The sequence below is a fragment of the Phocoena sinus genome, chromosome 1 (genome assembly GCF_008692025.1).
Source record: "Phocoena sinus isolate mPhoSin1 chromosome 1, mPhoSin1.pri, whole genome shotgun sequence".
Lineage (NCBI taxonomy): Eukaryota > Metazoa > Chordata > Mammalia > Artiodactyla > Phocoenidae > Phocoena > Phocoena sinus.
The window spans coordinates 115,684,404-115,756,492 of record NC_045763.1 but is presented as its reverse complement, the minus strand read 5'-3'; the positions used below and the strand labels follow the sequence as shown (position 1 = coordinate 115,756,492).

Genomic DNA, 72,089 nt, shown 5'->3' with positions numbered 1-72,089 from the left:
TTGTTTTGCTTTGGTATCTGGGTAATTATGGCCTCATAAAATGTTTTTGTACATGTTTACTTCTCTTCCATTTTTTGAACAGCTTGAGAAGAATTGGCTTTAATTCTTCTTTAAATGCTTTCTAGAATTAACCTGTGAAACTATACAGTCATGGGCTTTTCTTTTGGGGGAAGTTTTTGTACTGATTCAATGTCCTATTTATTACTGATCTCTTCAGATTTTCTGTTCCTTCATGATTCAGTCTTCATTGGTTGAATGTTTCTAGGAATTTATTCATTTTTTCTGTGTTGTCCAATTTGTCAGAATATAATTGTTTATAGTAGTTTCCTCTGATCCCTTGTATTTCTGTGGTATTAATTGTAATGTCTCCATTTTTCACTTACAATTTTATTTATTTGAGTCCTCTTTTTCTTGTTTAATCTAACTACAGATTTGTCAATTTTGTTTATTTTTTCAAAGAACCAGCTCTAGCTTTCTTATTCTCTTCTATTGTTTTCCTATTCTCTATTTCATTTATTTTTGCTTAATCTTTATTATTTCCTTACTTCTGCTAACTTTGAGCTTAGTTTTTTCTTGTTTTTCCAGTTCCTTGAGGTACACTGCTAGGTTGTTCATATGAGGTCTTTCTTTTATGTTTTTTTGAATGTAGGCTTTTATAGCCATAAACTTTCCTCATTAGACTGTTTTTGCTGCATTCCCAAGTAATGGTGTGTTATGTTTTTATTTTATTTTGTCTAAAGATATTTTTTGACTTCTCTTTTGCTTTCTTCTTTGATCCATTTGTTGTTCAGAAGTGTGTTGTTTAATTTCCATTTATTTGTAAAATTTCCAGCTTTCCTCCTGTTATTGATTTCTAGTTTCATACTATTGTGGTAGGAAAAAAAATACTTGATATAATTTATTTCTCCTTAAATTTGTTGAGACTTGTTTTGAGGCCTAACATATTATCTAGCCTAGGAAAAGTTCTATGTGTACTTGATAACTGTGTGTATTCTGTTGCTGTTGGGTGGAATGTTCTATATATGTGTGTTAGGTCTATTAGGTCTGTAGTGTTGTTCCAATTCGCTGTTTCCCTATTGATTTTCTGGATGATCTATCCACTGTAGAAATGGGATAGTTAAGCCCCCCACTATTATTGTGTTGGTGCTTTTTTCTCCTTTAGTTCTGTTAGCATTTACTTTACATATTTTGGCATTCCAATGTTGGGCACGTAGATATTTACAATTGCTATATCTTCTTGATAAATTGACCCCTTTTAGATTATATAATGACCTTCTTTGTCTCATGTTATAGCTTTTGACTTAAAGTCTGTTTTGTTTGATATAAATATAGCTTCTCTCTTTTGGTTTCATTTACTCAGAATATTTTTTTCATTCCTTCATTTTGATCCTATGTGTGTCCTTATAGGTGACATGCTTCTATTGTGAGCATATATAGTTGAGGCTTGTTTTATTACCCACTCAGCCTTTTGATTGAGGAATTGAATTAATTTACATTTAAATGATTCTTGATATGTAAGAACTTACTAATGGCATCCTATTCATTATTTTCTGCCTTTTTGTAGCTTCCTATTCTTTTCTTCCTCTCATTGTTTTCCTTTCTGAATTGATGATTTTTCATAGTGGTATGCTTAGATTTTCTTTTTGTCTTCTGTGTATCTACTGTAGGTTTTTGCTTTGTTGTTGCTATGAGGCTTACATAAAATATCTTATAGATATTACAGCCTATTTTATGCTGATAACAAGTTAACTGCATACAAAATTTCTACCCTTTTACTCCTTCCACATTATGTTTATGATGTCACAATTTACCACTTTTTGTATTGTGTAACTATTAACAAATTATTATCATTATATTTATTTTTATACTTTTGTCCTTTAAACTTTATACTAGAGTTAAGTTATTAACACATCACCATATTGTAGTATTACAGTATTCTGAATTTAACTAGATATTTACCCTTACCAATGTGTTCTATGTCTTCATATGCTTTTATGTTCTTTATTAGCATCCTTTCACGTCAACTTAAAGAACTTCTTTCAGCATTTCTTATAAGGCAGGTCTAGTGGGTGATGAGCTCCTTCAGCTTTTGTTTGTTGAAGTCTTTATCTCACCTTTGTATCTGAAGGACAACTTTTCCCAGTAGTTTACTTAGTTGTTGTTGTTTTCTTCAGTATTTTGAATATATCATCCCACTTTCTTCTAGCCTGCAAGGTTTGATAATATTATGGGTGTTCCTATGTATGAGATTTTTTTTTTTTTTTTTGCTATTTAAATATTCTTTCTTTGCCTTTGCTTTTAGACAATTTTATTATCATGTGTTTTGGAAAAGATTGGGGTTGAAGTTTTGGGTGACCTATTAGCTTTATGAACTGGATGTCCAAATCTCTCTCCAGATTTGGGATGTTCTCAGCCATTATTACTTTAAATGAGCTTTTTGCCCCATTCTCCCTTTCTTCTTTGGGGATTCCAATAATGAATAGATTATTTCTCTTAATGGTAGTTCATAGTTCACATAGCATTTCTTCACTCTTTTTCATTCTTTACTTCTTTATTCTCCTCTAATTAGATAATTTCAAAGAATGTGTCTTCTATACTTCACAGATTCTTCTGCTTGATCTAGTTGATTATTGATGATCTCTGTTGCATTTATTTCATTTATTGTATTCTTCAGCTCCATGATTTTTTTTTTTTTTTTTTTTTTTTATGGTACGAGGACCTCTCACTGTTGTGGCCTCTCCTGTTGCGGAGCATAGGCTCCGGACGTGCAGGCTCAGCGGCCATGGCTCACGGGCCTAGCTGCTCCGTGGCATGTGGGATCTTCCCAGACCGGGGCATGAACCCGTGTCCCCTGCATCGGCAGGCGGACTCTCAACCACTGTGCCACCAGAGAAGCCCAGCTCCATGATTTTTGTTTGGTTTTTTTTAAAGATTTCTGTCTCTATGTTAAAATTTGCATTTTGCTCATGTATTATTTTCCTGAATTCATTGAATTGTCTTTCTGTGTTGTCTTATAGTTCACTGAACTTCCTTAGAATAGTTATTTTGAATTTTTTATTGCATAAATCACAGATCCATATTTCTTTGGAGCTGGTTATTGAAAAAAATGATTGTATTCCTTTTGTAGTATTATATTTCCTTTATTTTTATATCTCTTGGGGTCTTGCATTGCTGTCTTCACATTTGAGGAAGCAGTCTCCTTCTCCAGTCTTTACTGGCTGACTTTGGGAGAAAAATGCTTTCTGTCAGCCCTGCTAGGAATTCTAAGGCTTTCTTAGAACTTTTCTATGGGTACACCTGATCCACATTTCATGTTCTCTCTTGTAAGAGAATTCTTAAGCTTGTACGACTTCTCTTGATCTGCCAGGCCGGGTGCTGCCAGACTCCTTTTTGCTTTCTCTAGGGTGGTCCTGAATGCTTAAGTGGTGTCATTTCTCCCAGGTCCAAAGAGCTGGTTCAGCTTTCTGTGTGTGCTCACTAGCCACCTTCAAAGGCTGATTCTTGCAGCTATTGGGAACATACATAAAGAACCATTCCTGCAGTGGGGGAATGTGTGAGTGAGGCCTGTGGAGTGCTATTGGTGCCTGTGGGCCAGTTGGAGGGATCTGCAGGTGAGGCATCCCCTGTGGTTCACAAGCAGACATCCTGATGGATTCTGTGATGCAGTTAGTAGCACTCATGTCCCTCTGGTCCTCTCTGAGAGCCCTATCTGCCACTTTCCCAGTTGCTCCCCACCACTCAGTCACACAGCACACCTCAATATTCCCCTTTAATCTATCCAATATCTGAGTTTTTTGCTCTGAGAGTGTGTCAGAAATTCTCTGATGGACTCCTGGATTTCCACAAGACTCTCTTGTTCTTTGGTGATTGTCTAAACTGGTGGTCTTGGAGGAAAAACAGAAGAAAATTCTTATTCTGCTATGATGATAATGTCACTGTGGTCCAATTTCTTTCTTTATGAACTTTTACTTTCTAGTTCTTTTTGTTACAATCTGTGAGTTCATTTGTCCAGAAGGTTCAAAAGCAGAATTTAAGACTGATAGTTTAGATTTGCTCTCAATAGTTTTAATACTTTATTCCATGGTCTTCCTGCTTCTATTGTTGCCTTTGAGAAAATTTCCCTCAGTTTAATTGTTGTTTCTTTGTAGTTAATCTGTCTTTTCTCACTGGTTGCTTTTAAGTCTCTCTATCTTTGGTCTTATGTAGTTTCACTCTGCTGTGTCTAAATATGAGTTTATTTTGCTTGAGATAAATGTTTCTTAAACCTGAGGATTCATGGCTTTCTTCAAATTTAGAAAATATTTAATTATTATCTCTGTTATTATATTGCCTCATCATTGTTTTAATTCTATCCTTCAGAAATTCATATTAGAAGTTTTCTGGACCCTCTGACTTTATTCTCATGACTCTTAATTAGTCTTCCAATTTTTCATTTCTTTATTAGCCCTGTTGCATTCTGGGCAATTTTTTAATCTCTATCTTTCAGTTTACTAATTGTTTCTTCAGCTATATCAGTTTAACCAATTTCTTTCTTATTTCAATGACTACATTTTTTTTTTCTTTTCCGATATGTGGACCTCTAACTGTTGTGGCCTCTCCAATTGCAGAGCACAGGCTCCGGACATGCAGGCTCAGCGGCCATGGCTCACAGGCTCAGCTGCTCCACGGCCTGTGGGATCTTCCCGGACCGGGGCATGAACCCGTGTCCCCTGCATCGGCAGGTGGACTCTCAACCACTGCGTCACCAGGGAAGCCCCCCCCCTTTTTTTTCTTCTCAGAGATATTAGTAGCAAAATTTTTAAAGCATGGTTTCTGAAGAGTTGTCTGGTTTTACATTTTGGTCTCACCATTTACTAGTCCTGCAGTTTGGGTCAACTTAATTAACCTTTGTGTGTTTTTCATGCTTAAAATTGGGATAGCAATTGTATCTAATATATGACATTGTTTTGCTAATTATGTAAAATCATTTGTTTAAAATGCTTAAAAGTATACTTGGCACACATTAAGTTTTCAAAAATATTATTATTATAACTTTTCAAATTTGTCTTTTTATTATTTATAGTATTTTACTGTTATGTGCTTAATACAATTGATTCTTGAACAACATGGGTTTAAACTGCATGGGTCTACTTATATATCTTTTTTTTTCAATACATGTACTACTACATGATTCATAATTGGTTGAATCTGCAGATGCAGAACTACAGATATGGAGGACCAACTGTAAAGTTATATATGGATTTTCGATTGCATGGAGAGTTGGAACCCCTAACACCTGTGTTATTCAAGAGTCAACTGTACTTTATTATTTTAACAACCTTAAAATAGTTTAAATACATTTAATATTCTATAATTCTTAGATAGTTCTTCTGAAGTTTTAGGTATTTAAAGCCTGTATTTATTGTATATTTTGAATCTTGTTCTTCATAAGTTGATGAGTTTTGTGATTTTAGATTAAGAAGCTTTTTGTGCAGTGTAGGAATTCCATGCGACCTGGGTTTCTGACTGTGTCCCTCAAAAGCCATTTTGTATTTACTTCTTCTAAGCCCTGGGTGGTCACTGGCCCAGGACCAATTTTTATAATAATTCTTTATTTGGGATTTCCCAGGGCACACACAGGAGCATGGCACAGTCCTGGGCTTTGTTGTTTCAGAGGAAACTTTCTATTTTCCCCAAGCTTGTACAAACACAAGCTTACTTGGCATCTATCTGTGCTTGTGGGTAATTTTTTTTCCTCACCAAACCACTCATTTATTAAAAAGAAAGTCTTGTGATATTTTAGTTTCAAGTTTCTGCCTTTCGTAGGTCCAAAACTTTGTCTATTGATTCCACATAGACTTTAAGTGCAAACCTCATACAAATTATTTAGTGAAGTATTTTATCTCCCACTCCTCCTAGGGGAACAGTAATGTAATTTACATGTTTAACACTCTGTTTTCACTTCCTTTTTTATCTGTAATAGGGGAATTTCCCTTCTTACATATTTGGCTGTGCATTTTAAAACTTATGTAAAAATTATGCATCCCTGAATGAATGTATGAATGCTTTTTCTGACTGGGAATTATACCTTTGTGAACTGGGAAAGAGTTGCTAGGAGAGCATGTTAGAAGAGTGAGCAAAAACCTCTGAAGGGAAATTGAGATTGAAAGCCAGGGTATAATTTTGTGGTACTTGTTTGTTTTCTGTCACCAACAATTGATGTTCAACTGCCAGGAAGATATGCACAGGAAGCTGCTCTGGGTGATGCTATTAAGGGTTGATATAGTCAATGACCCATGGTCCACAGTTCTTTTTGGTAATTGTCCTTCCTCCATAGAAAGTCATATCCCATCCACATTTCTGGAAACCCCACAAACATACAATTAAAACAGAAAATAGAAAGCTTCAGATTGAATTTTGTCTGATTCATGGGGGCCCCTCTGCACCTGCCATCCCCAGGGAGTCTAGGTCACTTACAGGGCGGTATTTTCACACATAGAGGGAGCATGGCTCCTTGTTGCAGATGCTGCTCAGATATCTGCCAGGAGACTCACCAAGTCTTCCTGTGCCTCTGTCTCCCCTCCTCTCCAAGACTAGGTTTACCTCTACTCCCCACCCCAGGAATAGAAATGCCTTCTTTAGAAGGGGTTTATAGAAACTTCTACTAATACTGAAGAAACTGGTACTCCTCATGAAGAAGAAAAATTTGAGTTTGGTAAAATTCCAGTCTCTAAAAACAATCACTATCTGAAACTAAAACTTCCTCCTGCCCTTCTCTAATTAAGCAAATATGGAGATACTTCTTTTAGAAACTGGGTCTCTGGAGCATCTCCATCTTTATATCTGCCAGGGAGGTGATAGAGAACAGCTTCCAGGCATTCTTTTTTTCTTTCTTTTTTTTTTTTGCGGTACGCGGGCCTCTCACTGTTGTGGCCTCTCCCATTGTGGAGCACAGGCTCCGGACACGCAGGATCAGCGGCCATGGCTCACAGGCCCAACTGCTCCACGGCACGTGGGATCTTCCCCGACCGGGACACAAACCTACGTCTCCTGCATCAGCAGGCGGACTCTCAACCACTGCGCCACCAGGGAAGCCCCAGGCATTCTTACTCAGTCTGAATTCCATGTCATGCTGTTTGGCCTATGCAGGGCCCCAGTAGACTTCTAGAAATTAATTGATTGCATTGTAGAGAATCTGCTGGGCAGAAGTCTGGTTCTGCCTAAATAACATCTAGGTGTTGTCTATTAAGACAAAATCAATATTTCCACTAGACAATTCTGCTCCAGAAGGTCTCCAACAAACATTATCACCTCCAAAAGTATATATTTATTACCCTGGACATAAAATTCCTAGGTCAAGCCCCACTCAAGAGAGACATATGTTGTTCAAGATAATCACAGTAACTATTAAAATTACTACTATAACTACTACCACACAATGATGATGACCATGACAATGACTACTTCTATGGCCATGTATGCAGCATATTTATATACATTATGACACTTATTCTGCCATAGTGACCTTGGAGCCCCAAGTTCAACCAGATATATTCAGAGATCTCTGAAGTTTACCAGCCTCATTTTTCTACCCTAACTGTCCTAGTAGTCAACTTCCTCAAATGGGAGATGTTATTTATTTTCTTCTGAATTGTATTTCATGAAGATTCTCTTTTTCTCTGTTTCAATCCTGGCATCCCCCATCTTGGCACTATGCTCTGTGTCCCATTCAAGACATTGAACAGAATTTGCAGAGACTGCTTTTGCTCTGTTTCCAAGATAGCATCCTTCTGCCTGCTGCTACCTGTGGAATCTCTAAGTTAAGAGTCTACATGGCTGTGCCAAGAGGCTTTTATATCTATGTGTAGAACTCTGCTTCCCTGTGGTACCTGTGACTCCATCTGACTGGTAGCTAAATATCTTTGCAGAGAGATAGTTTTATCTCTCACTTTGGTTAAACATATGTACACTCACTTTTGCCATTACAGTCTTAAACATTAAGTTACCTTTCCCTCCACTGAACCATTTAGCTTCCTAATCTCTGAATGTGGTCCCTAGTTTGCTTCCCACTTTAGGTATGCCTCCAGTCTATGTCTATCCATATGTAAATGCCTACCATCTGTCAAATACAGAGCAGCACCCAGATGGAGCATGTCAATCATTTCAGAGGACTTGTTGTCACCACTGTGACCCATCAACCTCACTATGACAACACTTGTCTCTAACAACTCGTTATTTCTCTTTTCTACCTGCAACACTCACTTTCACACAAACCATGAATTCCGCCCCACACCATTTGGTAATACCTTAGGAAATATTAACTTCCAACCAAACAGGATACATTTCCATAGAAGACATATTGAAATCAATGAAAGGTTGTGAATATTTTGAAAAATCTCCTCAGATGTTTATGAAAAACTTATACCTACCATGAACTCCTCCACCAACTTTTGGTTGCTTCTCTCTCTACTCTCTTCCCTAATTTGCTTCCATCCATCAGAATCCTATGACTTCCTGGCTGGCCAGGATGAGGAGGAATTTACAGGCCACCTAGGAACCTTTCCAGTAGGCAAGGACCTGAAGGTCAGCTCTGGCCCCTCTTCTAAACACAAATAAGCCATTTATGCAGAAAGTTAAAGTAGCATTGCTTGATATACTTTAAGGTTAGAAAGGTCAAAAAACCCAGGCCATTTTTTAAATGAATCTTTTAAAAATATATAAATAGCACATGTTTATTGTAGGAATACTAGAAAACACTAATAAGCAAAATGAGGAAAATAAAAATCACCTTTAATTACATTATTCAGATATAATTACAGTAAAGACTTGATGTTTATTGTCTCAGACATTTTTTTACCGGAGAGCAAGAGAGTGGTGTGCAGCAGATAAACTGCATTTAGTAACCACTTTCCCCTTAGCAATATATCATGAGCATCTTTTATTGCTATTAAATATTCTTCTACAGAAGCATTTTAATGGCAACTTGGTAATCCATACATAATTTATTTTCAAACTGCCTTTGTTAGGTGTTTTTAGCCTTTTCTTTTTACATGATTATAATGCTTCATCACATCACATACATACATCAGCATTTCCCAAAGTAAAACTAAGTTTATAGTGAATGATACTGTTAAGTATTCACCTGAACAGATAACATTGAGTCTATGATTATTATTTCACTATCAGTCTCCAGGTTACAAACACCTGTGATTTTGTGATTTAAAGTTTCATGCAGCAAAAGGTCCAAAAAGGCAACTTGCATCTGCCTGGACAGCCTGATCTGAGCAGATTGTTCTGTATAACATTTCTGAGGACTACATACTATCAGAATGAGAATGACAATAGGCTTTGACATGATGCATGCTTTGCAGGGTGTAGCCATATTAAGACCAGCTCATGGTATAAAAAGCAGTGGGAGCACATGTATATGTATAGCTGATTCACTTTGTTATAAATCAGAAACTAACACACCATTGTAAAGCAATTATACCCCAATAAAGATGTTAAAAAAAAAAAAAAAAAAAAAAGCAGTATGGATTAGAAATAGGGAAGGGGATAATGCAATGATATAGAGCAAGTGCTTTGAATCTTAGTAAAAATCCCATTCTACGAAGTTAAAAATTGACTAAGGAAAAATTTCACCTAAGAAACCTGAGCCATTGCAACAACGGCCCTGTTATCTTAAGAAACATTGAGAGATGATATATCATAGCAAGACATCAAAGTGTTTAAGAGTCAGACTATGGAACTGGACTGCCTAGGTTTGACTCCCAGTTGTTACTACTAGAAATTGACCATATTGGTCTTGATCAACTTACTTGCCTTTTCTGGTGCCTCAGTTTCCTCAATTGCGTAAAGGGGATAGTGCTGACTTCACAAGCTTACTGAGGGTATTAATGACTTTGTGGGCATAAAGCACTTTGAACTTATTCAACTTATTAACAGCCATATATAAGTGTTAGCTATCACCAGTGTCAAGATGTGTTATTTCTCTGGCATTGAGAGGATCGTCTTTAACTCTCTAGCACCTATGGAAAAGAAGATAGTGGTGAGACACTGAAGAGCTCTTCTACTTCCTTTTCTCGCTAATTGCGCAAGACTTACTTAAAAAAGTAGTTTTCATTTCCTGAACATGGGACTCAACAGGTGGCCGAGGAAACATCTTCTCAAATAGCTAAACTAAGCCTTCACGCTCTTATGGTCGTTACTAATCATCTTCAGTGAGTTAATATGAGTTAGAACTGAGGTGGAAGCAAGATGAGATCTCCAACTCTTGAAAGGTCTAAGGATTTATCAGAGCCCAGGGACCAGTAGAAATGCTCAGTTCTCTGCTTCCTGCTTAGATTTCATAGTCAAATACAAAACAGTTGCCCCAGGAAAATCATATTGTCATACATCCTAATTCTTAATGTTTAAGGCAGGCCACTTTACCATTTGTTGATCATGAATTGAATGAATGAATGAATCTGATTCTCTTAGATCTCAGAGAGTAATACGTTCTCATAAATAAAATTTTCATAATTTCACTGCTTAATAGTCCTCCATGAAAAGTATTTAGATAGTTATCTACAAGATTTTGGCTTAAAAGATAAATTGAGACCCTTTGCTAATGTCCTTTTGCTTAATCATGGGCTATGAGGGAGAGGAAGTCTGCTGCTGAGAAACAAGATTCCTTTCGCTACATACAGTAGGCACTAAATAAATATTTGTTAATTGAGTAAAAGGACTCTCACATAAAATATGACTAGAGAAAACATCAGTTCAGGGTGGGTTCAACTCTCATAAACTCTCACTGGGTATGTTTCCTGATGAACTCTTTGTGACTTGAGACCGTGTTATCATGTAGCAGTGTGTCTACCCCTTGAAAAGCATGGGTGAGAAGGCAGTTGGTAGGGAAGAGGGGAAGCAAAATGAAATGGAGAGAATCACTAAACATCCAACATCCATGGGACTTGCTTCTGGTAATCCCTTTGGGGAAGAGAAGGTTTGCAATTTGCCTCATGATTGTAAAATGAATGAGGGTTAAAGCAGCTATGCTCCAACAAAAATTAATTTAAAAAAATAAAACGAATGCGGATTGGTTGTATGTTTGAGGGAGATTGAATTGTTGATGATAATGGAGTAGGGGAATAGAAAAGGAGGGAAAGATGGAATGTTTTGAGCAATTTAGCAGAGTAATATAGATTTCTAAATTGTGATGCAAATGTTCCATGTTAACCTTGGATTTTTGATCCCCTCACAGCTCTGTTCAGTGAACAGGCAGGTGAGTCACACTTTGTGTTTGTTGGTTTTGATCTGTGGTATATCAGCCACCCAGCTACCACAAGGTCCTGTAGAGATGGATGTAGAAAGACTGGAGAGATGTCTACATGTTACTGCTCCCCGGGCCAACCTGCTCCAGCATCACACAGTTTCTGCTCCCGACACTTCCTGTGGCATTTGGCTCTGGCTTTGCAGTGATATTTTTGGAGTTATCGCTTCTCTTATATGACTGACCTCTGCTTCCTGATACTACATATCCAAATTCTGGTAATCATGGTATAAGTGAACAGTGATAGAAAGAATATTTTCATCTGAGATATAACTTAGTTCCTTACCTTGAGGTCAAAACCCTCAACTATAATCCTAAAATATAATGCAGATGTCACAGATAGGACATAGTCTGGTACCATAAATAAGTGAAGAGACAGGGTAGAAACTAGAGAATCTGTGACCAATCTAAGAAGAGCAGCCCCAGGGGAGGATATTTGTCCTTGGCAATGATTTTTTTTTTCACTATAATCAGTCACCTAAGAACTGAACCCTGGATTTAAACTCATTTCCACCTAATTGTACGTTGAATAAATGGACCAAAAATTTTGAAACATTTCAGTAGAAAGTTCTGAAAATTAAAGATACTGGATCTTGGGGGGACCTTCAAGATGGTGAAGGAGTGTGACATGGAGATCACCTTCCTCCCCACAGATACATCAGAAATACAGCTACATGTGGAACAACTACAGAACACCTACTGAAAGCTGGCAGAAGATCTCAGACTTTCCAAAAGGCCAGAAACTCTCCAACTATCTGGGTAGGGCAAAAGAAAAAAGAAAAAACAGAGACAAAAGAATAGGGATTGGACCTGCACCTCTGGGAGGGAGCTGTGAAGGAAGAGAAGTTTCCACATACTAGGAACCCCCTTCACTGGTGGATACAGGGGGTGGGTGGGTGGGAAGCTTCAGAGCCAAGGAGGAGAGTGCAGCAACAGGGGTGCAGAGGGCAAAGCAGAGAGATTCCCACACAGAGGATCGGTGCCAACTAGCACTCACCAGCCTGAGAGGCTTATCTGCTCACCTGCTGGGGTGGGTTGGCACTGCGAGCTGAGGCTCAGGCTTCAGAGGTCGGATCCCAGGGAGAGGACTGGGGTTGGCTGCATGAACACAGCCTGAAGGGAGCTAGTGCTCCACAGCTAGCAGGGAAGGAGTCCAGGAAAAAGTCTGGACCTGACTAAGAGGTAAGAGACCATTGTTTCAGGGTGCGTGAGGAGAGGGGATTCAGAGCACCGCCTAAACTAGCTCCAGAGATGGGCGCGAGCTGCAGCTAACAGCGTGGACACCAGAGATGGCCATGAAATGCTAAGGCTGCTGCTGCAGCCACCAACAAGCCTATGTGCAAGCACAGGTCATTATCCACACCTCCCCTCCCAGGAGCCTGTGCACACTCCCACTGCCAGGGTCCCATGATCCAGGGACACTTCCCCAGGGAGAACACATGGTGTGCCTCAGGCTGTTGCAATGTCACACCAACCTCTGTTACCACAGGCTCGCCCAGCATTCTGTACCCCTCTCCCCCCAGCCTGAGAGAGCCAGAACCCCCTAATCAGCTGCTACTTTAACCCTGTCCTGTCTGGGCAGGGAACTGATGCCAGAGGGTGACCTACATGCAGAGGAGGGGCCAGATCCAAAGCTGAATCCAAGCTGTGCAAACAAAGAAGAGAAAGGGATATTTCTCCCAGCAGCCTCAGGAACTGCAGCTTAAATCTCCACAATCAACTTGATGTGCCCTGCATCTCTGGAATACTTTAATAAACAACAAATCAACCCAAAATTGAGGCGGTGGATATTGGGAGCAACAGTAGACTTGGGGTTTGCTTTCTGCATCTAATTTGTTTCTGGTTTTATGTTTATCTTGGTTTAGTATTTAGAGCTTATTATCATTGGTAGATTTGTTTATTAATTTCGCTGCTCTCTTCCTTTCTTTTTATACATATATATTTTTTCCTTTTTCTCTTTTTCTGAGTGTGTGTGTATGCTTCCTTGTGTGATTTTGTCTGTATAGCTTTGCTTTTGCCATTTGTCCTAGGATTCTGTGTGACTGTTTTTTAATTGTTTTTTATTTTTAGTATAGTTTTTAGTGCATGTTATCATTGGTGAATTTGTTTTCTGGTTTCGGTGCTCTCTTCTTTCCTTTTTTTAATTACTGTTTTATTTTTAATATTATTTTTTATTTTAATAACTTTTTATTTTATTTTACTTTATTTTATTTATTTATTTATTTTCTTCTCCCTTTTCTTCTTAGCCATGTGGCTGACAGCGTCTTGGTGCTCGAGCCAGGTGTCAGGCCTGAACATCTGAGTGGGAGAGCCAAGTTCAGGACACTGGTCCACCAGGGCCCTCCCAGTCACACATCGTATCAAATGGTGAAAGCTTTCCCAGAGATCTCCATCTCAATATAAAGACCCAGCTCCACTCAATGACCAGCAAACTACAGTGCTGGACACCCTATGCCAAAAAACTAGCAAGACAGGAACACAACTCCACCCATTAGCAGAGAGGCTACATAAAATCATAATAAGTTCACAGACACCCCAAACCACACCACCAGATGAGGTCCTGCTCAACAGAAAGGCAAGATCCAGCCTAATCCACCAAAACACAGGCACTACTCCCCTCCACCAGGAAACCTGCACAACCCACTGAACCAACCTTACCCACTGGGGGCAGACACCAAAAACAATGGGAACTACAAACCTGCAACCTACAAAAAGGAGACCCCAGACACAGTAAGTTAAGAAAATGAGAAGACAGAGAAACACACAGCAGATGAAGGAGCAAGGTAAAAGCCCACCAGAACAAATGAAGAAGAAATAGGCAATCTACCTAAAAAAAAATTCAGATCAATGGTAGTAAAGATGATCCAAAATCTTGGAAATAGAATGGAGAAAATACAAGAAATGTTTAACAAGGACCTAAAAGAACTAAAGAGCAAACAAACTATGATGAAACCACAAAAAATGAAATTAAAAATTCTCTAGAAGGAATCAATAACAGAATAACTGAGGCAGAAGAACAGATAAGTGATCTGGAAGATAAAATAGTGGAAATAACTACTGCAGAGCAGAATAAAAAAAAAAGAATGAAGAGAATTGAAGACAGTCTCAGAGACTTCTGGGACAACATTAAACACACCAACATTTAAATTATAGGGATCCCAGAAGAAGAAGAGGGAAAGAAAGGAACTGAGAAAATATTTGAAGAGATTATAGTTAAAAACTTCCCTAATATGGGAAAGGAAACAGTTAATCAAGTCCAGGAAGTGCAGGATAAATCTGTACAGGATAAATCCAAGGAGAAACAAGACACATATTAATCAAACTATCAAAAATTAAATACAATGAAAAAATATTAAATGCAACAAGGGAAAAACAACAAATAACATACAAGGGAACCCCCATAGGGTTAACAGCTGATCTTTCAGCAGAAACTCTGCAAACCAGAAGGGAGGGGCAGAACATATTTAAAGTGATGAAAGGGAAAAACGTACAGCCAAGATTACTCTACCCAGCAAGGATCTCATTCAGATTCGATGGAGAAATTAAAACCTTTACCGACAAGCAAAAGCTAAGAGAATTCAGCAACACCAAACCAGCTTTACAACAAATGCTAAAGGAGCTTCTCTAGACGAGAAACACAAGAGAAGGAAAAGACATACAGTAAAAAGCTGAAAACAATTAAGAATATGGTAATAGGAACATACATATCAATAATTACCTTATATGTAAATGGATTAAATGCTCCCAACAAAAGACATAGACTGGCTGAATGGATAAAAAAACAAGACCCATTGGGCTTCTCTGGTGGCGCAGTGGTTGAGAGTCCGCCGGCCGATGCAGGGGACGCAGGTTCGTGCCCCAGTCTGGGAGGATCCCACATGCCGCGGAGCGGCTGGGCCCGTGAGCCATGGCCGCTGGGCCTGCGCGTCCAGAGCCTGTGCTCCACAGTGGGAGAGGCCACAGGAGTGAGAGACCCGCTTACTGCAAAACAAGAGATCGACTTCAGACCTAGGGATACATACAGACTGAAAGTGAGGGGATGGAAAAAGAAATTCCATGCAAATGGAAACCAAAAGAAAGCTGGAGTAGCAATTCTCATATTAGACAAAAGAGACTTTAAAATAAAGACTATTACAAGAACAAAGAAGGGCACTACATAATGATCAAGGGATCAATCCAATAAGAATATATAACGATTGTAAATATTTATGCACCCAACATAAGAGCACCTCAGTACACAAGGCAAATATTAACAGCCATAAAAGGGGAAATTGACAGTAACACATTCATAGTAGGGGACTTTTAACACCCCACTTTCACCAATGGACAGATCATCCAAAATGAAAATAAATAAGGAAACACAAGCTCTAAATGATACATTAAACAAGATGGACTTAATTGATATTTAAAGGACATTCCATTCAAAAACAACAGAATACACTTTCTTCTCAAGTGCTCATGGAACACTCTCCAGGATAGATCATATCCTGGGTCAAAATCAAGCCTTGGTAAATTTAAGAAAATTGAAATCATATCAAGTATCTTTTCTGACCACAGAGCTATGAGACTAGATATAAATTACAGGAAAAAATCTGTAAAAATACAAACACATGGAGGCTAAACAATACACTACTTAATAACCAAGAGATCACTGAAGAAATCAAAGAGGAAATAAAAAAATATCTAGAAACAAATGACAATGAAAACACAATGACCCAAAACCTATAGGATGCAGCAAAAGCAGTCCTAAATGGGAACTTTATAGCAATACAATTCTACCTTAAGAAATAAGAAACATCTGAAAAAAACAACCTAACCTTACACCTAAAGCAATTAGAGAAAGAAGAACAAAAATACCCAAATATTAGCAGAAGGAAAAAAATTATAAAGATCAGATCAAAAAGAAATGAAAAAGAAATGAAGGAAAAAATAGTAGCAAAGATCAATAAAACTAAAAGCTGCTTCTTTGAGAAGATAAACATAATTGATAAAGCATTAGCCAGACTCATCAAGAAAAAAAGGAAGACTCAAATCAATAAAATGAGAAATGAAAAAGGAGAAGTAACTGACACTGCAGAAATTCAAAGGATCATGAGAGATTACTACAAGCAATTATATGCCAATAAAATGGGCAACCTGGAAGAAATGGGCAAATTCTTAGAAAAGCACAACCTTCTGAGACTGAACCAGGAAGAAATAGAAAATATAAATAGATGAATGACAAGCACGGAAATTGAAACTGTGATGAAAAATCTTCCAACAAACAACAGCTGAGGACCAGAGGGCTTCACAGGCGAATTCTACCAAACATTTAGAAAAGAGCTAACACCTATCCTTCTCAAACACTTCCAAAATATAGCAGAGGGAGGAGGCCACCATCACCCTGATACCAAAACCAGACAAAGATGTCACAAAAAAGGAAAACTACAGGCCAATATCACTGATGAACAAAAGTCTTCAACAAAATACAAGCAAACAAAATCCAACAGCACATTAAAAGATCATACAGGGGCTTCCCTGGTGGCGCAGTGGTTGAGAGTCCGCCTGCCGATGCAGGGGATACGGGTTCGTGCCCCGGTCCGGGAGGATCCCACATGCCGCGGAGCGGCTGGGCCCGTGAGCCATGGCCGCTGAGCCTGCGCCTCCGGAGCCTGTGCTCCACAGCGGGAGAGGCCACAGCAGTGAGAGGCCCGCGTACCGCAAAAAAAAAAAAAAAAAAGATCATACACCATGATCAAGTGGGATTTATCCCAGGAATGCAAGGATTCTTCAATATATGCAAATCAATCAATGTGATACACCATATTAACTAATTGAAGGAGAAAAACCATATTATCATCTCAATAGATGGAGGAAAAGCTTTCAACTTTCAAAATTCAACACCCATTTATGATAAAAACCCTCCAGAAAGTAGGCATAGAGGGAACTTACCTCAACATAATAAAGGCCATATATGACAAAATCACAGCAAACATCATTCTCAATGGTGAAAAACTGAAACCATTTCCACTAAGATCAGGAACAAGACAAGGCTGCCCATGCTCACCACTATTACTCAGCATAATTTTGGAAGTTTTAGCCACAGCAATCAGAGAAAAAAAAGAAATAAAAGGAATCCAAATCAGAAAAGAAGAAGTAAAACTGTCTCTCTTTGCAGATGACATGATACTATACATAGAGAATCCTAAAGATGCTACTAGAAAACTACTAGAGCTAATCAATGAATTTGGTAAAGTAGCAGGATACAAAATTAATGAACAGAAATCTCTTGCATTCCTATACAATAATGATGAAAAATCTGAAAGTGAAATTAAGGAAACACTCCTATTTACCATTGCAACAAAAAGAATAAATATCTAGGAATAAAACTACCTAAGGAGACAAAAGACCGGTATGAAGAAAACTGTAAGACACTGATGAAAGAAACTAAAGATGATACAAATATATGGAGAGATATACCACGTACTTGGATTGAAAGAACCAACATTGTGAAAATGACTATACTACCCAAGGCAATGTACAGATTCAGTGCAATCTCTGTCAAACTACCACTGGCATTTTTCACAGAACTAGAACAAAAAATTTCACAATTTGTATGGAAACACAGAAGACCCTGAATAGCCAAAGCGATCTTGAGAAAGGAAAACAGAGCTGGAGGAATCAGGCTCCTGGACTTCAGACTATATTATAAATCTACAGTAATGAAGACAGTTTGGTACTGGCATTTAAACAGAAATATAGATCAATGGAACAGGATAGAAAGCCCAGAGATAAACCCACACACATACGGTCACCTTATCTTTGATAAAGGAGGCAAGAATATACAATGGAGAAAAGACAGCCTCTTCAATAAGTGGTGCTGGGAAAAGTGGACAGCTACATGTAAAAGAATGAAATTAGAACACTTCCCAATACCCTACATAAAAATAAACTCAAAATGGATTAAAGACCTAAATATAAGTCCAGACACTGTAAAACTCTTAGAGAAAAACATAGGAAGAACACTCTTCAACATAAATCACAGCAAGATCCTTTTTGACCCACCTCCTAGAGAAATGGAAATAAAAACAAAAATAAACAAATGGGATCTAATGAAACTTACAAGCTTTTGCACAGCAAATCAAACCGTAAATAAGATGAAAAGACAACCCTCACTATGGGAGAAAATATTTGCAAATGAAGTAACTGATAAAGATTAATCTCCAAAATATACAAGCAGCTCATGCTGCTCAATATCAAAAAAACAAACAACCCAATCCAAACATGGGCAGAAGACTTAAATAGACATTTCTCCAAAGAAGATATACAGATCGCCAACAAACAAATGAAAGTATGCTCATCATCACTAATTATTAGAGAAATGCAAATGAAAACCACAATGAAGTATTACCTCAGAATGGCCATCATCAAAAAATCTACAAACCATGAATACTGGAGAGGGTGTGGGGAAAAGGGAACCCTCTTCCCCGTTGGTGAGAATGTAAATTGATACAGCCACTATGAAGAACAGTATGGAGTTTCCTTAAAAAACTACAAATAGAACTACCATATAACCCAGCAAACCCACTACTGGGCATATACCCTGATCAAACCATAATTCAAATAGAGTAATGTACCACAATGTTCATTGCAGCTCTATTTACAATAGCCAGGAGATGGAAGCAACCTAAGTGTCCATCATTGGATGAATGGATAAAGGAGATGTGGCACATATGTACAATGGGATATTACTTAACCAAAAAAGGAAATGAGATTGAGTTATCTGTAGTGAGGTGGATAGGCCTAGAGAGTGTCATACAGAGTGAAGTAAGTCAGAAAGAGAAAAACAAATATCGTATGCTAACACATATGTATGGAATCTAAAAACAAAAAAAAAAAAACAAGTTCTGAAGAGCCTAGGGGCAGGACAGGAATAAAGATGCAGATGTAGAGAATGGACTTGAGGGCACAGAGAGGGGGAAGGATAAGCTGGGAGGAAGTGAGAGAGTGGCATGGACATATATATACTACTAAATGCAAAATAGCTAGTGAGAAGCAGTGCATAGCACAGGGAGATTAGCTCAGTGCTTTGAGTCCACTTAGAGGTGTGGAATAGTGAGGGTGGGAGGAAGATGCAAGAGGGGAGAGATATGGGGATATATGCATATGTATAGCTGATTCACTTTGTTATACAGCAGAAAATAACACACCATTGTAAAGCAATTATACTCCAATAAAGATGTTAAAAGAAGATAAAAAACAAAGATACTAGATCTTATTCCAGTAACCAGCTTATTCCCGTTATCCAGGCCACTTGGTTGTTCCATCTAGCAAGCTCAGAAGAAGGAACAGAACATGACTTTACAATACAATGTGGTGCCTTTAAAGACTGGATGAAAGCATAAGGGGTGGGAAAGCAAAATGTCCACCGAGGACAAGGGTCCCCTATGTGAAGTCACCAATGGAGTGAGCTAAGGAGTAGGAGTTTTAGCATAACACCCTGTATCCATGTAAAATGTTATGTTTACCTTGACATTCCCTGTAATGGACTGAATGTTTTAGCCTGTTACCCATTCATATGTTAAAACCATATTCTCAATGTGATAGTATTTGGAGGTGGAAGCTTTGTGAGGTAATTAGATCATGAGGGTGGGCTCTTCATGAATGAGATTAGTGCCCTTATAAGAAGAGGCTGGAGAGCTAGTTGGGTCTCTTCCTGCTGTATGAGAATACAAGTCAGCAGCCTGCAACCTGGAAAGGGGTCCTCACCAGAATTGAACAATGCTGGCACCCTGATCTTGGACTTTCAGCCTCCAGAACTGTGAGAAATAGATTTGTGCTGTTGATAAGCCCCCTAGTTTATGGCATTTTGTTAGAGCAGCCCAAGTTGAATAAGATATCTCCTCAGGAAAAATAAGATGCATCTCTGAGTGACTAAGGAATGGGTTGAAAACTTCTATCTTGTCTAAAGGATGAAGAGGTTACACCTGACACATCTCATTGCCTAAGAATAAGGGAGATGGTCAGACATTGGATTCTCTGCAGAAATGAAAAATCCAGTTCCCCCCTCCCCTCTCTTTCAGACTGGTTCACTGTCCTGGCTCCCTCTTCTGTCTTTGAATGAAACAGTGTAGTTCTGATATGCCAGAGAGAAAAGGCTTGGAAAATAAAGACAGTGACTTATTACAAAGATAGAAAAGCGTTATTGTTTTTACAGATGAAGTCTCAAGCTTTCCTATCCAAAATGCATTTTGAGTGACAGTGGCAAATATTACTGTACTGTTACTGGAAGAAAACTCTAAAAACAGAAATAGTAAAGAGTAGTAAGGATTGAAGTCTTAAGTAAAATTGTCACTCCTGTGGGAGCTGGGGTGGATAGGAGACAGTGGTAGCAGAGCAGGTGGGTACTTCATAGGGGAAAGCTACCCATACACCAAACATGAACTGGAATGCTTGTGGTTTGACCATGTAAGGGAGACATGGTACGTGGCATGTCTGGTTCTGAATGTCCTGTTTGCTGGGGTTGTTTCTCACCAGGTACTTTGCAGCAGGAACTGTAAATCTTACTGCTCTGAAAGCTGTTGTGATCCTTCTCTCCAGAGCTGTTTCCATGTCCTGGGCTGACAGTCAGCTCTTCTGGGCCCATTGAGGAGGGCCCAGTGACGTTGATCTCTCTTGAAAGACCCATCCCTCTCCACAGAGCTCAGATGCCCAGCTCCAGTTTGCTTCTTCAGAGATAGCAGGACCCTGGGGTTAGGCTAGAGCAGCTCCCCAGAGCTCTAGTTCCCCACCACGTGGAGTGAAGACTCAGGGTCTTACTGGTGCCATGCAGAGACAGTGACTCACAGTGTCAGAAACTGGAGCCTCCAATCTTAAATTCACGGGCAGAATAAGTATCAGTGGGGCTGAGCATGGGGAAAAACATGAACACTGTAACTTCACCATGGATGGCTAGTCTTTTGTTTCTTTGTTCAACTTCTGTCCTTGTGGAAAGTAGGAGCTGGACTAGAGAAACTCTCCAAATTGCTCTTGGCACTTCATAAGAATAACAAATGGACTAAGCTTCTTATAATCTTTCTCTTCTTATTGAAGTAATAACATCAATCAAATCTTCATTGATCACCAACTGTGTGCATTGGCATTTAGTAGAGGGTTGGGAACTTTAAAAGACAAGGCTCCTGCTCTCCAAATGTCTCCACATGCTGGATTGCAACACATATGGGGCTAAAATGAAGAGTCAGAAGAGCAGAAATCAAAGTGAACTGGAGTGGTCAGAGGAGGGGGTGACAATTTGTGTTGATCCTTGAAATTGGGAATAATGGAGGAATTTTTATTGACATTATTAGGAACAGTGCCTTTTTCAAGGTAGACTGATGCTACCAGTGAACTTCTTAATTCTATGCAAAAGGTATGTGTCTGCACAGTGACTCATCCAAAAAAAATATTTCTTCTCTCATGTAGTGGATGATTCATCATGATTCTTTAATGATTGCTACCCATGAAATTAGCCCAGATCTGGGTTAGGACCTGAAAGTATCTGTATCCACATTCTTCAAGGATAATTACCATGGATTCCTTACCATTGTATACTTGTAATATGTTACATAAGCAATACCCATACTCCCACTCCTTGTATTAGAGGCTGAAATAAGTCTACCTTCTGTTCCCAGAGTATTTCATAGTCAGGGTTCTCATATGTCATCTTCTATTCAGCTAGAAGTCCTGGGCTCTAATGTAAGCTTAGATACCCAGGTCCCTGGGGGACAAGAGACTGAAGGAGGGGATCTCACCCTACTCTGCTCAGTGGCTGAGGGCACAAGAGACATCACATTTTCCTAGCACAGAGAGACCACAGGAACCAGTCTGGGACAGAAGCCCAGCATTCCCTGTCAGCAGACCTGGAGATCCCAGCTGTGAAGGAGTACAGTGCTGGCCAATATTACTATAGAGCTGACAATGGCCACAATCCCATCCAGAACAAGGTGGTGAATATTTCTGTGAGAAGTAAATTTCACTCCCATTCATCTCAGACAGAAATCCCCAAACCAAGAGCCAGGAGTCATGAGGAAATTCCAGGAGATCCCAGTGATCAGTGCTGTGGAGAACCACCAAAACCTTGAGGATGGGTTACCTTCACAAGTTAAACTGCTGACATCTTTTTTTTTTCATAACAGAAAACACAAAGGGGGTTGGGTTGGCATTAGAAGTAAATAAGATGAGAATGACAAATGATCATGTCTCTAAACAATGACCCAGAATTGATATTCCCCCAAATTTCTAAAGACAGACACTTTGAAAAAACAACCTCTGACTGCTCTAATGGGGATACAGGAATGGAAGGAATACACAATGACCAAGAGCCAGGCCCAATGCTGAGATCCTGGTATGGGAATTCATGAGTCTAATGCAGCATCACAACTCCTCTCTGATAGCCCCCTTTGAGTCTGTTAGTTCCAACATCTTGTCCTGTCCTCACCCTCAGGGGTCCCAGGACCCAGGCTGTCATGGTGGATATGGTAGAGGCTTTGCTCGTGAGGCTTGGAGCTGCCCCTACATCCCCCACCCCAATCCTGTACCGGTTTTATCATGAGGACATCAACCTGGGTAGCAGCTCAGTGCCCTCTGGAAAAGGAGCATCCTTCAATCTCTCTCTAACTGCAGGGCATTCTGGAAGCTACTCCTGTGAGGCTGACAATGGCCGGGGGCCCAGTTCTGTGAAACTGGTGCCACTCTCCATCTCAGGTGGGTTGATGGTCCCTGGATACAGGAGTAGTATTATAGTCAATGGCTTTTTATTGGTACCATACTTGGGTTTCAGAAAATAGGTGGAGGTCTAGGTGATGTCTGCTCTATGGGGGGAGTTGGAGAAGGTGAACTCCCTCAATGCCTGACTGCTTTTCTTCTCTCCACACTAACCTGAAAAGTACACACTATGCTTAAATTTACATGAATTTATATTTACTGTTTCTGCATAGTATTGGCAAGGATTCCAGGACCCATTGCTGCTATAGATTGGATTTGAGAAAAAAAAGAGAGAAAAATGAAAACCTTCAAAAATCTGATCATTTATTTTCATGCTTCACAGTTTTCTAAGGCTCCACGTACTGGGCAATGTTGCCATATTACTAATTTTACAATTTGTCGTTTTTCCCTGTGTGTAGTCACTTGAGACTAAAACCATTAGCACATTCCTCCATGCTTGACTTTTAAATAAAAAGTCCAATTATTAAATGTAATTTAATAATTTTCAATAGACAAAATTAGTTTATATGTAATGGAGTAAAATGTAATTAAGAGTTTTATTTAAATAAGTGAAAACAACTTAGTATAATATTTTATCTTTTATTTATCCATTTCTTCTCAACTTATGACAAGAACAGTGACTCCTTTTTGAATTCTTGGATCTATTATATGGATCATAAGGGGCCATCTTCACCTGCGTGTCTGGTGGTTGATGCTGGCTATAGGTTGGGACCTCAACCTGGACAGTCAATTAGAGTGTGTATGTGTGACCCTTCAATGTGGTCCGGACTTCCTCATAACATGGTGGCCTTAGGGTAGTCAGACTTTTTATATGTTGGCTTAAGCTTCAAAAAAAATTGTGATAGTAAATCTACAACATCTCATCAACTAATTCAAAAATTACAGTATCACTTCCACCACAGTTTTATTGGGTCTTAGCGCCTAACAAACTTGTCCAGATACAAGGGGAGGGAGTATAAGACTCCACCTCTAAATTGAGGAACTGTCAAAATTTTACAGCCATATATATATTTTTTATTGAAGTATAGCTGATTTATGATATTGCATTAGTTTCAGGTATACAGCACAGTGGATTTGGTTCTGCTTCTGGTTTTTTTTTGCAGATCATATTCCATTATAAGTTATTACAAGATTATTGAATATAATTCCCTGTGCTATACAGTAAACTCTTGTTGCTTATTTATTTTATGTATCATAGTTTTTATATGTTAATCCCATAGTTCTAATTTATCCCTCCCTACCTCTCTCTGTATCCTCTTTGGTAACCATAAGTTTGATTTCTATGTCTGTGAGTCTGTTTCTGTTTTGTATATTTATTCATTTGTATTATTTTTTAGATTACTTACATGTAACTGATATCATATAGTATTTGTCTTTCTCTGCCTGACTTGTTTCACTAAGCTAAGTATTCTCTAGATCCATTCATGTTGCTGCAAATGGCAGTATTTTATTCTTTTTAATTTTACAATCATATTTTAAACATTTCCACACACACTAGCATGAATACTAGTCCATGTCTCCCAACCCCACAGGACTGTGCTAAAGCACAAGCCTCCCTGCTGCCCTTTCTGAACTTGGCAAGTGCCCTTTTAAACAAGTGGTTTCAGAAGCCAGGTTTTTCTCCCTGAGCTCCTTTCTTCTCTAATCGTGTCTCAGAATTCTTTGCTGTCTTATTATCTCTTCAGTACCTTGAAAGAGACTTTTAAAAGAATTTCGCCCAGCATTTCTAGTGATCCTCAAAAGAAAGGTTAGTTCAGTTTCTTCTTCCATCATTACTGGAAGTGTAAATGCATCCACCTTTTATAACCAACACTTTCATAAAGGTGTTATGTTTTTAGCCTTTTCAGCATAATTTTATCTCTTTGTAATATATAATTTTTAAGACCCAAAACTTAGAGAATACCTCCAAATGATATATCATACTGATCCCTACTAATATTCTACTAGCCAAAAAATGTTACCAATGACTAATTATTGGGTCTATTATGTATGGAAAACTTACACGTATTATCTGCAATTATTAAAAAAAAATATGTTTTAAGTGTGTGATATTGTCCATGGTTAACAATCTTGGGGAAGTAGTTTGCCATGTTCATACAGTCAGTAGAGGGTAGAGCTAAGACCAGAATCCATATTTCCCTGACTGCAGAGGCTTAAACCTGACTTTGTTGCACCTCCTCACTTTATTTTCCTCTTATAAGTTTCACCAATTTTAGTAAGGCATCATTTATTAATCTGTAAGCTACAGCATCTATATTAAACAGTATAAAGTTTCTAACAAAAAAGATAGAACTATTGTATGATCCACCAATCCCAGTTCTGTGTATTCATCCAAAATAATTGAAATCAGGATCTTGAAGAGATATTAGCACTGCTATGTTCATTAAAGCACTATGCACAATAACCATGATGTGGAAGAAACCTCACTGTCCATCAATAGATATATGGATAAAGAAAACATGGTGTATATGTTACTGAGTCCAAGTTCCCTCTGCTCGCTGCATGACAGGCCAATAAATCAGGAGACAAGGTGTTGAGGCAAAGAATAATGACTTTATTTGGAAACTTGGCAGACAGAGAAAATGGCAGACTAGTATCTAAAAAAAAAATCTTATAGGGGTCTGGATGTCAGTTTCTTTTATAGAACAGAGGGTGGGAGGAGGTGAGGAAGTAAAATAAAAAGGCCATAAGTCTTGCAAATATCTCCTGGAATGGCCAGCCACGGAGAGGGGACATGCTAATTTCTTCTTTCTTGCAGCTGTTCCCAGGCAGACAGGGTCAGGTTGCTTCCCTAAACAAAGGCACTTTGGTTTAACATTCAGGCAGAGGGGCAGGGTTCCCGAAGGCAGGCCATTATGTATACACAGTGTCCTTTTAGTGAACAAAAGCAACAGGAAGCAAAGGTTAAAGTAAAGAAACAGATCCAACATGGAGTCAGGATTGGCTCTTCCCTGCTATATGTACATACAATGAAAAACTACTCAGCCTTAAAAAAGCAAGGAAATTCTTCAACTTGTGACAACATGGGTGAAACATGAGGACAGTTATGTTGTGACATAGGCCAGTCACAGAAAAACAAACATTGCATTATTCTACTTACATGAGCTATCTAAAATAATCAAATTCATAGAATCAGAGTGGAACTGTGGTTGCCAGGAGGAGGAACTGAGGGGTTACTAGTCAACTGGCATAAAGTTTCAGTTAAGCAAGATTAAGTTAAGCTTTAGAGCGCTGCTGTATAACATTGTATCTATAGTCAACGATAATGTATTGCATAATAAAAAATTTGTTAAGAAGATAGATATCATGTTAACTGTTCTTTCTACAACCAAAAAAGAGAGGAAGGGAGGAAGGAGTGTAGGAGGAAATAAGGGATGGGAGGAAGGAAGAAAAGAAAGAAAACGTGATAGAGAACACACCAGACTCTTTTCAGCCCTGTGATACTACAGTCTAAGGAGAGAAAGGAACATCATAACCACGTAAATGCATACAGAAAAACAAAATTTGGTAACTGTCATGGGGGGGAAGAAAAGAATGCCATCTGGTTAAAGGAGAGGACTTCGTTCCATTATAGCCTCAGGATAGCCTCCACAAAGAAGGGAAACTTGATCAGAGGTTTCTGTTTCTAATACAAAGATGTCTTTGAATGGTCATAACTTTCTATCCGGTAGTTAGATTGCTGAGAATGGTCTGTATCTACGTCTCAAGCATGCATTCCCAACAGAGGTGATATCACCCTCAAAGCAGCAAAAATTGGTCCTTGTGGAGGTGAAAAAAAAATCTTACTTTTTATGTATATATATACATACAGCATATCTGTGCTATTAATGTTTCATAGAGGAGGGGGGTGGATAGAAAAAAAAAAAATCTGAAAAGGCCCCCTTAGGGAAGTGCTAAGAAATAAATGTCAAGAAACCCTGGTCTAGAGTTTTTCATAGTTTCTCAAAAAATACTTATTTAATGCCTCCCTGCAAGAGAAAATTGGTAGAGGTACAAGGGATACAACAATGGGTAAGCTAAACATGGGCCCTTGAATGATAGCTGAGGAGAAGACATAAAAACAAACAAGAAAATAGAGGAAATAATTACAAATAATGATAAAATGCTATGAAAAAAAGCATACAGGGGCTTGAAACAGAAAATAATCAGGTGAGACCCCTTTGATTGCAAGGCCAGGGAAGGCCTCTCTGATAAAGGCTCTGGCTTTAAAAACAGAGGTTCTGTAGTATGGGCCCTAACAGTTGTTCTTTCTTTCATAATGCAAGTGCCCGACTTAAACTTTGATTGCTGAGACATCCACTTCAAAGAGCTACTTTGAATAAACACATTGCCAGCCACTAGATAAAAGGCAGCACCAAAGCCCACCCCACCGCCCTCCTTTGCCCCCCAGGCTCCTTTGTTTTAGAGGTATTGGTTGATTTTGATAACTGACCATTTGGGTCTCTTGTTTTTTTCTCTTCCTGTGCTTTAACTTCTGGCTTTTATATTTTAAATTCACCAATAAAGAGTGAGCCCTCAAAACACTAAGCCCCCCCCTCCACCCCAATAAAAGCTTTCCAGGACCTATGAGTAATAAACTTTTTTTTTCCAAAGTTTCTTCCTGTTTATTGCTGAGGGTGTCTTGCAATCATAATAAGAATCACAAGGGCCTGCCCAGGCACAGCACTGGTTATAGGCTGAGATGGGGCACAAAACAGTTTCCTACCTAATGCTTGTTCTTTTATCTCCTAATTTGCACAGATCTGGGAGGAATTTAGGGGCAGCTTCTTTTGTAGTTGGTGAATTAAAAAAAATTTTTCCTCCTCAACAACTTTGTGCCACTTTATGTAAAGTCAAAAGGCTTTCGTGTCTGCTTTGACCCTTTGACTTTTTGTGACTTACACCATAAAACAGCAGGACACCACAGTCACCAGGTATGTCTATATTAGGAGCCTTATGCAGAACCAGATGTTGTATGAATTCAAGGTAATGGAAGGGTTTTTCCATTTGAAAAATGAAAAAAAGTTATTTGAATACTAGCAAATCTATAGTGTGGCATTTCAGAGAACCCAGCACAGCCTTGGAGACATTTCTCCAGAGAGAGTTGACCTGCTAGAAGGTAACTGTCAACGTCTAAAACTGCACAACTGCCGGGGTTGAAATACAAGCAACATTTAGGAAGGTAGTTGTGTTAATTTTTCAGAACCCAAGGCAAGATATGATTCTTTTACTTCCCCTTTTCTAACTCTTGCAGATCTCATCTGAGTACCTCCCTTCTGTCCTCTTTCGTGGATGAGAAAGAAGCCTGGCTTGTGAGAGAGACTTTCCCTGCCCTCAGCCAGGCCACATCCCCATGTTTCTGTGGCTGCTGCTGCTGATCCTGGGTGAGTAGATGGGTTGGACTGGGACAGGGGCTTCAGCTCCTAATGTCATCCAGAGAAGACCAAGGAGCTTCTGTCTCTGCTTCCACTTGGGGTTCAGAGACAGATAGCAAGTGTGAAATGAAAGAAAAATGCACAACATAAAAGCTGAGAATTAAGTTTTATTAAGAAACTTACTGAGGACTGTCGCCCAGAAGACAGCCTCTCAGATAGCTCTGAGGAACTGCTCCGAAGAGGTAAGGGAGGAGCCAGTATATATACAAACTTTTTGCTGGAAAAACATGCAGTCAAGCATCAAAAGATTAGTGCTAATCACAAAGAAGAGAAATCTCAACTTAATGATTTTAGTGCTTTTCTCTGTATGGGAAGATGTAAGAATCTGGGGTCATTTAAAAATTTCCCTTAGGGGCTTCCCTGGTGGCACAGTGGTTGAGAGTCTGCCTGCCGATGCAGGGGACACGGGTTCATGCCCCGGTCCCGGAAGATCCCACATGCCGCAGAGCGGCTGGGCCCGTGAGCCATGGCGGCTGAGCCTGCGCGTCCGGAGCCTGTGCTCCGCAACGGGAGAGGCCACAACAGTGAGAGGCCTGCATACCACAAAAAATAAAAATTTCCCTTAGATATACATCTTAACTATTTAAGGACCAGTATATCCAAAACACAGAATGTTTCTTGTTTTTCTCTATCCTGAATTCCCCTTGGAGCTCACTGTTTGTGGGCAACTGCAGTGGCTAATGGCTTGATCCTTATAGAACTGGAATGGCAGGCAACATTTTTTTCTTTACAGTGCCCTTTGTTGGTCATAAATTCGACCAAGGTTTGGGAGGCATTTCATGACCTATTTGTCCCGTGGCGCTAAGAACACTTATTCCTAAGTAAGGTGAAGATCTCAGTGATAGGCCATTCATGTGCTATATCTGGATTAGGCCCTGTTAATAACCTAAAATTCTCTGGATCATCTGTCTTACTAGTCTATTATGATCCAGGAAATATTTTTCCCTTGTTACTTCTTCCCATATCTAGAGTTGCACTATTACAATTATTCTGTATAGAGTTATATATGTGATCATTGCCTCAAGACTTTTAGCCATCATTAATTTTGTTGGAGGCCTGGTTACACATCAGGTAATTTAAGAAACAACAATATTACAAAATAGACAGAATATAAGTAATATAGCTCAGAGTGGAGCAGAGGGAGACAAAAAGCATAGTTTGAAAACAACAAAGAGAGAACAGATTAAAATAATGATGAGTATAACTAGTTGTAATCTGGATTGCAATAAGCTATAAAGTCCAGAGGGGAGCCAGCTGGAAAAGCCAAATTCTGGAGGGATCAGGTAGAGAGAAAAAGCTAAATATTTCATCTTTGTTTACAAAGGTATACTTTATCATTTTTTTGTAGGTCATAGTGTAAGAGGAAAGGTTTTCTGGAAAATAAATATTAAAAGTCAGTAATATTTCAGAAAAAAGTTATAAAATACAAATTGTGTTTATTAGTTCATTCAGTCCCATGTAACTGATTCCTGCTGATCTGGATGAAGTCATCAGGTTTTCCATTAGAGTTTTGTAATTTCTTACCCAGTTCAGTGGTATGATCTACAAGTCATCAGAAACCTTATTTGTCAAAAAGTCCTTTCTGTGAATCTTGAAGATCTTGATTTTGTAAAAGCATAAAACAATGACTGTCTATAAAAGACGAAAGATTTTAAATGGCATGGTTAAATATCTGATTACAACATAACTGACAAAGAATATACAACATTCTGTGACATACAACATTTTAAGATAATAATTAGAATTATGACTAATAACACTATACCAGGACATATCGGATTTTTAGGAATTTCATATAATTTTTAGAAGCTCTATATTAATGACATATACCCATATAATATAGCCTAAGAAAGTTTATCACAACTAATTTGACAATATTTCCCATGTAATTTAACATACTCAACAACCCTAATTAGTTTAATATCTCTCTTTGGGATGTTTCAGTGGCCCTTTGAAGCATCACAAAGTTAGCTAGAAGTCAAGAGAATTCATTTGGAATTTGACTTGGGAAGTTTGTCAAAGATATCACAAGGTTTTTAAGACACTTGGTCAAATAGGATCATAGGTCAGTGTGAAACAATACTTATTCACTCAACCAACGTGACATTAAAGATTTTAAAGGCAAATACAGAAAGCTACAACAAATTACTTAAAAGGTAAAGAAACTTTACAATCTGTTATCAAAAGCAGATCAATATTCCAAGAAAACTTTGTTCTCTGACCTTGGAGAGAAAACCAAATTCTAGTTTTGTGCCAGCTTACTTTTAATATTTAAACTTATTTATTCAATTAAATTTTATTTTAATTTTAGCCAGTCCTGACCATGCACAAAACTCTTTTCCCAGGGTTCCTTTCCCACAAACTTTCTGTAACTGTCTTTTTTACTTTCAGATTTAGTCCAGTGCTTTTTCTTCCTTTTTTTCTCTCTAGAACAAAATGACTCTCTTTTCCCATAACAAAATGTTCATTCTTTATGTCCTTTTCCTTTCATGCAAAGTTGTTACCCTTATTAGTTTTAATTATGCATATTAATTAGAATTCTTAATGTTTAAGTACTGTAATTTCTAGTAAAAGCTAAGAAGTAAGCAATGATGCACTGTCTTTTACATTAGCATTCTGTAGATTGGCAAACTTACAAATATTAGTTATGATTTCTAAAAATATGTGCTTTTTTATAGACTATTTTTTAGTGTGGCACCAAACATTTTTATTAATAGTCCAAAATATCTTTAGTTTCTCTGCAAAATGAAGCCTATATTCAGTAATTAATATTTCAGTATCTTATTTGGAAATGGTCTAGGTATTTAATAAATTTCCATCATTTAAATTCACTCACCAAAATTCTAAAGTTTCAAGTTACCAAAAATCTAGAGAAACTATTTTTAAGTAGATATACCATAAAACATAATTATTCTTCAAGGGTTCACCTAAAAGCTCTTACCCCATTTATATCTATTTAATTCATTTGTTCTCAACAATTATGTTTAGATTATCCATGAAAACTTTGAGACATGACACCAAGTCAGCCACCATCCCAAGCTATTTTTCTCACTGATAAATTTTATAATAGAGATAATATGACCTTATTTGACTTTTAGTAAAGCTAAGTGTAATAAAAGTAAGACATATCTGTATTAATTAAACCAACAAACTTGAACTTTAATACTGAATATTAATTTAATATTGAATATTTCCCAGATATGTGAACTTGAAATTCATTTGGGTTAGTTTCTACTACATTTAAAAATATTTAATTTGTAAATGCTACTTTTAAGTCAATTAGATACAGCTCTTCTATAAATTTAATTTTGATAATACTATCTGAAGGTAAATATGTATCATATGTATAATGTACACACAGATGTATAAACAGACATAACTAGAGATCTCATAACTTCATTTTAAATCTGAGTCATGAATCAGGTATTACAATATAAACTTACTAATTTATAAATGACACTTGGTGTAAGTTAAATTTATTTGCTCAGATAATTAAGGCTTTTTACTATTTGCAGGAAAGACTTTGAGATTTGTATCTGTCCTTGATAAATCCTTAAGGAGGCCGTTAATTCGATTTTGGGTGAGGGAGCCTTTCAAGCATTTTGAGTTTGTTTGCTTTTGTTTTGTTTAGTTTTGTTTTTTTTTACATCTTTATTGGAGTATAATTGCTTTACAATGGTGTGTTAGTTTCTGCTTTATAACAAAGTGAATCAGTTATACATATACATATGTTCCCATATCTCTTCCCTCTTGCGTCTCCCTCCCTCCCACCCTCCCTATCCCACCCCTCTAGGTGGTCACAAAGCACCAATATGATCTCCTTCTGCTATGTGGCTGCTTCCCACTAGCTATCTATTTTACGTTTGGTAGTGTATATATGTCCATGCCACTCTCTCATTTTGTCACAGCTTACCCTTCCCCCTCCCCATATCCTCAAGTCCAATCTCTAGTAGGTCTGTGTCTTTATTCCTGTCTTACCCCTAGGTTCTTCATGACATTTTTTCCCTTAAATTCCATATATATGTGTTAGCATACGGTATTTGTCTTTCTCTCTCTGACTTACTTCACTCTGTATGACAGACTCTAGGTCCATCCACCTCATTACAAATAGCTCAATTTCGTTTCTTTTTATGGCTGAGTAATATTCCATTGTATATATGTGCCACATCTTCTTTTTGTTTGTTTATTTGTTTGTTTATTTTTATTTATTTATTTATTTTAACATCTTTATTGGGGTATAATTGCTTTACAATGGTGTGTTAGTTTCTGCTTTATAACAAAGTGAATCAGCTATGCATATACATATGCTCCCATGTGTCTTACCTCTTGCGTCTCCCTCCCTCCCACTCTCCCCCTCCCACCCCTCCAGGCTGTCCCAAAGCCCCGAGCTAATATCCCTGTGCCTTGCGCTGCTTCCCCCTAGCTATCTACCTTACTACGTTTGTTAGTGTGTATATGTCCATGACTCTCTCTCGCCCTGTCAAAGCTCACCCTTCCCCCTCCCCATATCCTCAAGTCCGTTCTCCAGTAGGTCTGCGCCTCTATTCCTGTCTTATCCCTAGGTTCTTCATGACATTTTTTTCCTTTAAATTCCATATATATGTGTTAGCATACGGTATTAGTCTTTTTCTTTCTGACTTACTTCACTCTGTATGACAGACTCTAGGTCTATCCATCTCATTACAAATAACTCAATTTCATTTCTTTTTAAGGCTGAGTAATATTCCATTGTGTATATGTGCCACATCTTCTTTATCCATTCGTCCGATGATGGGCGCTTAGGTTGTTTCCATCTCCGGACTATTGTAAATAGAGCTGCAATGAACATTTTGGTACATGACTCTTTTCGAATTTTGGTTTTCTCAGGGTATATGCCCAGTAGTGGGATTGCTGGGTCATATGGTAGTTCTATTTGTAGTTTTTTAAGGAACCTCCATACTGTACTCCATAGTGGCTGTACCAATTCATATTCCCACCAGCAGTGCAAGAGTGTTCCCTTTTCCCCACACCCTCTCCAGCATTTATTGTTTCTAGATTTTTTGATGATTGCCATTCTGACTGGTGTGAGATGATATCTCATTGCAGTTTTGATTTGCATTTCTCTAATGATTAATGATGTTGAGCAATCTTTCATGTGTTTGTTGGCAACCTGTATATCTTTTTTGAAGAAATGTCTATTTAGGTCTTCTGCCCATTTTTGGATTAGGTTGTTTGTTTTTTTGTTATTGAGCTACATGAGCTGCTTGTAAATTTTGGAGATTAATCCTTTGTCAGTTGCTTCATTTGCAAATATTTTCTCCCATTCTGAGGGGTGTCTTTTGGTCTTGTTTGTGGTTTCCTTTGCTGTGCAAAAGCTTTGAAGTTTCATTAGGTCCCATTTGTTTATTTTTGCTTTTATTTCCATTTCTTTAGGAGGTGGGTCAAAAAGCATCTTGCTGTGGTTTATGTCATAGAGTGTTCTGCCTATGTTTTCCTCTAACAGTTTGATAGTTTCTGGCCTTACATTTAGGTCTTTAATCCATTTTGAGCTTATTTTTGTGTATGGTGTTAGGGAGTGATCTAATCTCATACTTTTACATGTACCTGTCCAGTTTTCCCAGCACCACTTATTGAAGAGGCTGTCCTTTCTCCACTGTACATTCCTGTCTCCTTTATCAAAGATAAAGTGACCATATGTGCGTGGGTTTATCTCTGGGCTTTCTATCCTGTTCCATTGATCTATCTTTCTGGTTTTTTGCCAGTACCATACTGTCTTGATTACTGTGGCTTTGTATTATAGTCTGAAGTTAGGGAGCCTGATTCCTCCAGCTCCGTTTTTCGTTCTCAAGATTGCTTTGGCTATTCAGGGTCTTTTGTGTTTCCATACAAATTGTGAATTTTTTTGTTCTAGTTCTGTGAAAAATGCCAGTGGTAGTTTGATAGGGATTGCATTGAATCTGGAGATTGCTTTGGGTAGTAGAGTCATTTTCACAATGTTGATTCTTCCAATCGAAGAACATGGTACATCTCTCCATCTATTTGTATCATCTTGAATTTCTTTCATCAGTGTCTTATAATTTTCTGCACACAGGTCTTTTGTCTCCTTAGGTAGTTTTATTCCTAGATATTTTATTCTTTTTGTTGCAATGGTAAATGGGAGTGTTTTCTTGATTTCACTTTCAGATTTTTCATCATTAGTGTATAGGAATGCAAGAGATTTCTGTGCATTAATTTTGTATCCTGCTACTTTACCAAATTCATTGATTAGCTGTAGCAGTTTTCTGGTAGAATGCTTAGGATTCTCTATGTATAGTATCATGTCATCTGCAAACAGTGACAGCTTTACTTCTTCGTTTCTGATTTGGATTACATTTATTTCGTTTTCTTCTCTGATTGCTGTGGCTAAAACTTCCAAAACTATGTTGAATAAGAGTGGTGAGAGTGGGCAACCTTGTCTTGTTCCTGATCTTAGTGGAAATGCTTTCAGTTTTTCACCATTGAGGATGATATTGGCTGTGTGTATGTCATATATGGCCTTTATTGTATTGAGGAAAGTTCCCTCTATGCCTACTTTCTGCAGGGTTTTTATCATAAATGGGTGTTGAATTTTGTCAAAAGCTTTCTAGCATCTATTGAGATGATCATATGGTTTTTCTCCTTCAATTTGTTAATATGGTGTATCACGTTGATTGATTTGTGTATATTGAAGAATCCTTGCATTCCTGGAATAAACCCCACTTGATCATGGTGTATGATCCTTTTAATGTGCTGTTGGATTCTGTTTGCTAGTATTTTGTTGAGGATTTTTGCATCTATGTTTATCAGTGATATAGGCCTGTAGTTTTCTTTCTTTGTGACATCCTTGTCTGGTTTTGGTATCAGAGTGATGGTGGCCTCATAGAATGAGTTTGGGGGTGTTCCTCCCCCTGCTATTTTTTGTAGGAATTTGAGAAGGATAGGTGTTAGCTCTTCTCTAAATGTTTGATAGAATTCACCTGTGAAGCCATCTCGTCCTGGGCTTTTGTTTGTTGGAAGATTTTTTTGTGTGTGTGGTATGTGGGCCTCACTGTTGTGGCTTCTCCCACTGTGGAGCACAGGCTCTGGACGTGCAGGCTCAGCGGCCATGGCTCATGGGCCCAGCTGCTCCGCGGCATGTGGGATCCTCCTGGACTGGGGCACGAACCTGCATCCCCTGCATCAGCAGGCGGACTCCCAACCACTGCACCACCAGGGAAGCCCTGTTGGAAGATTTTTAATCTCAATTTCAGTGCTTGTGATTGGTCTGTTCATATTTTCTATTTCCTCCTGATTCAGTCTTGGCAGGTTGTGCATTTCTAAGAATTTGTCCATTTCTATCAGGTTGTCCATTTTATTGGCATAGAGTTGCTAGTAGTAATCTCTCATGATCTTTTGTATTTCTGCAGTGTCAGTTGTTACTTCTCCTTTTTCATTTCTAATTCTATTGATTTGAATCTTCTCCCTTTTTTTCTTGATGAGTCTGGCTAGCGGTTTATCAATTTTGTTTATCTTCTCAAAGAACCAGCTTTTAGTTTTATTGTTCTTTGTTATCATTTCCTTCATTTCTTTTTCATTTATTTCTGATCTGATTTTTATGACTTCTTTTCTTCTGCTAACTTTGGGGTTTTTTTTGTCCTTCCTAATTGCTTTAGATGCAAGGGTAGGTTGTTTATTCTAGATGTTTCCTGTTTCTTAAGGTAGGATTGTATTGCTATAAAATTCCCTCTTAGAACTGCTTTTGCTGCATCTCATAGGTTTTTGGTTGTCGTGTCTCCATTGTCATGTTTTATATTTCCTCTTTGATTTCTTCAGTGATCACTTCGTTATTAAGTAGTGTATTGTTTAGCCTCCATGTGTTTGTATTTTTTACAGATCTTTTCCTGTAATTGATATCTAGTCTCATAGTGTTATTGTCAGAAAAGACACTTGATACAATTTCAATTTTCTTAAATTTACCAAGGCTTGATTTGTGACCCAAGATATGATGAGTCCTGGAGAATGTTCAATTAGCACTTGAGAAAAATGTGTATTCTGTTGTTTTTGGATGGAATGTCCTATAAATATGTTAAGTCCATCTTGGATAATGTATAATTTAAAGCTTGTGTTTCCTTATTTATTTTCATTTTGGATGATCTGTTCATTGGTGAAAGTGGGGTGTTTAAGTTCCCTACTATGAATGTGTTACTGTCGATTTCCCCTTTTATGGCTGTTAGTATTTGCCTTATGTATTGAGGTGCTCCTATGTTGGGTGCATAAATATTTACAATTGTTATATCTTCTTCTTGGATTGACCCCTTGATCATTATGTAGTGTCTCTCTTTGTCTCTTCTAATAGTCTTTATTTTAAAGTCTATTTTGTCTGATATGAGAATTCCTGCTCCAGCTTTCTTTTGGTTTCCATTTGTATGAAATATATTTTTCCATCCCCTTACTTTCAGTCTGTACGTGTCTCTGGGTCTGAAGTGGGTCTCTTGTAGACAGCATATATATGGGTCTTGTTTTTGTATCCATTCAGCCAATCTGTGTCTTTTAGTGGGAGCATTTAGTCAATTTACATTTAAGGTAATTATAAATATGTATGTCCCTATTCCCATTTTCTTAATTGTTTTGGGTTTGTTATTGTAGGTCTTTCCTTCTCTTATGTTTCTTGCCTAGAAAAGTTCCTTTCTCATTTTTTGCAAAGCTGGTTTGGTGGTGCTGAACTCTCTCAGCTTTTGCTTGTCTGTAAAGGTTTTTATTTCTCCATCAAATCTGAATGAGATCTTTGCTGGGTAGAGTAATCTTGGTTGCAGGTTTTTCTCCTTCATCACTTTAAGTATGTCCTGCCAGTCCCTTCTGACTTGCAGATTTTCTGCTGAAAGATCAGCTGTTAACCTTATGAGGATTCCCTTGTGTGTTATTTGTTGCTTTTCCCTTACTACTTTTAATATGTTTTCTTTGTATTTAATTTTTGACAGTTTGATTAATATGTGTCTTGGCATATTTCTCCTTGGATTTATCCTGTATGGGACTCTCTGTGTTTCCTGGATTTGATTAACTATCTCCTTTTCCATATTAGGGAATTTTCAACTGTAATCTCTTCAAATATTTTCTCAGTCCCTTTCTTTTCCTCCTCTTCTTCTGGAACCCCTATAATTCGAATGTTGGTGTGTTTAGTGTTGTCCCAGAGGTCTCTGAGACTGTCCTCAGTTCTTTTCATTCTTTTTTCTTTATTCTGCTCTGCAGTAGTTATTTCCACTATTTTATCTTCCAGGTCACTTATCCGTTCTTCTGCCTCAGTTATTCTGCTATTGATCCCACCTAAAGTATTTTTAATTTCATTTATTGTGTTGTTCATCGTTGTTTGTTTGCTCTTTAGTTCTTCTAGGTCCTTGTTAAATGTTTCTTGCATTTTGTCCATTCTATTTCCAAGATTTTGGATCATCTTTACTATCATTATTCTGAATTCTTTTTCAGGTAGACTGCCTATTTCCTCTTCATTTGTTAGGTCTGATGGGTTTTATCTTGCTCCTTCATCTGCTGTGTGTTTTTCTGTCTTCTCATTTTGCTTATCTTACTGTGTTTGGGGTCTCCTTTTTGTAGGCCGCAGGTTCGTAGTTCCCGTTTTTTTTTTGGTGTCTGTCCCCAGTGGCTAAGGTTGGTTCAGTGGGTTGTGTAAGCTTCCTCATGGAGGGGACTAATGCCTGTGTTCTTGTGGATGAGGTTGGATCTTGTCTTTCTGGTGGGCAGGTCCATGTCTGGTGGTGTGTTTTGGGGTGTCTGTGGACTTATTATGATTTTAGGCAGTCTCTCTGCTAATGGGTGAGGTTGTGTTCCTGTTTTGCTGGTTGTTTATCATAGGGTGTCCAGCATTGTAGCTTGCTCGTTGTTGAGTGAAGCTGGGTGCTGGTGTTGAGATGGAGATCTCTGGGAGATTTTTGCTGTTTGGTATTTTGTGGAGCTTGGAGGTCTCTTGTGGACTAGTGTCCTGAAGTTGGCTCTCCCACCTCTGAGGCACAGCACTGACTCCTGGCTGCAGCACCAAGAGACTTTCATCCACACAGCTCAGAATAAAAAGGAGAAAAAGTAGAAAGAAAGGAAGAAAGAAAGAAAGAAAGAAAGAAAGGAAGGAAGGAAGGAAGGAAGAAAGAAAATAGAAAGAAAGGAGGAAGGGAGGGAAGGAGGAAAGAAGGAAGTAGGGAAGGAGGGGACGAAGGAAAGAAGAAGATAAAATAAAATAAAGTAAGATAAAATAGTTATTAAAATAAAAAATAATTATTAAGAAAAAAAATTTTCTTTTTTAAAAACAAGAAGAAGAAAAAAAAAACGGTCGGATAGAACCTTAGGACAAATGGTGGAAGCAAAGCTATACAGACAAAATCTCACACAGAAGCATACACATGCACACTCACAAAAATAGGAAAAGGGGAAAAAATAATAAATTTTGCTCTCAAAGTCCACCTCCTCAATTTGAGATGATTCGTTGTCTATTCATGTATTCCACAGATGCAGGGTACATCAAGTTGGTTGTGGAGCTTTAATCCGCTGCTTCTGAGGCTGCTTGGAGAGATTTCCCTTTCTCTTCTTTGTTCTCACAGCTCCCAGGGGCTCAGCTTTGGATTTGGCCCCGCCTCTGCGTGTAGGTCGCTGGAGGGCGTCTCTTTTTCGCTCAGACAGGACGGGGTTAAAGGAGCCACTGATTCGGGGGCTCTGGCTCACTCAGGCCGGGGGGAGGGAGGGGCACGGAGTGCGGGGCGAGCCTGCGGCGTCAGAGGCCGGCATGACATTGCACCAGCCTGAGGCGCGCGTGCATTCTCCCGGGGAAGTTGTCCCTGGATCACAGGACCCTGGCAGTGGCGAGCTGCACAGGCTCCCCAGAAGGGGGGTGTGGATAGTGACCTGTGCTCGCACACAGGCTTCTTGGTAGCGGCAGAAGCAGCGTTAACGTCTCATGCCCGTCTCTGGGTTCCGTGCTTTTAGCCAAGGCCCGGGCCAGTCTCTGGAGCTCCTTTAAGCAGAGCTCTTAATCCCCTCTCCTCACGCACCAGGAAACAAAGAGGGAAGGAAAAGTTTCTTGCCTCTTCGGCAGGTCCAGACTTTTCCCCAGACTCCCTCCCGGCTAGCCGTGGTGCACTAACCCCCTGCAGGCTGTGTTCACACCGCCAACCCCAGTCCTCTCCCTGCGCTTCGACCAAAGCCCGAGCCTCAGCTCGCAGCCCCACCCGCCCCGGCGGGTGAGCAGACAAGACAAGCCTCTCGAGCTGATGAGTGCTGGTCGGCACCGATCCTCTGTGTGGGAATCTCCGCTTTGCCCTCCGCACCCCTGTTGCTGCGCTCTCCTCCATGGCTCCGAAGCTTTCCCCCTCCGTCACCCGCAGTCTCCGTCCGCGAAAGGGCTTCCTAGTGTGTGGAAACCTTTCCTCCCTCACAGCTCCCTCCCACTGGCGCAGGTCCCGTCCCTATCCTTTTGTCTCTGTTTATTCTTTTTTCTTTTGCCCTACCCAGGTACGTGGGGACTTTCTTGCCTTTTGGGAGGTCTGAGGTCTTCTGCCAGCGTTCAGTAGGTGTTCTGTAGGAGTTGTTCCACATGTAGATGTATTTCTGGTGTATCTGTGGGGAGGAAGGTGATCGCCGCGTCTTACTCTTCCGCCATCTTCCCCTCATTCCTTGTTTAGTTTTTATTTATTTATTTATTTTTTAGATAGGTAAGAAGTGGATTTATTTATTTACTTTTAATTTTTTTGATTAATTTTTATTGGAGTGTAGTTGCTTTACAATGTTGTGTTAGTTTCTATTGTACAGCAAAGTGAATCAGCTATACACATACATATATCCCCTCTTTTTTGGATTTCCTTCCCATTTAGGTCACCACAGTGCATTAAGTAGAGTCCCTGTGCTATACAGTATGTTCTCATTAGTTGTCTATTTTATACATAGCGTCAGTAGTGTATATGTGTCAATCCCAATCTCCCAATTCCTCCCACCCCCACCCCTTTCCCCCTTGGTATCCATACATTTGTTCTCTACGTCTCTCTGCTTGGCAAATAAGATAATCTATACAATTTTTCTAGATCCCACATATATGCATTAATATACGGTATTTGTTTTTCTCTTTTTCACTTACTTCACTGTGTATGACACTCTCTAGGTCCATCCACGTGTCTACAAATGACCCAGTTTCATTCCTTTTTATGGCTGAGTTTATTTAGAGAGATACACTTTCCATAGGCAGAATGCCATTCGCGTCTCAAAAGGCAAGACGGCCCTGGGAGAAACACACACCACAGACAGAATGTGGGCCATCTCAGAAGGCAAGAGCACCAACAGTTTGAGTTTTATTGATAAAAGGCCTCTTTTTTCCTTTTTTCCCTCTTCAGCTTCAGGTTCAACCTGATTGAGCTAATTAGGCTCAGTCTCAGGTCACTGTGGGCTGTATTTACATTTCTGATTTGTAGATTGGCAAGACAAAGACAGTTGCTTTTAATTCCCCAAAGAACTGGTCTGCTGCTTAAATGATATTAAAAGATTGATTTGCCCAATTACATTTTCTTTCATTTGCTTTTTTAATATCAGCAAGATTTTCCACTAAACTGGAAATCAAGAGTTCTATGTTCTAGAACTTTGGGATTCAATTTATCATGCCTTCAAAAATTTATGCACAAGGTATTCTACAAAGACCCTCTTTGTGCATGCACAAATTAAACAGAGCAATTTACCCTAGGGACAAAAAATATTTATTATTGCTTTTATTAGTCCCTGAATGTTGGGGCCCCATTTTTACTTTATGCTGTGTGGGCACAGGTAACTATATTGGTTTCTTTCTTTTTTAAAAAAATCAACTTTTAATTAAATTAATTATTTATTTTGGTTGCACCGAGTCTTAGTTGCAGCTCTCCAGGTCCTTAGTTGTGGCATGCAAACTCTTAGTTGCAGCATGCACGTGGGATCTAGTTCCCTGACCAGGGATCGAACCCATTTCCCCTGCATTGGAAGGCGGATTCTTAACCACTGTGCCACCTGGGAAGTCCCTATTGGTTTCTTTTAGTATGTTTAATTAATACTGCCTATGGGGCAGATTTATATGCCCTGTCTTATAATACCAGTCAGGGGAAGCACTCCTCATAGAGATGTAATGTCTATCCCACAGTACAATTAGACAAAAGAGATGTAACCATCTTATATAAATCCCATTCAAATACATCAGTTTTTATAAGATTTTATTTCAAATTTATAACTCTTGTACCTTTAACTTAAGCCTCCATTAGGACCCCATCAACAAGTCTTGGTCTTACAAGGAGTCCAGAAACTTTCCTTTTTATCCCCTGGCCATTTTATCCATTTTTGTATAAAAAGCTTTGGGGTTCCCAGTGAGGGGTCAAACCAAGGGACACAGGCCCTTTTGTTAATCTTAACTTCATTAATTGATCTCACTGTTGTCCCAAGCAAATGCTAGTCAGGTATCTCAGTGTAATTTTCTTCCAGCCTTTAAATTTTGTTTCAAAATAGGGGTTAATAGAGTGCACTTTAATGTTGGGGGGACTAATTGGGGGGTCCCTTTGGTCTATCCAACCCCAGGTAGTCAAAACTTTTGTTTTAATCCTATCAAAATCCATTTTATTTATCCCATTTCCTAATAATCATCTAAAGATTTCCATTCTGTTGGGATAAGTCCCTTTAAAATTTTCACTTCGTTAGGAAGAAGTCTCTTGACTTTCCCCTCAGTTTCTTCTTATTCTCCTGTTAATCAACCTAATTAACATTAATTAAGCTAATGTTTTTATTAGCATCTGCAAGAACCATTGAAGGGAAGCTGAGACCACAAATAAGTCTTCCTAAAACAGTTTTTATTTGTTAGTTTTAAACTAAGGGAGGTTTTTTTTTGTTTTGTATTGTTGTTTTTGTTTTTTTTTTGCAGTATGCGGGCCTCTCACTGTTGTGGCCTCTCCCGTTGCGGAGCACAGGCTCTGGGCGCACAGGCTCAGCGACCATGGCTCACGGGCCCAGCCAGGATCTTCCCGGACCGGGGCACGAACCCTTGTCCCCTGCATCGGCAGGTGGACTCGCAACCACTGCGCCACCAGGGAAGCCCTTAAACTAAGGGAGTTTTTAAGGTTACCTGTTTTACTTATGTATGTATATATATATTTTGCATCTACCTTTTAATTTGGTATTTTCATAGGCACCAATAAAACAGCTGTTTAAAATGAGAGCTCTCTAAAAATTTAGCAATTTAGAAGTTTCTCCAATTTAAAGAATCCAATGTCTGGCCATTGATGAATAGTATCTTAATAACAACTCAAACCAATAAGACGCAAGAGGCAACCCCACAAGAGAGCGCAAAGAATGCAGCCTTCTTAAAATACAGAAAGTTTACTCCCCATAATAGTCTAAGAAACTAAAGGTCTTTTTTGTGCAGGTAGACACAACAAAGGTTGAGATGACAAGGCCCCTTATGGGCTGGGACTCCTTATAACAAATTTTCCTGAGAGCTGGCATAGCCAGACAAGATGACTGCTTGGAATCCCAATCTATTCAGCTGGCTGCCAAATGTACACCATATGTGTACCTTCTGGATGGCAAAGACCAAGCTCTCGAAACACGGAATAAAATGCCTAAGAAGATCAGATATAACATTTACATCTCAAAAGCACAGGGAGAGAAATGCAAGTTCCTCCTAGAAGGGCTTTTGTTCCTTTAAGGTCAAAATTTTGAAAAGATGTTTTATCAAGCTGGCTTTCTTCTAATCATTTTTAGAATGTCAAAAGAACCCTATCTTGGCCATTTTAGGGCAAGATTTCCTTTAATTCCCAATTAAACAAGTATTCAATATTTGTAAGTATAAATTCCATATGTACATAAACATGGCTGGAGTGTTAGTTGGAGGCTGGCTTTCTGATGCCCTTCATTTTACCCAGCCCAGAGGCTCAGTGTCTTTCAACTGAATAAATCCTTGTATCTTTTAACCAGGCTCCCCCAGTATCTTTAAACTGGGGTGGAGGTGATATTGGAGAGGCAGAAGTGAGTGGTGGCATGAAGCGAGATCTTAATTCCCTGTCCAGGAATTGAACCCGGGTAGCCTGGATGAAAACCAGGAATCATAGCCACCACACCCCATGGCTCTTGCCCCCAGTGAAAAATGCATTTCTCATGGAGGTAAAAACTGTAAAAACAGGTACAAAGTTTATTATTAGAGACATAGCACAAGTGGGAGACAACACAGAGAAACAGTTTGTTTAGCAAGGCAGAGATGCACGCCCCGAGAGAAAAGGTGTGGGCATCCTCCCTAAGGAGAAGATAAAGAGGCAGTTAAGTCGTTTATATAGGGCAGTTCTTCCGGGTCTTTGTTTACTTTTGGCCAATTATCTGGCTTCTTTTTCCACACCTGACCTGCCCTAGGACCCTCCCCAACATGTGTGTGCAACTTTTTTCCAAGTTGGATTTCAGCCCAAAGGCCTATGGGGTGGCCTTAGCATCACATATTATGGGGTGGCGAGCCCTCCTTTTTGACCCTAAAGGAGACTTTCTGCCATGTGCAATGTGTCCCTTGCCCCAAGAAGGGGAAATGTGTGACCTCTTGACCCTTTACTCAAACAAGGTTTAGCCCCTCTCTGTTCCAGCCATGACTGTTATCTTAAGGTGACCCCGAGCAAGGGCAGCCAGGGAGGGGGACACAGGATGCTGGAACCCAGCAGATCCTCTCCTGTTATTCAGCTGTACACATCCTGCATGCATACACGTACACACACAAACACACTTGCACACATGTACACATGAACAGAACTGAACACAGAGTGGAGACTCCCAGCCCGGGCGGCATGTGGTTGGGCTTGTCAGATCACCCCTCAGCTTTTGAAGGTGTCCACAGGAGATGAAGCCTGGCTATTTACACTGTCTCTGTCATTGCTTCCATTTCGGAGAGCAAACAGGAGACTGATTTTCAATGTCTAACCTGGAGGCCATCTATCTCCTGTCCCAGGAAATGCAAACGGGAGTCTAGCTGTAAGTGTCCAGCCCGAAGCCCATGTTTTCCTGCCTCATGAAATGTAAATGGGAGGCCAGTTGTAAATGTTTAACCTGGGGCCCATCTATCTCCTGCCTCAGGGGGAGGGGGGGACAAATCCCTATTATACACCACAAAATAGAACTAACTCAGGATCATCAACCAATAATTGGGAGATCCTGCAAACAATAAATGCTGGAGAGGGTGTGGAGAAAAGGGAACACTCTTGCACTGTTGGTGGGAATGTAAATTGATACAGCCACTATGGAGAACAGTATGGAGGTTCCTTAAAAAACTACAAATAGAACTACCATATGACCCAGCAATCCCACTACTGGGCATATACCCTGAGAAAACCATAATTCAAAAAGAGTCATGTACCAAAAATGTTCATTGCAGCTCTATTTACAATAGCCAGGGCATGGAAACAACCTAAGTGCCCATCAACAGATGAATGGATAAAGAAGATGTGGCACATATATACAATGGAATATTACTCAGCCATAAAAAGGAACAAAACTGAGTTATTTGTAGTGAGGTGGATGGACCTAGAGACTGTCATACAGAGTGAAGTAAGTCAGAAAGAGAAAAACAAATACTGTATGCTAACACATATATACGGAATCTAAAAAAAAAAAGAAAAAAAATAGTCAGAAGAACTTAGGGGCAAGACAAGAATAAAGATGCAGACCTACTAGAGAATGGACTTGAGGATACGGAGAGGGGGAAGGGTAAGCTGGGACAAAGTGAGAGAGTGGCATGGACATATATACACTAGCAAACGTAAAATAGATAGCTAGTGGGAAGCAGCCGCATAGCACAGGGAGATCAGCTCAGTGCTTTGTGACCACCTAGAGGGGTGAGATAAGGAGGGTGGGAGGGAGATGCAAGAGGGAAGAGATATGGGGACATATGGATATGTATAACTGATTCACTTTGTTATAAAGCAGAAACTAACACACCACTGTAAAGCAATTATACTCTAATAAAGATGTTAAAAAAAGAATATATGAAACATTATGCTGGGACTCTATAAAGCCATGGACATTATATCATGATTATATGTTTAAGTAGCTGAAAGTCATTTGTAGTCTTAATATGCATGGATGATATAATAAAGGACATGATGAACATGGGCCTTGAACCAAAATAATAATAATAATAATTGTGAGATCCGAGAACCAGGAGAGACTCACCCAAATTTCTCTAAACTCATGGAAGAGGCAAATGGGCACAAGAGGCTCTTGCTGGTACCAAGGCTCCTGATCCTCAGGCAAAGGAGTGAAGTCTGCTCTGGGTCCCTTTGTGGTCACCAAAACTATTGACTGAAAGAAAACTGCACAATGTGAAATCTGAGTTAAGTTTTATTTGGGGAAATTATTGAAGACTATAGCCCAGAAGACAGCCTCTCAGATAGCTCTGAGGAACTGCTCTGAAGAGGTAAGGGAGGAGCCAGGATATATATAAACTTTTTGCTGGTAAAACATGTAGTCAAGCATCAAAAGATTACTGCTAATCACAAAGAAGAGAAATCTCACCGATTTTAGTGCTTTTCTCTGTATGGGAAGATGCAAGAATCTGGGGTCATTTGAAACTTTCCCTTAGATATGCATCTTAACTATCTAAGGGCCAATATATCCAAAGCCCAGAATGTTTCCTGTCTTTCTTCATCCTGAATTCCTCAGAGTACACTGTCTGTGGGCAACTACAATGGCTAATAGCTTGATCACTGTAGAACTGGAATGGCAGGCAACACTTTTTTCTTTACACAAGAGATGAAGAATGAGCAGAGCTGGGTCCCAGGAAAACCAAAGCCAACAGAGCAAACCAAGTATATTACCCTTGATTCTTCAACCATTTCTTTTTCATCTCATAGGAAGCTTGGATGTTTCTTTCCACCAAACCCCTTCTAAATCCCTCACATAAACAATTATTTTCAAAATTCAGTTGAGTAAGGGAAGATCTACTGAGAAATATGACCCCGCTTCCTGAGACTTTAAGCCAGTATTTAGCCAGAGATTGAAAATGTAGGAGGAACAGTACCCAAGTAATGAGGGGAGGAGAAACCATTTCTCCAAGGCCTTTTCTGTCTCTACATGGCTGAGTTCAGGCTAGGGAAGACGGGGGGAATGAACTATGAAGCTGCTAAGTATTAAATAGCAAAGAGAAGAGTCAGGATTGTGGGTACAAGTCATTCATGTTTATACAATAAATTATAAGCTATTCTTTTTTGTTTCTTTGTTTGGGGACTATGGGTATCATAGAGTGGGGGCAACGAAATGGGAGGAAAAACCAAAGAAGTGGTTGTGGCTGGGTTGTTGGAACACTTCTCAAATTGTGTAAGTGAAAAGGTTTGAAAAACATTGCTCTGTGCTAACCTTTAAATCTTGGCTCCCTCACAGCTCCTGGAAGAGATCAATCAGGTCAGTTTTCCCTTTTCTCTGTTCCTCCTGGTCTCTGGGCATTGGTCCTCCCAGCCAGCACTGCCTGGACCCATAAATGAGGCCTGTGGTGATGTGCCAACATCAGTGGTATTGCTACTCCGAGGTCACACCTGTTGCATTAGTGGGTGAGCAGACCCTCCTCTGACTTCTCCAGTCTTCAGTTCTTTCCCTATTACCGAATGCCACAGTGCGGAGGGGAAGGAAATATTTGCAGAAGGAAAGGCAGAGGCAGGAGGCTGATATTGAGAGAAACTCAGATCTGATCTCCTCTATTCCCTAAGACCCCTCTGTATGTCCAAGCTGGTGCCACTATCAAAGAACATAGAAATATATCCTATTCACAGTGGAAAATGCTAAAGCCAAATCTTTATACATCTCCAAAAGAAGCTCATGTCACTACACTGTTTCAATTTCTGGTCCCATTGGTTAGTTGCAATTATATATACAAATATGATTATGCAAGCAGTCCATGCCCCTTTGTTCAAATTTTTTATATCCTGTATCAATTACTGATTATACTCACCTTAGGCGGAGAGTAGAAAAATGTTGCCTTCCCCATAGACTCTCAAATTAAGCAAAGTTTAAAAGAATTGTAAGTGAAACAAATCTTGTTCATTAGATATTAATAACCAAGTAGGTACTGGTTTTTCAGAGTCTAGAAACTGCTTCTGAGGTATATACATCCCAGGCTGACTTTTACCTTGACAGGAATGTATAGGACAAGAGCATTTCAGAATCAGCCCACCTTCAGAGGCCCTCACAGTGTTTGCCCAACTACGAATCATGTCTCCTGAACTTTTCTGAGCCCATACAAGGAACCTGAGACCTATCCCGCATGACACCTACCCACCCACTGCTACTAGGCAAAAAATGACAAAGAACAGATTCTGTCCCAGGCAGTTCCCCAAGTTGTGTCTGCTCCATTTCCAGCCCTGGTCCTAATTGGAATTAGCCCAGAAAAACTCCTAGTTGCAGCTGGGCCCTTCCTTACTCTCCACCCACCTCTCATTCACCTTTACCTGCCTTTGTCTTTCCATTTCCTATTCAGGAGTAACCCCAAAAGCTTTTCTTCTCCTCAATCCTCCATGGTCCACAAACTTCAACAATGACAGAGTGACTCTCACATGCAGAGATTCCCTTTCTCCAGCCCAAGGAGACATATCTTGGTATCATAATGATCATTTGTTGGATAATATATCTGAAGAGATCCAAATACACAAGACTGGATATTACAAATGCAAGACTCAAAGATCTTCTCCCAGTGACCCCGTACATATGGATTTTTTACCTGGTGAGGAAAGAAAGGAGGGAGCCTCTGAAATTAAACCACTGGGCAGGATGTCTAAGGGCTAGGCTAATGCAGGGAGCCTAGGCAGGGCTGTAAACAGGCATGAGGATATTTGATGTATTGACCCCAGTGGGGAAAATAAGGAGATAGGACAGCAACAGGATGCTGCCTTGTCCATCCTCTCCATCCAGAGAAGTATTGGTAAGTATTGGTAAGAAGTATTGGTAAGTATTGGTAAGTATGGGGGAAGTCACCAGGAAAAAGGGACTTGGGTCTGAAGAAATGTATGGTATAAAACTTCTCTTTTAACAATATGTATGAGGATTTCTTAAGGATATTTTCTGGAAATTAGTTCATTATCCTAGGACAAGGGAGAACTGGGTTTTGGGATCATGTGGAAATGTTGATGGAGGACAGTTGCAAGTATGTATAGGATTGCAGCTCTTTCTTCATGGGCAGAAATGAGAGTTTGAAGAAACAAGCATCAGGAAATAAATTGATTGCATTCCTCCACTCTTTGCAGACAGACTGATCATCCAGGCTCCACACCCTGTCTTTGAAGGAGATGATGTTGTTCTGAGATGCCGGGGGAGAGAAGCAACAAGTGAAACAGTTTTCTACAAAAATAAAAAAGAAATTAGGAAGAGTTATATATCAAACTTCACACTAAATTCAGTCTCCAGGGACAATGACAAATATTATTGTACTGCTTCTAGGAAAGGCTTTTGGGGAGTAAGGAGAGACATTTCAAAACCTCTAACAATTCAAGTTCAAGGTAATGGCTGCCCTCCTGTGGGTAATAGGACTTGACAGGGAAACTGTGTGAGGATTTAGGGAGGGGCTCATCAGTGGGGATTTCATGAAAATCCTCCAGTCATGGGAGGGAGATGGGAAGTGATTCCACCTACTTGGGTCTCTGTGTTCTGATAGCTGGTGCTGAAAGCACACGTGCATCTTTCCAGGAGCCCTGAGCCTCACTACCTTGGGAACTGTGTTTGTTCTTCTCTCTAGAGCTGTTTCCCCCTCCTGTGCTGACAGCCAGACCCTCCCAGCCCATAGAGGGGAGACCAGTGACCCTGAAATGTGAGACTTGGCTCCCTCCACAGCGGTCATACATTCAGCTTCAATTCTGCTTCTTCAGAGAAGACCAGGCCTTGGGATCAGGCTGGAGCAGCTCCCCAGAGCTCAATTTACCTAACATGTGGAGTGAAAACTCAGGGTCTTACTGGTGCCAGGCAGAGACAGTGACTCACCATGTCAGGAAAAGAAGCTTGAGATCCCAGATACATGTGCAGAGTGAGTGTCTGTGGGGCTGCACTTCCAGAGTCAGAGCCGGGGAGAGGAGAGGAGAGCAATGACATTTCCTGCTCCCTAGGACACTGAAAATAACAGAGAGGAGAATTCCAGCTGTCCTGGTATCCTTCTCTCTTCAGGTTCAACACTGGCCTAATGTCCCTAGAACATTCTCTTCCATCTAACTCAGTTAATAACAGTTATTGATCAGTTACTGGGTCCCCAACCCTGTGGGGGGTTACAGAGCCTTACAGGATATGTTCTCTCAAGAGTCAACAGATAGAGCTTCCCTGGTGGCACAGTGGTTGAGAGTCCGCCTGCCAGTGCAGGGGACATGGGTTCATGCCCCGGTCCAGGAAGATCCCACATGCCGCGGAGCGGCTGGGCCCGTGAGCCATGGCCGCTGAGCCTGCGCGTCCGGAGCCTGTGCTCCACGACGGGAGAGGCCACAACAGTGAGAGGCCCGCGTAGCGCAAAAAAAAAAAAAAAAGTCAACAGACACAGATGACCACATGCAGTCTTTAGAGGTCCCTATGCTGCTTCCATTTGTTGACCTAAACATATTCCAAAATAAAAGTGGAAGATAAACATGAACTGGAATAATCAGAAAAGAATGTGAGAAGATGGAGGTGAGACTGGAGAAGAGTCTTGAAGGATAGGAAAGGGGTTTGAATTTCAGGATAGAAGTAATATTCTCAGGGTTCACTCTTATTTTGTGATCCATAAGTGCACCAAAGATTCCTTAGATATAAACGTAAATAAAATGTGCCTGCAGTCAGCATTAGGTTTAAGAAGATCAGGAGCCTAGTCCCCACATTCCCCAAGAATGGGAACTGTTGTATGTGGTGGGAGGGGTGTTTCTGCCTTTATAATAACATGCACAATTAATTCCTTATTGCCCACTTTGGACTCCTGCTTATTGTACCTGCTGCTATGGGCTTGTTCGTGACAGAACCAGCCTTCTTGACCCTGAAGTTTCTGCCATGAGAACCCTCATGTGTCATCTTGTGTCCTCCCAGGAATCCCTGTGTCTGATGTAAATCTAGAGATCCAGCCCCCCGAGGGGCAGCTGATTGAAGGAGAAAATCTGCTCCTTATCTGCTCAGTAGCCAACGGTACAGGGACTGTCACATTCTCCTGGCACAGAGAGGGCACAGTGAGAAGTTTGGGAACAAAGACCCAGCGTTCCTTGTCGGCAGAGCTGCAGATACTCACTGTGAAGGAGCATGATGCTGGGAGATATTACTGTGCAGCTGACAACATTCACGGTCCCATCGTCAGTAAACTGATTAGAGTCACACTGAGAAGTAAGTTCCCGATTCCTTCTATTCAGCCTCAGTTCACAAGCCAGGGTTTAGGCTTTCTGTCAGCCATGAGGCTCTTTGGAAGAAGGCAAAGGAACAGAGTTGTGAAGATTTAGAAGCTAACCAAGGAATGGCAAAGATGACAAAAGTTGAAGATATTTTACTTGTGGAGAGGACCGTAGTGATGAAAACAAAATTATCTAGGATTACTCTTCATGGTTCAAGAGATATATCTATATTTAAGTTTCTTGAGTGGGGTTATGAGTCTGTCACAGCATCAGAGTCCTCTGACAGTCTACTATCTCTTTCAGTTCCAGTGTCTCGCCCTGTCCTCACTCTCAGGGCTCCTGGGGCCCAGGTTGTGGTGGGGGACATGATGGAGCTTCACTGTGAGGCCCGGAGAGGCTCTCCCCCGATCCTGTACCGATTTTATCATGATGGTGTCAGCCTGGGGAGCAGCTCAGTTCCCTCTGGAAGAGCATTCTTCAAATTCTCTCTGACTGCAGAACATTCTGGAAACTACTCCTGTGAGGCTGACAATGGCCTGGGGGTCCAGCTTAGTGACAGAGTGACTCTCAGTGTCACAGGTTAGTAGGGATGCCTGCAGCAATTACAGCCCAGAACAGACTGTGTCTTCTCTTTTGGGCTACTTGCTGGTGTGACATTCCAGCAGACTCCCCACTTTTTCTTCCTCTACCTGAGAGTCCTGGGATCCTTTCTTCTGACTCTACATTCAGGAACTTAGGCCATTCCTAATGGTTTTTCTGCATTTATCAAGATGATCATATGATTTTTATTTTTTACTTTATTGATGTGATGTATCATGTTGATTGATTTGCAAATGTTGAACTACTCTTGCATACATGGAGTAAATCCCACGTGATCATGGTGTATGATCCTTTAAAAGTACTGTTTTATTCGGTTTGTTAATATTCTGTTGAGGATTTTTGCATCTATGTTACCTGATATATTGGCCTGTAATTTCTTTTTTGTGTGTTGTCTTTGGTTTTGGTATCAGGGTGATGTTAGCCTTGTAAAATAAGTTAGGAAGTATTCCCTTCTCTTCAGTATTTTTGAATATTTTGAGAAAGATAGGATTTACAGCACCTTTGAATGTTTGGTAGAATTCACCTGTGAAGTCATCTGGTCCTGTACTTTTATTCTTGGGAGGTTTTTGATTTCTATTTCAGTCTCTTTCCTAGTGATTGGTCATTCAGATTTTATTTTTTTATGATTCAGTCTCAGAAGATTGTGTGATTCTAAGAATTTGTCCATTTATTCTAGGTTGCTCAATTTGTTGGCATATAACTGTCCACAATATTCTTGTATAATCCTTTGTATTTCTGGGCATTCATTGTTATAGCTCCTCTTTCGTTTCTGATTTTATTTATCAGAGCCTTCTCTCATTTTTCTTAGTGAGTCTAGCTAAAGGTTTGGCAATTTTGTCCATCTTTTAAAAGATGGTCTTAGTTTTTATCAATATTTATCAATATTTTCTATTTTCTTTTTAGTGTATATTTCATTTCTCTTTGAATCTTTATCATTTCCTTCCTCCTACTGACTTCTGGCTTCATTTGTTCTTCTTTTTCTAGTTCCTTTATGTGCAAAGTTAAATTTTGGTATGTCATATTTTCATTTTCATTTGTCGTCAGGTATTTTTTCAATTCACCTTTGATTCTTGTTTGACCCAATAGTTTGTTTAGCAGCTTGTTGTTTAGTCTCTACATATTTGTGATTTTCCAGCTTTCTTCTTGTGGTTGATCTCTAGTTTCATACCATTGTGATCAGGCAAGATGGTTGATATGATTTCAATCTTCTTAAATTCACTGAGACTTGTTTTGTATTCCAACATATGGTCTATTCTTGAGAAAGTTTCATGAGCCCTTAAGAAGTATGTGTATTTTACTGCATTTGGATGGAATGTTCTGTATAAATTTATCAAGTCCATCTGGTCTAATGTATCTTTTAAGGCTGGCTGTTCCTTGTTGACTTTCTTTCTGTACGATCTAACCATTAATAGTGGGGTGTTACAGTTCCCTACTATTATTGTGTTGCTGTCAATTTCTCCCTTTAGGTCTGTTAATAATTGCTTTGTATATTTTGGTGCTCCTATGTTACGTGCATATATATTTATCACTATTACATCTTCTTGATGAATTGTCCCCTTTATCACAATTAATGTCCATTTTTGTCCTTTGTTATCTTTTTTGGCTTGAGGTCTATTTCTTCTGATATGAGCATGGCTATACCCAATTTTTTTTTTTTTTTTTTTTGGCTGCCATATGCATGGAGTATCATCTTCCATCCTTTCACTCTGAGCTTATGTTTGTCTTTAAAGGTAATGTGAGTTTCTTGGAGGTAGCATAGAATTGGGTCTTATTTTTTACTCCATCGAGCCACTCTATGTCTTTGATTGTGAATTCAACCCATTTACATTTAAGGTTATTATTGATAAAGGAGAATTTAGTATTGCCATTTTACCTTTCATTTTCAGGTTGCTCTATATCTCCATTGTTTTCTTCCCCTTAAGTTTCTGCCTGCCATTTTGGTTTTGTGGTTTTTTTATGATATTTTTTCTCAGTTTCCGTTTTTTCATGTTTTGTGTCTCTGTTCTAGACTTTTATTTTGTGGTTACACTGAGGTTTGCATAAGACCTCTCCTAGATAAAATAGTCTGTTTTCTGCTGATAGAATCTTATCTTCATTTACCTATATGGGTTCCATCCTTTTCCTCTTCCCCTTTTATGTTTTTATTGTCTCAAATTATCTCTTTTTGTATTGTGAGTTTTTTACCAAATTGAAGTAGCTATAGTTATTTTTCTGGCTTCCCCCCTTTTACCTTTATGCTATAATAAAGTGTTTAAAACCTATTCTGATAAAGAGCTGCAATTTTCTGATTCTGTCTATTTCAGTTTCCTCAAAGTTTTGTATACTTTTGCCTTTTTGTTTTTTGTAGAAGAGCTTCTTTCAACATTTCTTGCAAGCAGAACCAGTGTTGATGTATTCCCTCAGCTTTCATTCATATGGGAAGGTCTTTGTTTCTCCTTCATATCTGAATAATAACTTTGCTGGAAAAAATATTCTTGGGTGACACTTTTTATGTCTCAGTATTTTGAGAATGTCATTCCATACCCTCTTGTCCTGTAGAGTTTCTGTTGAGAAACCTGATGATAGGCTCATGGAGATTCTTTTGTAGGTTACCATCCTTTTTTCCCCCAGGCTGCCTTAAAATTCTTTCTTTGTGATTGACTTTTGACAATTTTAATATAACATGTCTTATAACAGGTATTTTTGCATTGAAGTAATTAAGTGTTCTCTTAGCTTCATGGATTTGTATATCCAGTTTCTTTCCTAGATTTGGGAAGTTCTCAGCTATTATTTATTTAAATATACTCTCTGTTCCCCTCTCCCTGTTTTCTCCTGGGACACCCCTTATACTAATGTTGCCTTTCCTAAAAGAGTCAGATAGTTCTTGGAGAATTCCCTCATTTTTAAATTATCTTATTTATCTCTCCTCTTATACTTGTATCATGTCTAGATTTCTATCTTGAGATTGCTAATTCTCTCTTTCATATAGTCTGATCTATTTCTAGTGCTTTCCAAGGCATTCTTCTCAACATTTATTCAGTTCTTCAATTCCAGAATTCCTGTTTGGCTCTTTTTTAGAGTTTTAATATCTCTGGTAAAGTATTTCTTTTGTTCATTAATTTTATTTCTGAGCTCATTAATCTGACTTTCTGAGTTTTCTTGTAGCTTGTTGAGTTTCTGAATGACAACTATTTTGACTTTCTTTGAATTCTTTCTCAGTTAGATCACAATATTTCATGACTGTAAGTTTGATTTCTGGAGAATTGCCAGTTTCTTTTTGTGGTACAGTGTTACTGTGATTCTTCGTGGTACTTGATGGGTGGTTTCTCTGCTGGTGCACTTGATGTGGTGACAGTTAGAAATCAGAGGCCTTTCTTTTGTTTTCCAGTAGGTGGTCGTATGGCATAAGTTTTTGGTTTCTCTTACCTAAGTTGTCTCTGGCTATGTTTGAGAGTAGTCACTTTCCATCCTCCCCTTTCTCTATAAGAAGTGTGGCTCTATTATCACTTCCTGTGCCTCCGGAGTTACTGCTGCTTTGCTCCTGAAGTGTTGCTGTTATCATCACCTGGTGCCCCAGGATGGTGGGCTGTTCTCTCGTGTCTGGGATCCCTTGAGTCATAGGCTCCACTAATGCAGGCAAAGCAAGGGGGTAGGGTGGGAGCTAGGGTCAGGCTGGCACCTATACCCTTTCTGATGTCATAAGATTTGTGGACTCTGCCGCTGTGGGTTGAGGGGCAGGGGCTGGCGTCATGGGGCACTCATTAAAAAAATGAGTAAAGGACTTGAATAGACATTTCTCCAAAGAAGACATATAAATGGCTATTAGATACATGAAAAAAATGCTCAACATCACTCATTATTAGGGAAATGCAAACCAAAACTACAATGAAATACCACCTCATACTCATTAGGATGAGTACTATAAAAATAATAGAAAATAACAAGTGTTGGCTAGGATGTGGAGAAATTGGAATCCTTGTGTAATGTTGGTAGGAATGTAAAATGATGAAATCATTATTGAGAACACTATGGAGGCTCCTCGGAAAATTAAAAATAGAGCTACCATATGATACAGAAATTCCACTTCTGGGTATACATCCCCCAACGCTGAAAATATATTCTCAAAAAGATATTTGTACACGTGTGTACAGAGCAACATTATTCATAATAGCTAAAACATGGAAACAACCCAGTCCGTTTATCTGTTGATAACCCAATATCCATTATCAGTAGATAAATGGATAAGCAAAGTGTGGTATGCACATAATATGAAATATTACTCAGACTTAAAAAGAAAGAAAATTCTACTACATGCTACAACCTGGATGAATCTTGAGGTCATTATGCTAAGTGAAACAAACCAGTCAAAAAAAGACAAATACTGTATGATCCCACTTATATAAGATGTTTAGGTTAGTCAAAATCATAGAAACAGAAAGTAGCCTGGTGCTTGTCAGGGGGTGGGGAAATGGAGTATAGGGAGTTATTGTTTAACGGGTATAGAATTTCACTTTTACAAGGTAAAAAGTTATGGAGATGGATGGTGGTATTGGTTTCACAATGTCATGAAATTATTTAATACCACTTAACTGTACACTTAAAAAGTTTATGATGGAAAATGTTATGAGCATTTTACAGCAATAAAAATTGGATAAAAATATATGAGGTGGGGACATGGGTGGAAAGGCACACTGAGATGTGCAAAAAATGTATAAAGCCTTACCTCTGAGACCCTTCGCATTTGGCCCAGGTCACTATATATTGTAAAGGATGTACAGAAGGGTGAGTTATTCCCATTCAATGGATTGTCTCCATGCTCCCTCCCCTTTAGCCAATCTCAGATGCAAAGCAAAGCTTAAGATCCTTACCAAACTTCTCTTGCCAATGAAGCACACAGCTTATATCTAAAGCACTGCACACAGATTGGCTCATCCAGGTTCCCTCACAACTTAGCAGAATCAGCAATCTCACAGTTCACATTTCACATTAATTAATTATTGATTAATAGTTCCATATATTAATTAAAAACATAGTGATTTTCTGGTTTTCCTGGCTGTCCTATTTCTATAATCACAAAGTAAAATGGAAATCATGTTGTTATTGCTGTGTCTGGATATTTTGGGGTCAATCTGGATCAATTTTGTCATCCACTCATTCACGAATTGTTGATGAACTATCACATGCCAAGGCAAAGTTCCAGCAGCCGGAAATACAAAAATGAACAAACAGATAAGTCCTCATCCTTATGAAATGTACATTCTATTAGAGGAATCAGATATACAACAATGATAGATAGATAAATAAGAGAGAGATACATAGATACATAGATTGATAGATGTTAGTATTAATGCTATGCAGAAAAATAAAGCAAGGTAACTGGGTAAAAGGTAATGAGGTCTTACTTCAGATAGGTGTGGAAGTCTAGGTTTAAAGCTAAGTCTCAGGAGTCAATCAATGATATGGAGAAACAAACCTTGCTTTTAGTTATTATTTCTATCAGTAATAGTAGCTAACATTTATCGAGCATTTTACATACATGATTCTTATTACCATAGCTTGTGATATAATTATTATTAGCTCCATTTTACGAAGGAATAAACTGAGACTTGGAGCTAGTAAAAAGTTTTTAAAACATCAAGATCACAGGGCTAATAAAGAGCAGAGATGGGATTTAAACTCAGGTTTTCCTGAATCCCAGGTCTCTGTTCCTACTACTAAACTAAACTAAATATTTCCTTTATTAACTTATCTTGTACACATACTTAATTAAAGCTGCTCATGAATTATGTTGCTTCCGTCAGTTCCAGTGTCTCATCCTGTCTTCACCTTCCACCCTACTGGGGCCCAGGCTATAGTGGGAGATGTGTTAGAGCTTCGCTGTGAGGCCCAAAGAGGCTCTCCCCCAATCCTGTACTGGTTTTATCACAAGAATGTCACCCTGGGGAGCATCTTGGACCCCTTTGGAGGAGGAGCATCCTTCAACCTCACTCTGATGGCAGAGCATTCTGGGAACTTCTCTTGTGGGGCTGACAATGGCCTGGGGGTCCAGCGCAGTGAGATGGTGACACTCAGCGTCACAGGTGAGTTGGTGGTACCTGGGCTACAGGTTACATTTATAAGCAATAAAATATTTCTCCAATAGACTGTAGAAATTCTCCCAGTGTCAGAGTTATTAACATGAAAACAAGGCTTGAAGCTTCTGGAGACTGGTACTGATTTCATGGGGATGGGGGAGGGAAAAGGAATACATTTTGATGTTAGATTCTGGCAATCACTCTCATGTGCTATTATTTTGAAAATTACGAATTATACTGTAAATGATTCAAATTGAGAAATCAGAACCTGGCAAAAACCTGTCCTAATATATCGCTAGCCCCCACCTACATGTTCTTTGTCTAGATAAAAAAATATTTGGCCCTGAACTCAAGTATAGGTCTCTTTACTTAGGGCCTTCCAGTAACAAAATAATGCTTATCACCGAGGGGGTCACTGCAGGGCTGCTAAGCATCCTTGGCCTTGCTGCTACTGCTGCTCTGGTGTGTTACTTCAGGACCCAAAGGAATTCAGGTGAGTGACTATATCTTACTCTTTGATGTTGTGACTTTTGCCATTGCTGTAATAACTTGGACTTGTGTAGTACATCCTATAAAGGTCAATTATTCCTTTCCAAGTACTAAGCCCTCAGTTCTAATCACTGCCACTCTGTGGCAGTGACAAAAATGTACAACAAATTTCTTAATGAAGTTACTACTCCATGTGTTTAATTTGAGACTTAAATCAGAGAACAGAGTTTATCTTCCATTTAAAAATTAGAAAGTTAAGTATTTACTGTTCCAACCCCAGTCCAAAGCTTACTGAAAACAAAAAGAAGGAAAAACAAAGTCCTCCACTTGTAACAACAGCAAAAATAGACAATAGCCATAAGTAACCATAAACTCTGAGATATATTTGAAAAGCATATAAAGACAGTGATATTTATTAGTAGATAAAATTAATAGATATTCTGAGAATGAAATTAAAATTTTAATTTCTGATTGTTGCTAGTATATAGAAATTCAGTTGATTTTTGTACATTGATCTCATATCCTGCAACCTTGCAAAACACACTTATTAATTCTAGTATTAGTTTTGTAGATTCCATCAGATTTTTCTGTATAGATGATCAAGACATCTGGGAATAAAGATAATTTTACTCCTTGCTTTCCAATCTGGATTCCTTTTATTTCTTTTTCTTGTCTTAATGGACTGGCTAGAACCTCCTGTACAATGTTGAATAGAAGTGTTGAGAATAGACCTACTTGTCTTGTTCTTGAACTTAAAGGGGGGAAAGTATTTGGACTTTCACCACTGCATATGATAATATTAGCTGTGGATTTCTTGTAGCTGCTGTTTATTAGGCTGAAGAACTCCCTACTAATTGTAATTTGCTGACAGTTTTTACAGAAGAAATGACAAATGTTTTTTCTACATTGATTGAGATGATCATATGATTTTATTTTCTAGTCTAGTGATACAGATATTGGATTTTGAAAGTTGAACTGGCTTTACATTTCTGGGGTCATCCTCACTTGCTTATAATTTTTGAATTTGATTTGCTAAAATCTTTAAGAACGTTCGCACCTATGTTCATAAGGGATATTGATTTGGTAGTTTTATTTTCTTGTCATTTCTTTTTCTGGCTTGATGTCTAGGTAATACCCACTTAGTTATCACTTCCAGAATTTTTCATTCCTTTTTGTATATACATACATCCATATGGTATCATTCTCTCTCAGTTTGAAGGACCTCTTTTTAACATTTCTTGTACTATGGGTTTGTTTGTGAACTTGATTGACAGTGTTACTGAAGTCTTCTATATCCTTTCTGATTTTCTTTTTACTTGATCTATCAGTTATTGAGAGCAGGGTATTGAAATCTTCAACAATATTTGTAAATGTTTCCATTTCTTCTTGCAATTCTATCACATGTGCTTCATGTATTTTGAAACTTTATTACTAGGTGCACAAATATTTATCATTGTTATGTGTTTTTGATGAAATGACCACATTATCCTTATGACCTTTTTATTCCTGTAGCATCATTTACTCTGAAATATTCTTTGATATTAATATATTAATATAAATAATGTTAGCATGATATTTCTTTTTTCTACCCTTTTAACTTATTTGTGCCTCTATTTTTTTTTTTTTTTTTGCGGTACTCGGGCCTCTCACTGTTGTGGCCTCTCCCATTGTGGAGCACAGGCTCCGGATGTGCAGGCTCAGTGGCCATGGCTCATGGGCCCAGCCGTTCCGCAGCATGTGGGATCTTCCCAGACCAGAGCACGAACCCGTGTCTCCTGCATCGGCAGGTGGACTCTCAACCACTGCGCCACCAGGGAAGCCCTGTGCCTCTATATTTAAAGTGTATTTTTATAGATAGCATATAGTTAACTTGGATTTTTTTAATCTAATATGGCAGTCTCTACCCTTTAATTTTAAAAATTTAGACCATTTAGATTAATGTGATTATTGATAGGGCTAGGTCCCTAAATCTATTATTTTGCTATTTGTTTTCTATTTGTCTCATCTGTTCTTTGTTTTCCGTTTCCTTTTTTTTTCTACCCTCTTTTGGACCACTTGAGTATTTTTTATGATTCCATTTTATTTCCTTTTTTGGCTTATTATCTATATAACTCATTGCTTTGTTATTTTAGTGGTTATTTTAGAGTGTATGGTATACATATCTAACTTATCACAGTCTACTTACAAGTGACATTATATCACTTCATGTATAGCATAAGAATCTTGCCATTGTGTACTCCATTTCTCCCCTGCCTGTTACATTGCTATTACTTTTGTAAACAATTATCTTTTAAAGAAGTTTACATATAATTTTAAAATATTATACATTTACTCATAAAATTACCACTTCCAATGTTCTTCATTCCTTTTTGTATATCCATATGTTCATCTGGTATCATTTTCTTTCCACCTAAAAGATTTCTTTTAACATTTCTTGTAGTATGGGTCTGCTGGTTGTGAATTATTTCAGCTTCTGTATGTCTGTAAAAGTCTCTGTTTTGCATTCATTTGTGAAATATATTTTTACTGGCATAGAATTCTGGGTTGAAAATTTTGTTTTCTTTCAATATTTTTAAGATGCTGTACTGTCTTCCTGTGTGCATGATTTCTAACAAGAAATCTGCCATAATCCTTGTCTCTTTCTTATGTGATTGCTTTTATTTTTCTCTCTGAATGTTTTTTCATGGATCAGAAATCTTTGAGTGCATAGACTGTTTTGTTCAGTGCTTTGGGTACTTATAAGGTTTCAAGACTTTATATCTGGAATTACTAATCCTTTACTTTCTGTCTTTCTCTGTGGTGTAACATGAACTCTGTGGTGTAACATGAACTCTCTTTTTCTGTCATACCAAATGGTTCTGTTTTCCTTTTTCAGGGCTCATATTGAAAATCAAGCAAATAAACAAATAATTGGGTCTCAATTTAATGAAGGCTTTACATACTTTCCTTAATGATAGTGGTTAAGCATTGTCTTCTGACTTCCACTTTCAGGTCAATCAATGAGCATCCATCCTTCCTCTTCTTTGTACAAAAAATGGCATCATCATTTTATGACTGATATTTAAAGCTATTTAATAGTTTCTTAAATAATATTACATATACAATTATGTGTGTAGCACTAACCCTGATAGTACTCATCATAAAATCTGTCACTCATGTAGAGTCTATTATATGCAATTTTATAGTGTCTAATTCTCTCAGTTTTTCAGTATGTACGTTTCACTTCAATTCTACCAATATCATTATAACCATATTAAAGATGAAGAAATGAAGATTTGGAGAAGTTAGAAACATTTCCAAATTCATGTGTATCTACTAAGAGTCAGAGTTAGGTCTTAACTGGGGTCTCCCTAGCCCTTGAGTCCATATACTCTCCATTAAATCTTGGGGACTTGTAAAAGGCTGGTTGTACCTCCTACTTTAAAAATTACTTTTCTATCTCATTACCTATCTGGATGTCATTTATTAATCAGTAGCATACTAGAAGTGCAGACATTAGAACCTCAGTATCGCAGTTGATAATATTAAAAAAACAGGTTGCTCAGTCAGTACAACACCAAATAACACAAGGGAAGGAAAGATTACCAATCATTATTTAATGTGATCCATGAGGGCAGAAACTCAGGAGATTCTGTCCTCTATATCTAAGGGAAATGTTTTTTTAAATAGCAAACTCAACTAAGGAATTCTGACAGTGTCAATCAGAGGGTCTCTGCCTTTCACATCTCAAAATCTTGTCTACTGTACTTCCCTCATAGCAAAGTCTTCCTTCTCATTATTGACCAGTCTTCTCAGGGAAGAGCTCAGTCCATTCAAATTCATCTAAAAGTGAAGGACTCTGCTCCTTAAGCCTGAGTGTTTCCTCCAAGTTACCTAAGGGAGTGATATATTTATTGACTCTATAACTGCTTGGAATTAAATTCCAGTAATGTAACTCTCCAAACTCCAGTCTCCTTAGCTGTATAATGGTCATAATAATAGTATATACCTTTTAGGTGCTATGAGACAATCTATGTAAACTGCTTAGCACAGTGCCTGGCCCATATATCTTTAGTGAATACTAGCTTATATTATAAATAGCCACCTTCTGGGTCTGTTTTCCTTTATGCAGATGAAGAGATAATCTGACTCTCAGATGCATCCTGGGACTTAGTTAACCTGCTTACAAGTAAGGGTATTAGTTGTTGATTGATATTGTTACAATGGCCCTGAGGAGAGAGATACAGGCCAGGATCACACTTACACACCTCTAGTTTAACTCAGGACACCTGGTTCCCAAAGATGGGGTTTGTAGGCATTAATCAGTCATTTTCCATGAGAGGTAAGGCTGAATATGTTTACTTTGGGAAATAACTTGTGTCCTCTAAGACCAGTGAGACAGATATAGAGCCACAGATAAGTAGGCAAAGGGCAGAGATGGGAAACTGGGAGGAGGCTGTACTGGGCAGGCCAGAAAGATTTCAATATTTTTGTGTTGATGGAAAGCTGGCATATTTTCAAGGCTGATGGAGTAGGCTTCCAAATTAGGTTTACATGTAGTCACCTATTAAAAAATCGTCAACTTGTTTTTCTTTTAGTCCTCATAGTACACAGTTTAATTTGTTCAGTCATTTAACAAATCTTTACTAAATATTTTCAACCTTCTAGGCACTGGAAATAGAAAAATAATTAAGACAAGTTTTACACCCTCAAGTAACACACCTTTTCATGAAGGAGAGAGTTAGAGGCAAACACAGAAATAGATAATTAAAATACAATATAGTAATTTTAATATTGCAGGGTTCTATGTGCATGGATATAGGTCACTTAATCCAGCCTGTTGGCATCAGGGAAAGCTCTGGAGGAGGAAAGATAAATTGGTATTAGCCAGGTGAAAGCGAAGGAAAGAAGGGGTATGGAGAAAACAATATGCACCCAATGTTGTTGAAATGGATTTGCAAGGTCAGAGATAAAGAAAGGTCTGGGCTTATTCTGGTAGTCCTATTGAGTCATACTTGTGTAACAAGTATTAATTTTAACCCCCCTCTAGGCCTCAGTCTCCTTGTCTCTACCTCATAGGGCTGCAGTGAGAATAGAGAAGTGGGAGTATGGGAAGCACTTGATCTAGAGTTAAATATTAAGTTGTCTCTCTTCTGCTACTTCGTCACAACCACTTAGAGTTCATGCTGCTATTACTGATTGAATGATTGAGAATAAGTGTGATTCTGTGCAAATGTCTCTCCAGACCCCACCTTCTTTATCTATAACATGACATAAGGGGTGGAGCCAGATGTTCTCAAAGATTTGCCATAGCTGAAATCTAGGCTGAATTTGATTTCTGGGAAAGGATATTCTAACATAGAGCACATTGTCCACAGAGATCACTTATCATCAATGTTCCTTTTTTTGTTTTTCAGGAGGACTTTCCACCACTGGAACACCTAGGTGAGGTCTCTTCTTCTTGTGCTGTCAGCATTTTCATTTTATTTATGCTCACAAGATAGAACATGGAATTATGTACATTAAAAATATTTTACTCATTTCCTATTAAAATTTCAAATTCTTATGAAATAAAAAATGTGATTAAGAAGGCCACTTTCGATCATAGTTGTGAATAATACTCACTTATACCTACTTATACTCAGAATTAATATTATTTACTATCCATGGTTAATTTATCTCCTTCCTTAAGTGTGCGCCAGTAGAGAATTGATCACTGATGTCTTAATGATATCATCTTTCATAAGGCTACATTTATTCACTCCCTTAATGCTCATTTCTCCACTCATATACTCATTCAGGAAACAATTATTGAATGCTGGCAATGTTCAACTCACAATATTAACTGCAGAAGGAAATGAAATTGGAAAAAAATACTTTTCCTGAAGAGCCTTCATAATATTTTACAGGAAAGGTAGATCATTGTAATATGAGGTAGAAAACTGAAAGGAACCTAAAAAATGACAAAGGTCAACTTCTGTGGAATGCAGAAGCCTTTGTGTACCAATGTTGAAACATTTTAACTTTTGAAAGCAATAAAAAATAGGCAAACACAAGTGTTTACTCTATCAAAGGGACCTTGAACTATGTAGCTTTTGTCCTCTGACCTTGCCTCAGCTGGCCTTCTCTGTAATGCTGCTCTGGCTCTGTCTTGTGCCATACTTCTGACGTTTTCTCAAAAGAAGCATGAAGACTCAGAGTAGCAGCCATGATATTTTCACATGAACCATGCTGAGCTCTTCCTGGATATTGATTTTCCTGAGATTCTGTGTAGTCCACAAATACTTTTCTCCTTTTTGTCTCTCTCCCCTTCTGTCACAGTTACAGTCCCAGGGAGTTTAAGGAACCTTCTAGAACCTCCAACACAGACCCCCAAGAACCCACTTACTCTGAACCACCAGACCCAATGGAACAGCAGCCAGTGTGCAGCAATGGTGAGAACTTCCTAAGGAACAGAAGGCTCCAGGGAGGAACCAGGGAGGGAAGAGAGATTGAGCAACAGTCCATGGTTCAGTCATATTCAATATAAAAATGTCATTTCTGGCACTATGTCAAGGTTAGAAGGTGGTTATAAACTTGGTGACTGGGAAGAAGAGTTTATAGTGTGAGCTCTTGACTGCAGCCAACTGTGATCTATTGTTTTGCAGTGGATCTTGGTGAGAGTAACCTGGTTTATTCCCAGATCTGCAGCATCCAAGATACAAAAGAAAATTCAGGTGAGACACAAGTAGAGGTAAGGTGGCAGTGTTTTATCAAATCCAGCAAGGGGTTTTTGATCAAAGAGTCATCTCAATATGAATCCAACATGAGAGGCATTAACTGCTCCTCTTATATTACCAATCCTATAATCATATCCATTCCCTCTTACCTGTCTACACTGCCACCATTACCTCATAAACTCTTTAAGGACAGACACCTTATTTCTTTGCTAATATATCAGTAGCATATAGTGTTATGCTTAGAAAATGTTAGGCCCCCTCAAATTTTTCTTTAATGAATGAATGAACATAGGCATAATAAATGAACAATAAATGAACATAATAAATGAACAAAGGCATAATAAATTAAGCCTTTAATTATCTGATGTGTAGACAATTGTAATTCTCTTAACTGGTCTCTTTATTTCTAATCTCATTCTCCTTCAAACCTTGTAACGACCTGTTTCCAGCGTGATCCCTCTTAGATGCACAATTGATCACATCATTGTCTAGGTTAACTGCCCTCAGTGATTCTCCATTTTAAAGCATGACCCTTGACTTCCCCTGTGATTTTGTCCCTCCTCTAAGCTCTGCCTTATGTCCTTACTTTAGCCATATTGAACTCTTAACATTTCTTTCATCAAACTGGGTTGTTTTGTGCTTTGGTGCTCGTGCTTCTTATTTGTCTTGTAATCTTCTTGCCTCTAGTTTGTCTGTGACCCTTGCTCACATTTCAAGAAATAATTCAGTTACCATCGTAAAACTCAGTAATTCCCACCAGCCCTCCCTATCTCCTAACCTGGGAGGAACTGATTACCCTTTGTGGCAACAGCATAGTTTAATATGTATTTTTATCTTGGTGCTCATAATACTTCTTGCATTTGTTTCCATGTCTATTTCTCTATTTCTTTCCTTAAAAAGATAAGATTCTTAATTGTATGGACTGAGCTTATGTCATTTCCCCCACTTTATGGCTTACCAATGCTTAATAGAAGGTCATTGTTCACTGAATGCTTATTGGCTGAATAACTAAATGAAAGAGATCCAAAGACTCCCTTGGAAGGTTAGGAGAAATACACACACTGAATTTTCTCAAAGTTAGCACTGCATATCTTTGGCTTACTGGGCATTTTCTGTTTGGCCTTAGAATGCCAAGTCCTTATTGGAGCTGCCTCCTCCAATTTCTCTGTGCAAAGTGAAGTGAATCATATTTACTTCCTTCTCCCAGATGATCAATGTAGCCATAGAGACCCTAAATAGTAGTAGGGAGGTGGGAATAACAGAGTTGCTCTACTGGGGTTGTGATGAGCCGTGGAAAAAGGAAGATATTTTCAAGAAAGTCATTCTGGGCATTTTATGGGCAGAGGAAAGGCTTTATTGTTTGTGTGAGGATGAGATTCTTGCTCTGTGAGGGCTTTGGAAGAATTCAGCAGAGGAGACAGGAAATGAGTTAGCAGAGGAAAGATTGGCTAGGAATGCACTGTGAGTAGGTTGTAAGTTACAATGTATTACCCACGGTTTAATACTTTTCTTTCCTCTTCCCATCCAATAGCAAATTCACCAAAGAAACACTGGGAGCATAAGGTGGGTCATATTTCCTGGCTTTCTTTCCCCTCTGCTCTTCCTCACCTACATTTAAGTACTATTTGTGTTTTGTTTTGTTTTGTTTTCCACTAGGAGCCTGAAGTCATCTATTCAGAGTTGAAGAAGGCACATCTAGATGATTCTGCAGGGCTGGCCATCAATCAAGACAGGGACCTTGAAGATGCTGCAGAAAACTATGAGAATGTCCCATGTGCATTGTCAGCCATAGACAACTAGCTCTGTACCCATAGTGGCTCACAGAGACCCTGAGAAGCAGCCTGTGTCATTATCTCTGTTATCTCCAGCCATGCTACCTCCTTCCCCCCAGGGCTCAGCATCCCAAGAGGCTGGGCTATAGGGGACATCAGGCTGGGTGAAAGTTCTGCCAACTTCCTCTGTGCCTGAGTCTGTGTATTATCTAGGAACACAGTGAGCAGCATTTGAGTAAATTCTGCATTCTTTTCACAGTAGAGACACATGTGAAGGCAGGGCAGTTGGGCCTTCAGTTCCCAGGCCTGTTGATGAGAAAGGAGAAATGGTCTAGCCAGGATCACGAGGTTGCAATCGTGACCAGTTGATCTAAGTGGGATCAAAATCTTTTTATATACTATCTCTGCATAAACAGTTTGTTCTAAACATCTTGTTTTCATTTTTGTGGGGTTGATAGTGGCATGGCTGATGTTCTGTTGTACATGCTTTGTTCCAGCTGCCAAATTGGAAACAACCAAAAAGCTTTGTTCTATCCACATGTATACTATTTCTTCATGAACTATACATCAGTATTAAGATTTTTTAAAATAACACATTCTATTTAATGGGAGAGAGCTTCCAAATTGTCTGATTAGATAGTATAATGGACTGAATTGTATTCTCTCAAAATTCAATGTGACTATACTTGGAGATAGGACCTTTAAGGAGATAATTATGGTTAAATGAGGTCATAAGGGTGGCCCCTAATTGAATTGGACTGGTGTCTTTCTAAGAAGAAGAGGAGACACCAGAGCCCTCTGTATCTTTCTTCATGCACACAGAGGAAAAGCCATGTGAAGACACAGCAAGAAAGATATCTGCAAAGCCTGAAGGTGGCAAGAAGAGAGGTCTCGCCAGAAACCAACTCTGCCAGCACCTTGATCTTGGACTTCTAGAACTGTGAGAAAATAGATATCTGATGTTTAAGCCACCTAGTCTGTGGTATTTTGTTATGGCAGCCAGAGCAGACTAACACAAATTTATACATAGATACATAGATGACAAATGATTGATGACGATGATGATGATGATAGATAGATAGATAGAAAAAGATAGATGCAGGTATATGACACACACACACATACACACCCCAGCCCACACAGAGTTTGTAGTCTTCAAGATACTTCATCTTTCATAAGATCAAACATTCCTCCTACAAGTTGCAGCTCAGTTTTACTGTTTAATTATTCAATATCCACTATTTGATGGCTACAGAAGCATCAACATCAATCTTGGAAGGTCAGTAGAGCCAATGATTTACATGACTCAGATGGTAAAGCTTAGTGTCACTCAGGAGCCCTCATGACCTGAGCTGGCAGTGGGTGTAGAGATGCAAGGCAATTAGTAGGCTCAAAGGAAGACATCCCCTTCCATTGTTCAGTGACTCCTAATCAATTCCTCAATTGACTGACAGATATTGGGTGTCTACCAATGAAGAAAAAACATTTTTTTAAGTATGCCAGCAAAAATGTTAGAAGCAGTTTTATTCATAATTTCTGCTGAGGCAGAAAAGGAATAATTGAAATTGTTAGCCTCTATCACCTAGTGTTACACTGACCATTTTTAGCTTTGAAAACAATAGACCTTAAGGAAAGAAGCTAGAAGTCCACTGAGGACTGATGCACCTCAACTGATACAATTTATGGACATCATTGATTTTACACCAGCCATTGTTGATAACGTTAAGTAAATAATGAAATGATGCTTTGCAAACCTTGAAAACAACTCAAGCATAAAAGTATTTTGTATTTCAAATTTTATGTTTTCCCCCTTGGGTGTCAAAAGCTTAGACATCAGGAAGTATAACATATATCAAAATGCAATCTGATTTGAGGCTTTTAGCCTTGACTAATGAATTCAACTAACAAGATCATTTGCCAAGGGAAAAAATGATTGCCTTCTTAAAGAGGAAATACATATTTTTATTATGAAAGAGGGACTTACCATTCTAGTTTCCATATTAGTAGGTACAATATGCAATCCATAATGTATGCCTGGCCTTTAGAGGGAGGAAGGAATCCAGGTGTAGTCTGTGTCTGTCCTTAAATTTTGCTCCAAATGCCTCCCCACCTTGAGCTCCAGAACGAATAAGGTATACAGGAGAAGGGGAACATGACACTAGATCCAGCTGTGGGAAAACCATCTAAAAGAGTTGTGACAAAAGGCAAGTTTTCTCTCTTGACTTCAGAGAGAAAAGAAATCCTTAAGGGAGAAAGACAGGATTGAGGTAGCTTCCCACGGACAGTGAGAGCCACTCTCCAGGAGTGCATGCAAGAGGTGCAAGCAGCACCAAGGACAGCAACCTATAAGAGGGACAGAATCAGGAAATGCCAGCAAGAAATGGGGACACCAGAGGGGCTGTACAGCCTACAGAATAGTTCCGAGTGTATGGAGGACCGCGCTCCCCAAACCCCTTATGCAGATCTTCAAACTAAGGGCAAATAGTAGTACCTGTAAGCAGTCAGGGAGAGTCGAAGGAATATTTGAGAGAAGATTCATGAGGCAATTATTTTCCCAACTAGTCAGGAAGGTAACAGTTGAGGCATTAAGATTCAAGACATTACTATAATTACTTTCTTTACATTTATTTTATTTTATTTTTACAAATAATTGAATAATTTATGCAGAGTAAACTGCATGGATTTAAAGTATACAATTTGATGAATTTTGACAAATATATGCATCCATGAAGACACTACCACAATCAAGATCCCAAATATCTCCATCACCCCCCAAAGTTTCCTTATCCTGTACGTAATACTTCTTTCCCTCCACCTTTATCTTATGCAGTCATTGATATGCTTTCTGTCACCGTAGATTACAGTGTATGCTGTAAGATTTTATATAAATAGAACCATAGAGTATATACTCTTTTGTGCCTGACTTCTTTCACCAAGCAGAAAGATTTTGAGATTCATTCACATTGCTTCATGAATCCATAGTATATATATACTTTTTATTGCTGAGTAAATATACCATTATATGTATATACCACTTTTGTTATCCATTTACCTGTTAATGGACATTTGGATTGTTTCATTTGTCATTATTAAAAATAAAGCTGCTATGAAAATTCATGACAATTCTTCGTGTGGACATATGTTTCCTTCGCTCCCTTGTAAACACTCTGGAGTATAATTGCTGGGTCACATAGTAGATTGATGCTTCACATTTTAAGAGGCTGCAATACTCTTTTCCAAAATGGCTGTACCATTTTACATTCCCACAAACAGTGCTTGATAGTTACAGTTGCTCCACATCCTTGCCAACACTTGGCATTTTCAGTTTTTAATTTGGTCACTCTAAAGGAGTTTGTAGTGTGGTATAGTGTTATCTCATTGTGGTTTTGATTTCACTGATAATCAATGATGTTGACTATCTTCTCAATTCCCTATTAGCACTTTGTAGGTCTTCTTTTGTGAAGTGTCTATTCACACATTTTACCTCTTCTTTATTGGAGCGTCTTTTTTTTTTGCAGTATGCGGGCCTCTCACTGTTGAGGCCTCTCCCGTTGCGGAGCACAGGCTCCGGATGCACAGGCTCAGTGGCCATGGCTCACGGGCCCAGCTGCTCCACGGCATGTGGGATCTTCCTGGACCAGGGCACGAACCCACGTCCCCTGCATCGGCAGGCAGACTTTCAACAACTGTGCCACCAGGGAAGCCCTACTGGTTAGTCTTTTTTATGATTGAGTTGCAAGAGGTTTTTTTGTTTGTTTGTTTGTATATGCTGGTCTGATTTATGTGTTGCAAGTGTTTTCTCCATGTCTGTAACTTGCCCTTCATTTTCTTAATGGTGTCTTTTGAAGAGAAGATATTCTTTTATTTTTGATAAAATCCAATTTATCTACTTTTTCATTTTATGGGTAAGCTTTGTGTTTTTTATATAAGAAAGTATACCCCAAGGTCAAAAGATTCTTTCCTATTTCGTTTTCTAGAAATTTTATAGTTTAACTCTTACATATAAACCTAAGAGCCATTTAGAGTGAAAATTTTTGTGTGTGTATTGTGTGAGGAAAAATGTTTTTTTCTTGTGAATATCCAGTTGTTCCAGCACTATTTGCTGAGTAAACTTTCTTTTGCCTCTTTATAATTTGAGTTCTTTGTCTTCTTATTACTGAGTTACTGGAGTTCTTTATGTATTTGGGATATGTATACCTTTGTCAGAAATGCTTAGCAAATATTTTCTCCTAATACATGACTTGCCTTTACATTTTCTTAACTGTACCTTTCAAAAGCAAACATTTTTAATTTGATGTGGTGGATTTATAGTCTAAATCGTTACCAGTTCCCCAGCCCAACAGCTATTCCTTGTTTCTACATATTCACACTTCCCAATCATTAACTCTTGAGTCAGCATTTTACTTCAAATGACAAGGTCACAGGGGTATGTACATGATTTCAATACTGATTTCTAATTTAATTACATTATTATTGGAGAACATTCTGTTATTTCAGTCATTTCAGACCTATTGGGACTAGTTTTATGACCCAGTATATAATCTGTCTCGATGAATATACCATGTGCACTTGAAAATAATTATATTCTGCAATTTTGGAGTGTCCTATTCTATAAATATCAATTAAGTCGAGGAAGTTGAGAGTGTTGTTCAAATTTTCTGTGTCTTTTTTTTTTTTTTTTTTAATTTATTTATTCATTTATTTATTTTTGGCTGTGTTGGGTCTTCGTTTCTGTGCGAGGGCTTTCTCTAGTTGTGGCAAGCGGGGGCCACTCTTCATCGCGGTGCGCGGGCCTCTCACTGTCGCGGCCTCTCTTGCTGCGGAGCACAGACTCCAGACGCGCAGAGCTCAGTATTTGTAGCTCACGGGCCCAGCTGCTCCGCGGCACGTGGGATCTTCCCAGACCAGGGCTTGAACCCGTGTCCCCTGCACTGGCAGGCAGACTCCCAACCACTGCGCCACCAGGGAAGCCCTTCTGTGTCTTTATTGAGTTTTTGTCTAACGTTCTTTCTTTTTTTTTTTTTTTTTTTTTTAAACATCTTTATTGGGGTATAATTGCTTTACAATGGTGTGTTAGTTTCTGCTTTATAACAAAGTGAATCAGCTATACATATACATATGTTCCCATATGTCTTCCCTCTTGCGTCTCCCTCCCTCCCACTCTCCCCATCCCACCCTTCCAGGCTGTCACAAAGCACCGAGCTAATATCCCTGTGCCTTGCGGCTGCTCCCCCCAGCTATCTACCTTACTACGTTTGTTAGTGTGTATATGTCCATGACTCTCTCTCGCCCTGTCAAAACTCACCCCTCCCCCTCCCCATACCCTCAAGTCCGTTCTCCAGTAGGTCTGCGTCTTTATTCCTATCTTACCCCTAGGTTCTTCATGACATTTTTTCCCCTTAAATTCCATATATATGTGTTAGCATACGGTATTTGTCTTTTTCTTTCTGACTTACTTCACTCTGTATGACAGGCTCTAGGTCTATCCATCTCATTACAAATAGCTCAATTTCATTTCTTTTTAAGGCTGAGTAATATTCCATTGTGTATATGTGCCACATCTTCTTTATCCATTCATCCGATGATGGGCGCTTAGGTTGTTTCCATGTCCTGGCTATTGTAAATAGAGCTGCAGTGAACATTTTGGTACATGACTCTTTTTGAATTTTGGTTTTCTCAGGGTATATGCCAAGTAGTGGGATTGCTGGGTCATATGGT

At 38.9% G+C, this 72,089-nt stretch overlaps 1 protein-coding gene across 2 annotated transcripts; it reads left to right on the top strand.

Annotated features, from left to right (window-relative positions):
- The first annotated feature begins 28,063 nt into the window (after window positions 1-28,063).
- FCRL3 (Fc receptor like 3) lies at window positions 28,064-67,355 on the top strand. 2 transcript variants are annotated; one of them, XM_032612874.1, is made up of 15 exons: window positions 28,064-28,130; window positions 28,266-28,395; window positions 46,825-46,845; window positions 47,915-48,157; window positions 48,678-48,929; window positions 49,166-49,450; window positions 50,467-50,754; window positions 51,063-51,338; window positions 57,140-57,418; window positions 57,786-57,905; window positions 63,298-63,325; window positions 64,202-64,314; window positions 64,528-64,596; window positions 66,131-66,162; window positions 66,256-67,355. In XM_032612874.1, exons 2-15 carry the CDS (start codon window positions 28,365-28,367, stop codon window positions 66,397-66,399), a joined length of 2,181 nt encoding a protein of 726 aa, XP_032468765.1. In that variant the 5' UTR covers window positions 28,064-28,130; window positions 28,266-28,364; the 3' UTR covers window positions 66,400-67,355. The 2 variants fall into 2 exon arrangements, with proteins under 2 accessions (XP_032468765.1, XP_032468772.1); XM_032612881.1 differs by lacking the exons at window positions 28,064-28,130; window positions 51,063-51,338 and having other exon boundaries at window positions 28,271-28,395; window positions 46,825-46,991.
- Window positions 67,356-72,089: the final 4,734 nt, after the last annotated feature.

What these genes read in the sequence shown, in the direction of transcription:
- FCRL3 (XM_032612874.1), top strand. Translation starts at nt 28,365, where the DNA reads ATGTTTCTGTGGCTGCTGCTGCTGATCCTGG. An exon ending in ATCCCAGATACATGTGCAGA is followed by an intron (nt 49,451 to 50,466) that starts GTGAGTGTCTGT and finishes GTGTCCTCCCAG; the next exon opens with GAATCCCTGTGTCTGATGTA. An exon ending in GCAGCCAGTGTGCAGCAATG is followed by an intron (nt 64,315 to 64,527) that starts GTGAGAACTTCC and finishes ATTGTTTTGCAG; the next exon opens with TGGATCTTGGTGAGAGTAAC.